The 71,431-nt window shown below is 44.6% G+C and overlaps 4 protein-coding genes across 9 annotated transcripts; all 4 read left to right on the top strand.

Annotated features, from left to right (window-relative positions):
- Positions 1 to 1,817: 1,817 nt before the first annotated feature.
- tlcd3a (TLC domain containing 3A) lies at positions 1,818 to 22,413 on the top strand. The gene is made up of 5 exons (XM_030360411.1): positions 1,818 to 2,163; positions 7,094 to 7,180; positions 8,942 to 9,161; positions 13,993 to 14,088; positions 14,736 to 22,413. The coding sequence occupies exons 1-5, from the start codon at positions 2,042 to 2,044 to the stop codon at positions 15,063 to 15,065; spliced, it is 855 nt and encodes a 284-aa protein (XP_030216271.1). The 5' UTR covers positions 1,818 to 2,041; the 3' UTR covers positions 15,066 to 22,413.
- Positions 22,414 to 23,440: 1,027 nt separating this feature from the next.
- On the top strand, positions 23,441 to 34,577 carry LOC115546713 (polyhomeotic-like protein 1). 6 transcript variants are annotated; one of them, XM_030360407.1, is made up of 15 exons: positions 23,441 to 23,615; positions 24,511 to 25,165; positions 27,944 to 28,025; positions 28,297 to 28,401; positions 29,349 to 29,528; positions 30,019 to 30,117; positions 30,282 to 30,455; positions 30,873 to 31,046; positions 31,183 to 31,356; positions 31,524 to 31,586; positions 31,824 to 31,884; positions 31,972 to 32,121; positions 32,530 to 32,650; positions 32,958 to 33,109; positions 33,347 to 34,577. In XM_030360407.1, the coding sequence occupies exons 2-15, from the start codon at positions 24,536 to 24,538 to the stop codon at positions 33,471 to 33,473; spliced, it is 2,292 nt and encodes a 763-aa protein (XP_030216267.1). In that variant the 5' UTR covers positions 23,441 to 23,615; positions 24,511 to 24,535; the 3' UTR covers positions 33,474 to 34,577. The 6 variants fall into 6 exon arrangements, 5 of the variants coding, with proteins under 5 accessions (XP_030216267.1, XP_030216269.1, XP_030216265.1 ...); XM_030360405.1 differs by lacking the exon at positions 23,441 to 23,615 and having other exon boundaries at positions 24,334 to 25,165; XM_030360408.1 differs by lacking the exon at positions 23,441 to 23,615 and having other exon boundaries at positions 24,336 to 25,165; positions 28,297 to 28,392.
- Positions 34,578 to 35,347: 770 nt separating this feature from the next.
- LOC115546834 (adapter molecule crk) lies at positions 35,348 to 42,811 on the top strand. The gene is made up of 3 exons (XM_030360600.1): positions 35,348 to 35,920; positions 37,582 to 38,159; positions 38,905 to 42,811. The coding sequence occupies exons 1-3, from the start codon at positions 35,701 to 35,703 to the stop codon at positions 39,037 to 39,039; spliced, it is 933 nt and encodes a 310-aa protein (XP_030216460.1). The 5' UTR covers positions 35,348 to 35,700; the 3' UTR covers positions 39,040 to 42,811.
- A 250-nt stretch (positions 42,812 to 43,061) lies between these two features.
- On the top strand, positions 43,062 to 51,954 carry LOC115546836 (14-3-3 protein epsilon). The gene is made up of 6 exons (XM_030360601.1): positions 43,062 to 43,336; positions 44,992 to 45,191; positions 46,604 to 46,710; positions 46,962 to 47,168; positions 47,627 to 47,763; positions 50,386 to 51,954. Exons 1-6 carry the CDS (start codon positions 43,273 to 43,275, stop codon positions 50,439 to 50,441), a joined length of 771 nt encoding a protein of 256 aa, XP_030216461.1. The 5' UTR covers positions 43,062 to 43,272; the 3' UTR covers positions 50,442 to 51,954.
- Positions 51,955 to 71,431: the final 19,477 nt, after the last annotated feature.

A 71,431-nucleotide genomic window follows, 5' to 3' on the forward strand; every position in this document is an offset into this window, starting at 1 on the left:
ACCATCCATTGAAAGAAAACACAAATAGTCAACAACCTCTAAGAAATTAGTTGTTTTTTAGTTTTTTTGCTGTTTTGGATTTGATTAGAAAAACCAAAATCAGACTAATGGTAATGTAAGCCGATCATAGTTGACAGGCGATATTATATAGTTCTTAAACATAGTATGTATACATTGGGTACTTCAGATATACAATTTGTCTGCAAGATCGATGTTGTTGTTTGAAAATATTGGTCTTGCATTTCAGTACTGTTGTCTCGCTCGCTTATCTTGAACACAATGGGTTAGCTAAGTTGGACTATAGTTTACGTTGTAGATTTGTAGAAGTCTCCCTATAGGAGTTCATTTTTTATACTTTCACTTTTAAGAATGCCCAACGACCATCGTAGGCCTCTAAGCTGTGTCCCAAAGCTTAGGCTGCTGCCTTGGTGGACTGCATTTCTCAGCTGCTACGTCATAGAGGCTGTCCCAATGCAAAAGATCCTTCGAATGAGGCTCATAAATGCAGCCTTCTTTCTGAGAACTCTGAAGAACACAACTGCTGCATCCTTCGGGCCTTGTTTAACCATTTAAATGTATGCGTGACCTAGGAGCTTTCATAGGATACTGCTACAAAGGACACGCCTTACCTTAGCTGCAGGCTAAGTTTGGGTACGCAGCTCCAGACTACCACCTACTGACCAGACAGCTCCCTCAACCATTTAGCAACAATCCAGAAACACCCAAGCAATAGCATACCTTAGATGCAACAGACAATGCCCTAGCCTTGACCGCTAACACCTACGAACCATAAAGAACACCAGAGCAACCACTCAAACACCATAGCAACTGTCCTACTTACAAACCAAGAGAGCCTACGCCGCAATACCCTGGTCTACTTTTTGTTTAGCCTACATCAACCAATCATGCACTCAGACCCAAATGTTATATACTGTGGGTTATTGGGATCACATATGTTTAGATAAAACATGCATTTTCAATACATGTTACACTATAGTCAAACATGCTCATATGACAACACCAAATGCTGTCCAGAACATAGCCTACTCCTAAACCACATCAAAAAGTAAAAATAATAATATGAAACCATTATTAGTTTGTTTTCGTGGTTGGAGCATGTATCAATTCAAGGTAACCACATGCTCTACCAGGGAGTGTCTTTTACAGAAGTTTGGCTTGTTTGTCAAGCTTCTGTCCTGATATATGCTAATTTAAACGTGTGACAAGCTTGAAGGTCTGACTTAGTTTACGTCGACAGAGCTATCAATCCTGAAGATCTTGATCATTTTTTGTCATAGTAGCGATGGGAAGTCAAAATCGTATCGTCACATCTCGAACTTCCTCAGTGTATAAAATCAGTAAAAACTAAAATATTCTAAAATATATGACCAACATATACCATCAATATTTATAATTATTAAAATGAATAAAAAGGATTCGTTTGTTCTTATTGTAATATATTCATTAAAGCATAACAATTAACAATTCAGACCCCAAAAATGTATACAGCTCATAATAAACTATAAACAATTAAGTTCTTAACAGCTGAAAAAAATCGAATCAATCATTGTGCAATTGCATTATTTGCCTTGTTACATATCAACATAATTTAGAACCTTAAACATTTTTTTAGTATGCCAACATATTTTGTTGCATAATATTATGTTGTACGGTTAGGCCTACGACCACACTATTCACTAGGAATATTGTTTACGGATTTGTAAGCTACTGAATTGTTATAAGATGCATGATCAGTCACGACCTATGGTCTCTATTCATATTGTGTTCCGTTTGAGCAGTTCGTTCGTGTGCCGCCCATCCCTACTTAAGAGTGCCGTGCTGCTGAGGCAACGTTAAAACGCTGCGCTCACTGGTGCCCGGATTGTGGCGTGAGCGCTGAAACAATCCAGCAAGCACGGTGATTCCGGGCCACCAAAAATGAGTAAACGTCGTGTGTAACGGGAAAATATAGTGGACAAAAGGTCGACCCTGATTAGAAAACGGAGATAGGTCGAGTGCCAGCTCCCGAGACAAGTGCAGGATGTTGCAAGTTCTGGCTTGCGGTGTCGTAGTTTTTCCCGGTCTCTTCTTCGCCTTTCGGAGAATACTCCCGTCCATTTTCAAACAGTGGACCGATGCAGACGTGGTTCTTGTCAGTGAGAGGTATGCTTATTCATTTTCATCACATAGCCCACCTGAAAACAATGTGCATTCATTGTAGCAGTCTTCTTGCAGTGAAACGCATCAAAAGCATACAATAACGTTATAGTACAGCGCTGCCAATCCCGAATGTAATGATATAACCTTACGGTGTCCATATAAATGTATCGATTCCTTATTATATTATACACCATCATTTTGTAACGTATGTCATACGGTATAATATTAGTAATAACACAACTATTGGCACTGGTTATTTAATTTCTATAGGCATACATTTTCAGTTGAAAATATCCTCAGGTTTAATCCGATTATTACAAACCATTAACCATCCTTTAATTTGTTATGGAAAAACCATTAACTTTAACCCATCGTTTGATCGTGTGGGAGGCGATGTTTCTATCCCGTGAAGGCATTATACTATTTGTCTAACATTGCAATCATAAATGATGCAGAGCCTCCATGGGTCCTCAGCACCTATATTTAGACAGGCATGTCTCCAGCAAGTTGGGCCGTAGAGGTAGCCCGGGACTGGCACTTTTAGGACCCATTCTGAAATATTTATCCACTAGGGGCCCCTAATCGGCCCATACATCCATGGCCTAAATGGCAACACGCATTTTGAACACGAATATAGCGGTCTTACTCGCTATCGAAGTAAGAAACATACTATAATAGTCGAGGCGCTGTGTTGTTTTACGTAACCCGGCTCGATAACAAACCCCTACCATAGTAACGTTATAGCTACCGCTCGTGTGAAATGCCTAATACCATTGAAACATGATGGACGATTAATGTCTAACGATATCGCATGTTTACTGGTTTGTGTAAACCAGTAAACTCACATGTGCTGTGGGGGGTTCAAACCATTGCTCATTTGAACGCTGTCACTGTTGCTAATCCGCCTATGAGCTCGGCAGAGTGCTGAGTTAGCTCTGTGTAAAGCTGGTCACTTAGCTATTACAACGATGCTGTCGAGTGACAATTAATCATCACGTAAACGGCGAATACTTTCAAATGCAAGCGATGTTAAACACTTTCGTTTGCTTGTAACTGCATGGCGTCAACGATGTATTTCATACGCCTCAATGCAGCCTAGTGGGAAAAGAGAAAAATCATTGGAAAAAGGCTTTTACAATGAAAGGCTTAGCATGTCATCTTGGACTACTAGGCCATCTCCACTGCCGTAGTGTTTATAAGCAGTACAGATTGTAATTCGGAAATACAGAACTTTAATTGAAGATGTCTCCTTCCATAGTGTTCCAGTGAACCATTGGTTTGGCCTTCACCCATGCTTGTTGCAATGCAGTGTGTTTGGGGAGAATGATAGGTGTGTTATCCCCACCAAGCTGAGTCTTCTGGTTTCCTATGAATAGTATTAACGGTAGAAGGCATAGCTTAGTTGGTTCTACCACAGGTTAAGAATGAAGACAATACAATTTAGTCGCACAATAGAGATAAAGGACAGCTGCTGCATGTTTATAAAACACCCCGTCCTTAGCTTTCTGTGTACCAAGTGTACCAGTTCATTGTGTTTTAATGTACAAAACCTTTCAAGGGTAAGCACCCTAACCTTCAAGTGGATCTGGTCCCTTACTATGCGTTTAGGATCCACGTTAGAACACTTGTATAGGTTCAAGATTCAATACTTTATTGCCATACAACTCTGTACAAGTTGCTAGGGATTTGTTTCAGTGTGCTCATGACAGTACATAATGAGCCAAGCAATGCTAACCCAGTACTCCATAATGTGGGTAATGTGCGTGTCACACCCAAATCTAACCAAAGCCATTACCAAAATGCTTTCCCTCTGGATTTCGCAGACGACTCGGTTTACAGTTTGATCTTGTCAGAACATGACAAAGGTAAAAAAGGGGTTTGTTAGATATTCTGTTGGCTTTCTAACAAATTACCATCTTCAATATTTCTTAAGTCACAAAGCCATATGAATAGGGTATTGCTGTTGATTGGCAAAAATGCAAACCAATCAAACATGCTCTGTTGTACAGAGGCTGACTGGAGATTTCATGGAAAAGGCTTACAAGCGTTGGCTACAATATCTTCCCTTGAACACCTCAAGCATGACCCTGGCCTAGTTTAGAGAACCGGTAGATATCTGTTCCACGTAACACTGGCAGCCAATGTTTAATGGTAACACAGTTACTTAAGTGTCTTAAAGCATAGTGCTGGCCTAGTTTTAAAGACCAGTGACATGGGATTAGAATGTTCTCCCAAGTTGTGGGGGCTGGTCATCTGTGCCCCGTGAATACCTTTTATACTTGATAAATGATCATGCAATTCAACTATTATTATCATTCACCTTTAAATCAATTTGGAGTTTCATAGCACAGTCCCTCTATCAAGAGCTCAAAAGGTTGTTTTTCTGATACAAAGGAAGCAGTCAGTAAATATTTGGCTCGGTGCACAGTGAAGCCAAACTGTCCCATTTGAATCGCATGGCAAGAGTGTGACCAAACTCGTCCTCGACCGTCATAGGTTGTGACAGAATTGTGTCACTCAGGTGCAGCCAATCAAAGGTTGTTTATAATATGTTCATTCATCTTTTGGCAGCAGCAAGTAAGAATGATGACGACTGTTTAGTGCGAGTTGAAAGCTCAAAATGTCAATTTTGTTGTCCCAATGCGCTCTCGCCCTGGACATCCACTGTAAGTGTGGAAAACAAAGGGCAGGGACATGCTCTGAACTCAGTCCCTGAGTCGGTGGCTGATGGATGCTTCACGACTCAACGGTCATCGAGATCACGGCTGACTGGCTCTCCAACTCTGATAACGAGCTGAGGCCGTCACACTGTCCTCGGCATGTTACATACAGCCTCTTATCACACACGCATATCTACGTAGTTCATTTTAGATATGCTGGATGGGATAATATAGTGAATGGCATGACTATCCCCTTGATGAGCCGACAGGGAGTGAAGGGAGTCGGAGAGATAGAAAGGAAGTGAGCCTTTTTGCCTCGGATGTGCTATGCTCAGTTAGCTTTTTTCTCCTTCCCTCTTCCTCTCGTTTCTGCTGGCTCCTTTCCTTTTGGGTCTACGCTCTGTCTCTCCCAGGGTTGCTTGTAGCAACCCACAACGTTGTAGTGGACTGTGCAACCCTGCATTACAAAGTGTGCATTAACTAGAGGAAACGTGAAGCGATTCTCTTGTCAGACAGGGTTGTAATTTTGTGTCTGTGTGTTTCTATGTATTATAGAGGTGTATGTGTTGGCATACAGTATGAGTGTGAGTATCTGTGCCCATGCATGTGCATACGTCTGCATTTGCCAAATTTATGTTTGCACGCAGAGGCTCACATGATTGGCAGCATTGAGTAGAAAGTAAGTGAGGGGTCGTGGGGGTGGGGTAGCAGAGATGAGCATTCACACACCGGTGTAACAACATGGGAACACAAAACACATTCTCACACCCTCCCCTACCCGTCAGCTTTTCCCAAGTACACCTTAACAACCCTTTTTTGACGGCTTTTTCTCCCTTTGAAGCAACTGCTGGTCGGCAAACAAAAAATCCATTGTTTAAGGCCGTGGGTCCCTGGTCCTGTGACTTGAGTACGCAACATAGGCCTGGGGCTTGGGGCAGATTTCGCAAGGCTTACACACTTGGCATGCTTGTACACATCTGTCTATGCAAAACATTGCCAAAGGAGACAGTAAAATATGGTGTGACTTTTTTCTCCATGATGCCCAGTCACATGATCTCTGTTGCCATGCCAAGGCTGGTGTCATGACCACGGTCCCGCAGAGAGAGTGTGGAGGGGGGGGGACCCATAGGGACCCATAACACAAACACATATGTCTAACACGACTCTTCTGAAGTGATTGTGATCTTAATCAATGGCTCACAATAAGTCACATGTCTTCATGGCGTCCCAGGAAGCTTTGCAAAGGGTCTTGCATCACTGAATAACGCTGCCCTGTGACTCTGAACTCGTTCTACAAACCTGATGGACAATAGCATTCCTTAGTCAAAGATAGTGTCTCAAAGTTAGGAAGAATATCTTTATCAAACAGGAGGCTACTCAGTGTTGCAATCAGTGCGTTAAGGGGCTTACTGTGGGGTGCTGTTTGAAATGATTTACAGGTCAAATGAGATTTGTGATTAAATGCAATTGTTTTGGTTGCCTCGTGAGAGACTGCATACAATCATAGGTTCAACTGACGCTTGAGTGTGTTGCAAGTGGCCCCTTGCTAATCCACTTCCAACAGCTGACCTTTTGAAGAAAGTACACAAAAAAAAATGATAATCAGTGGGCAGGCAGCCCATTACCTCACTTTTCTGAAAGGATATGCCAGGTGTGTCAACCAGCTTTACCCATGCCACTGTTTGGCACCTAAACCCATGATTGCAGACCCAATTTACTAAACCATCAAGCAAAGTTGCCCAAGACCAAAGAAGATCATATATGTCTGCAAGAGCTCATGCAGGTGTGAACCTTGGATAAAACTCAATCCTGACACGTGTGAGAAAGATTTGCACGTTTCTGCAGGGAAGGGAACACGTTGACGCCATGGTCTGGCAGTAAAGCTGAGTCATGTGACTTTTTGGCACTACACAGTGCATACCCATAGAATTCCTCTGGTTGAGCTTCTTTCTTGTGGTTTGACATTTTTTACAACCAATAGTCTGTGGATTTGTCCTTCCAGATACATCTAACAAAAGTTGTATAGTATAGGATTTATAAAGAGTCAATAACATTTCTAAATCAACACCATTTCTAAAATCTTTATATCAGCACAGAAATACCGCCAAAGCCAACCGATATATCGGTCGGGCTCTAATTGACACAACACTGTTTAGAATCTCTAACCTATAATGTAATAGGTGATGTTGACGTTTTCCATTGAAGAACATGCCGATATTAACCTCCCTCTCTTTTTTTCCATCTCTCTCTCTTGTTCTCTTTCTCTTCCCCAGGCTGGTGTCCTCTATCCATGCCGTCATGGCCACCACGGTTGGGTGTATCGTGGTGGCATCGTGTCGGGGCAATGTCGTTAGTGACAGGTGAGTCGAGTGCCGGCCAATCACAACACAGGGACCCCCTTTAATCTTTTCCCGCCTATACAGTCAGTTTGGTCTGGGGATCTCAAGGCCCCAATCGCTAGGGACCCACCTATCTTTTTGAAGGTTATGAGTCAAACACTTAGCGGGCAATCTAACAAGACTATTATCCGAGGCTATATGTTTAATGCAAGTGTGTTTTTAATAAATTTAAAAGAAGGGAGCACTCTGAATATATCAAATGCATGAATCTGACTGATGCTCTTCCAGCTTCCCCCTAATGGTTCCGTCAATTCCATCTCTCCCTGATTAACAATCCCTATGCCCTCTTTGTCCTTTCCCAGCAAGGATAGCAGCGAACCACCCATCTGTCTGCTAACTCTCGTCCACTAACATTAGCGCTCCACAGCCGCCACAGCCCCGGCTACGCTACATCCCAGACCCCGGCCGCGAGAGCCATAAAGTCGCTTGCGGAGCCACATTTCAACCGTTTAACTGTGAAAGTGTTTAAGTATTTAAGTGTTTACGTGTTAGCGTAGCGATAGCATGTCCGATGCGTGGAACGACGTTGCCGTGCTAAGCTAATGCTACTGTATTAATCCCCCCACTGAGCTACTGGCCAGCACAGTTCCTGCCTCCCTCCCCGGGGCCATTGGACTGCTAATCTTCTCTCCCCCCTCCCCCAGTGCCTGGGTTTACAACACTGCTCTATTCTGTTCTCCTCTGAACTGCTAGCAGGTCACACTCGCATAAGAGTCAAGCATTGTCTTTCCCCGAACATTGTATTTACTCGTCATTATTATACGGTTGTGAGTATTTGTTTATAAGAAATCTTGAACATCCTTAGCACTCAATGCTCAATGCAGATTCATGGGAAATTTCTAATGGCCTGACCCTGGCCCCGTAATGCGAGGCTGTGGTTAACCGTTAGCTTTGCCTGAAGAGCTTTGCCTTCAGGCGGCTAATGTGGTCCCTTGTCTTGTCGTTTCATCACCAATGTGCTGTCCATACACAAATAAACTAAATAAACCTTGGGGAGAAATATATATTACTCATCACAATTAACATGAGATGAACTATTTTTTATTTAAATCGCTGCTCTCATTAGCACAGTTAGAGCATTAGCATTAGCACAGCTATTTGGTGTGTGTATGTGTGTGTGTGTGTGTGTGTGTGTGTGTGTGTGTGTGTGTGTGTGTGTGTGTGTGTGTGTGTGTGTGTGTGTGTGTGTGTGTGTGTGTGTGTGTGTGTGTTTGTGTGCGTGTGTCTCTCTCTATATATCTGTGTGACTGATTGATAGGCAACTCTTATTCCTGGAACTGGGTCCAATCTTGAACAAGCGATGTACCTTTCAACGTAAGGCAAAATAGTGCAAAGGTGGCATGGCTACAGCACAGGGGACTCAGCCAAGGGTCAAGGGTCAACAGCTCAGGCCTCTCCAGTGGCTGTTTCTTTGTTCCAGCCCGTAATTAACCGTCATAGTAATCGCCACTAATTAAGTCCAGGAATTTTGTAATAATTGCATGGAGCCGCACGTTTAAGTGCTCACATGTTTTATGCGAGGACGGTTGAAAGCAACTTTGCATCGGTGAACATGAGCCATTTTATGGATTAAAGTGTTAAACCTAAGCCTTATTGCAGTGTGTTGGGCAATCCCTTCTCAAAGGTGAACAACCATAAAGTGAAGGAACATAAGAAAAACTTTCAGTGTACAGAATGTGACTGAAACGATTTTGTTGACACTATTTTCTACCTTTCTTGCAGACACTGGCTGGCCCCCTACTTTGTCATCTGGTACGGTGTGCCCTACATGGCGTACGACCTCTATGCCATGTATCTCAGCCACTACTACCGCTTCCAGGTCAAAGGGCACGAGGACTACAAGAGGCATTCGCTGAGCACAGTTAACTCGTTTGTGCGCAAGGAGTTTCTGCTGGTGCTCCACCATATCGCCCTGCTCACTGTTCTGCTACCTGTCACTCTGGTGAGACATGGGGGGACGGGTAGAGGGAGGGAGATATCATTCATCAAAGCATTTCATAGCTCGATGAATGGGGGGTTAGGGTTAAAATCGACCAGCCAAGCAATGTATTTGATCTCTAACCCTGGATTTGTTCATTTTAAACCCTGAATAGGGGGGTGGGGAAGGTTGAAAGTGATCTTTAACTTTCAATGTTAACATTTGCGGGCTCAATGCTAAATGCTCAATGGGGTTCTAATAGGTTAGACTATGAGCCGAAACAGGATCACATTAATAGATTGGGAGTAAAAATGCTTCATGATCAGAAGCAGGGTTAAATAGTTAAAAGCCCCATGCAGCTCGGCGAGATAGAAAAAAGCCACAGTGGGAGGCTTCACTCATTCATGAACGCCATACTAGATAGAGCGGAAAATTGTCAATTTTCAGTATTAATAATATTGGTTAGCTTGCGATATCTGCTGACTTCAGGCCTCGACTGGTCTGTTAGAGTCTGCAGAAACCGTGCCAGTAAACAGATTTTATGGTTTCTATGGAAAGTACTTCATGATCCTGACGTTAATTTTTTCAGCCGTTTGCCAAATTTAACGAGATTCAATGTGCTTTCAATTTGGTGACAAAATGCTGTGTTTTCAGTCATACCCTTTCGTTGACGTGCAGAAACCTTTGATCATCATACACTGGTTAATCTAAGAGGCTGCTCCCGCCATTCTATCATCTCGTCATCCTTCGACCTGGAGTTGTCCTCCTTTTTTGATGTACATTTCAATGACGGTTACAAACAGAGCCCGATTTTATAAATAGTTCCGCCAACACGGCCATCAAACTATCCATTAACTGTCCTATGACGAAGCCTCTCGTGTAAAGGAACAAAGTGTTGCTAAAAAAACATGTCTGTTATCTGAGGCGGAGGTATTTTGGTATATTTCTTTTATGTGCTTTTGTAACTGGGCCAATTTATAGGAATATAAAACCGTTAGAAAGCAGCGTCAAATAAACATATTTCCATATACTTTATTACAACATCATTCAAATTGAAGTTAGTATGGTTTTAGTTTTAATCTCAAATGAAGACTTGCTTGGTGGTTGTTATCAGAGTGGCCACTTTGTTTCACAGGCAGCCATTTGACTAGAACACCGGGCACTGTTCCCTTGAGATAATCGCACACTGATAATCGCACACTGTTTTAAAGCTAAATACAATGGATTTATGAAGTTGTGAGCAAAATGCTTTGACCAAATTTCATTGTTAAAGTGTATTTGCATGTTTATTACACACTTATAGACCTTCAGAAAACCCCTAAAAATCTTGGTCACGGCTACTTGATCAAGAAAAGGAAAAGGGAGATCACCGGTCGAAACATTTAGTTATCTTAGCCAGCCAGTTGTAAAGCTGACGGGGCTTTACTAATGACGCTTAAAGGTCTAATTTAATCTGAAAGGAGATAATGGGAGAAAAACAAAATGTCCAAGCCAAAGTACAAGAACATGATGTTATTTCCAACTGCTTTCAGCCGATAATTGTGATTTCTGAGTCACTATTAGCCATTTTTACTTCTATACTCCATGTTCTTGTTTTTCACGAATACCCTTCAACTGTAAAGTTGATCGTTTTAATTTTAGAAGAAAATTCACCTAGCTGGAAAATCTGCTATGGGGGAGCCTCGTTCAATATTATCAGTGTCAACACGAACCTGCTATGTCAGACTGCAACACGCGGTCCGTCACCGAACAGCTACTCTCTCACCACAGCCCCCCAGGCCCTGCACCACAACCCCTCCCCTCGGCTTCATTGTACGGTTGCTGTGCTGTGGTTGGCCAGCCCTGCCAGGTGCAGTGGAAACCCGAGCCCCCTTGTTTGCCGTGGCCGTCAATGGTGACCGAGCATCACCTTACCTTGCATTATTGAGGCCCAGCTGCTGTTGTCGTCGTCGTCGTCGTTACCTTCCTCCTCCCCCTCTCTCTCCCTCATTCTGTCTGTCACCAGCATCATGCCTGAGCCCACGTACTTTGGGCTGATTCCAACGCCTCGAACGGTTTAGTCAATGTAACGTGGAGCACTACGTGGGTGTGGCTGTCATTGTTCAGGTGTGCCTGCTGGTGGAAGGAACCCTAACCCAAAGACCTGTGTTTATTTCAACTGTGGAACTGTGGGGTGTTTTAATGGTTATTGAGTTGATGTGACCTCCAGGCCACACCGCATCCGCCCCAAACTAACTTTTCAGCATTTCATCTTGTGGCCAAATTTGGTAAAGCACAAAACATTGCATTAAATATGTAGCAAAAATACTCTAGACGTATAACATTTTTGCTAGAATGAGGTAGGGCTGGGTATCACTAGGTACCCCACGATACGATACTATCACGATATTTTACCCACGATAACGATAATATCACGATACAGCGATTCTGCGATTATCGATATATTGCAAGAAATTTCACCCACGATACATCACGATATCTGTGTCACTGAAGAAATTCAGAATTTATTACAAAAACATTTTATGCAAAGTAACATAAAATTAGAAAACAAAATAAATGCAGAAAACATTTCATTGCTTAGTTTCATTCGCTCTGTTTACAGTGGATGTATCGCAATGGCGAGGCGCACACAGCCTTTAGCCGTGTTCTGTAAATATTCTAGAACACACGGGAGTCCTGGAGCTCTATATCAAAATATTATCATATAGCCTACATAGATATCTATATAATATATATTATAACCGCCAAAAGATGTGTGATCCGATATTATGAATCTCAAACGACCGCGTTGGGTTCTCCGACGTTCCTGGTTCTTCAACGTCCTCATCAATGTGAAGTAGACTGAACCACGACAAGGAGGAGAAAGGGATTGTTCCCGGGCAGCGCTTAGGCACCTCCGCCTCCGGCGGTGGTTCCTCAGCGGGTCTCAAGCTGGAGACATTCGCCGCCAACAATCCCTTTCTCCTCCATGTCGTGGTTCATGTTCTTGAGGGTGTCAAAGCCAAAGTTCCTTCCCCCCAATTCATTCTCAACCTTGGCTGAGATAACCCCCAATACGAGTCTCGTTGTAGAAATACCAGAGACGAGAGTCCGACAGAACGGTTATCCAAATAACAAGGAAGTGTACAACACTTGCGATACAGTCCTGGAGCTCTATATCTAAATAATATCATATAATACATAGAAATCTATATCATTTAATACATATTATCACGGCCAAAAGCGGTGTGCGCCTCCAGACGATATAATGAATCACAAACGACTTTGTCGGGTTCTGCGACGTCTCTGGTTCTTCCACTTTCACATCAACCTGAAGTCGACTGAACCGCGCGCTGCCGGCTGCCGGCTGCCCGCTGCCGGGCGATGGTGCCTCGCGGCAACCGGCGGCATGACGCAGTTCATGTACTTCAGCCAGTCAAAGCCAAAGTTCCTTTCTCCCAATTCCTTCTCAACCATGGCTGAGATAACATAACCCCCACAACAGTCTCGTTGTGGAAATACAAGACACGTCAAAGAACCGACAAGAAACACTTGCGTTACAGTGTGTGTATTCACACAAACACACACACATGTGGCGCTCGCACGGTCGAGTCTCATTGGCGGGCCAACGTCTCTGGGCGGGCCAGGCAGAGTAAGGGGAGGAGCTGAGATTCCTGATGACGTCAAGAATACAGACATTCCAAATCAGCGCACTTGAGCCTCCGTTTTTTCAAAGGCGAGCAGAACAGCTAGTGCTCGTTTTACACCAAACGCAAGTTTTAGCAATTGGGGGACCATAGGCAGGCTAGGGGAACTCATATTTATGTTAGAAAACCTCATAAAGTGAGATTTTCATGTCATGGGACCTTTAAATATCGATATTTGGCGTCAGCATATCGATAACGTCCCGCAAGACGAAATATCGCGATATGTCGCAGTATCGATATTTTGGCACACCCCTAGAATGAGGTAACATTATGGTGATTGAGCCTATGGCCCACTTAAGAAAGCCCTTGAATCTGCAGTATTATGAATGTTTCAAACTGGGTGTCTGTGGGCTCATTCCCTCGATGCATTCAAATCCCCAGCGGCTCACCGTGGGTGATGCGTTATCCATCCCCCAGAGAGGATATGGCGGAGCTACCGCCACAAACTCGCTCTTCAACTCACCTGTGTGTGTGTAGCGCTGGACGTACTGTATTTCTTTCGGCATAGATGCCCACCCAACGACAACTGAGGTCTTCGGAAATTGCCACTTTAAGGTGTTCAATTTTGACATGTATCACATTCAGACTACAATCCCAAGCATCAGTTTAATCGACACTCACCCACTCGCCCGGGGGGTGGCAGAGTGTGGGATGACGGGGCCGTTGTGGTGTTAAGTTGCTCTCCTGTGGTCTAAGACGGTCTTCTGCGGGCAGATGGCAGGGGCCTATCGGCTCGGCCTCATGCTTTATTCATCACCAGCTAACTACTCGCAGGGCTTGACAACTCCTTGTTTTGTCGATTGTTGGATTGTTGTTGTTTCTATTGTCTGTCCTCAGTCCCCCCCTCCCATCCCCCCCCCCCCCCCCCCCAAATGGGATCCGTCCAACAAAGAGTCCTGAGCCTGGTCAATGTTTTAAATGTATCTGATTGCTCCGGCAGGCCTATGGCCCTGCTCCTGCTTGCTGGTCCTTCCTTCTTATAAGGTCATCGTTGTGTGTTTTTATCCTGTCCTTTTCGTCCAATCAAGGTGGTGTTCCAAGTGAAACGTGTGTTTGTTTCTATTGCAGACCTGTCCTTATTGGCTCATCAGGACACGTCCTGGTGGGTGTCTCTGCTCATATCTGGTTGCTGGCTTCTGTTTGCTGACTGTATGTGTTTCTCTCCTCAGTTCTTCAGGAAGGACCAGGGTGACTTCTTTGTCGGCTGCTTGTTCCTCACAGAGCTCAGCACACCCTTCGTCTCTATGGGAAAAATACTCATTCAGGTGAGTTGGAGTGAGCGAGCCAACGGAGCCGATGACACACATGCAGGTCCAACAGGTTGCTGGGTACAGCCATCAGGCCATTGGCACCTGCACAATGGGAATACTTTAGAAAAACGACAGTTACTGGGCTTTCCGGTTTATGCCATCATGCAAACCTGTTAATGTTTTTAGTTAGCCAATTCCAGCAATGCAAAGGACAGACATACCATAATACGCATCCGTTGAGGGGTATTTGAGTCTATTCCACATGACTAATGGATTAATATATTTTATATTATTTATTAATTAAAAAAATGTATTTGGCATTGACGCTACAAATTTTGTCCCTTCACTGACACCTCTATCATTCAGCGTGCAAACGTTGTTTGGCAGGTACACAAAGTAAAACTCATTAGTCAGCAGCAATTGGAAATCACTATTGAGACTAGAGACAACAGACACTATTTTAACTCTCTAAACTAGGAATGTTTGTCTGCAGCCATCTGTTCGATCAGAAACCCTAAAAATGGGTGGGAAAAATGGCATAGTCATTATCATTGAACATCCTGGGAGAAACAGTGGGTTTGATTTATTTTCTGGAAGTGTTTTCTAACTTAAATATCTGATCCCCTCTCAACCCCTCTACACACTGTTCCCCCCCCGCACAGCTGAGTCTCCAGGACTGCCGGCTGCACAAGGCCAACGGCGGCATGGTGCTGCTCACCTTCTTCGCGTGCCGCATCGCCCTCTTCCCGTACATGTACTGGATGTACGGCCGCCACTACGGCATCCCCCTCTACGGCGTGCCCTTCCACCTGTCGCTGGCCGCCAACCTGGGCAACTCCTGCATCCTGGCGCCGCAGGTGTACTGGTTCGTGCTGCTCTGCCGCAAGGGCTTCCGCCTGTACCAGCGCAGCCGCTGCAGGGGCGACGCGCCCGCCCCCGCCCGGGCCGCCGCCACCGCCGCCGCCGTCACGGACAACACCAAAGGCGAGTGACGCGGGCGTGCGATGGGGGGGGGGGAGGCGGCCTTCCGCTGATGACGCCGCTGCCACCTCGAACCGCCCCGCCCACCCGACCCTTCCCCTCGAACCTTCCCCTCCCCCTACCGCCCCCTCCTCAACCACCACCACCACCACCACCGCCGCCACCCGCCCGCCACCGTCGCTGCTACTCCTACCGGGCGCACGTGTCAAGAAGCTAACGCTACCCCCCAGTCACCTCCTTCACCGGTCCACCTCCTTTCCCGCCGGCCATCTGGTGTTGTCTTTCTCGCTGCCGACGGCCGTGGTTTGGTTCCAGGGACGTTAGGACGGCGCACTCGCATCCGTAACCCTCCCCCCTCCCTCCCTCGGCCCCCCTCCTGAAAACACACATTACCCCCCCCACCCCCCACAGCGCCTCACTCTGCCGCCTGCCGCCCGGGGCAGAGTGCTCCTCCATCCATCCCGACGCACGGGGTGAACTCAGCTTCGGCCTCTGGGGTTTGTTTCTTTACTTTGTTTTGGGGTTGGTTTTCTTCGTTTGTTCCCCCCCCCCCCCCCCCCCTCACTGGACGTAATCTGGTTTCCAGTGCTCCCCGTCTCCCTCCACTGCGCTGGACTATGGGTCAGAGGTCACCTCAACCCTAACCGCTTCCGGCAGGACTAAAACACTGGGCGAGTGAGGATGACGAGGGCTTCGGCCTCTTCGTCGACGATATCTGTTCTGTACCTCGAAACTCATCGATTATCATCTCCTGTTGCCGGGAAGAAAGACTGTATCTCTTTCTCCTCTCTCTCTCTACCTATCTCTATCTCTTTATCTCTCCACCATTCTGTGTGCGCAGACTCCGGTCCTTTACGAAGATCCGCCGCGGTGCGGACGCCCCTCAAACCGGTTTATTCACCTCCCTTATGCTTGGGTTTATCGGGACTTATGAAGTGTAAAATATGCGACGATTCCACATTGACCGCCCCGCCCGCCTCCCCCCTCCCCTCTAACGCCTCTCCAAAGCAGCTCTGTTCCCCTGGTTTATCAAGGAAAACACTGGTAGTGAAGACGACAGCCGTGTCGGTGCCAGCGTCGCAGCAGTCGGGTTTCAAGTTCCACACACAACAGAAAACCTGACCACCTCCAGAGGAGTGGAGTGGTCACCTGAGCCACCTGTGAGAGAGATGACGCCCGGCCGCGTGTGGTTAATCCCGTTATTTATCCGTTTGATTGTCTTTTAGCCTTTTCCACCTCCTCCTCGCTCCCCAACGCGCTCCCCTTATCAGATATCGTCATAGCAACAACGAGCTAACACCCGTTTGGTCTTTGTTTTTCCGTTTTATCTGTAACATTGATCCAACGCAAAGGCCACTACAGACCACATGCGCTGCAGTAACCCCAGAGAAGCAGTCTAGCCCCCCCGCCGTAGGGGAACCCAGGCGGGGTTTGGGGGGGGAGTCAGCTTGACCGGGTCAGACCTCCCTGTCGGACCACCCCACCCGGTGGGATGGGCTTACGGGGGGGTTGCGCAGCGTGGGCGACCGGGAGGGGGTCGGAGGGAGGACTGCGTACATGTCCTGCTGTGGGTGTCCCTTTAAGGTCACATAGTAAAGTGCCTGGTCTTACTCAGGGCAACAGACAAGAGCAATAATGCTGATCACCAGTGGCAATCACACTCATTACTAACGCACACGGAGAGGACTAGCCCGGGGAGAGCGTTACGACGCAGCGGCACACAAAGGCAGGGTTGACGTGAAGCGATTTTATCTATTTTTGGTTTGATTTTGGTTTTTATTTGAACCCACAGATGTCCCATGGCTTTTTTTTTTTATTTCATTACGCGGACTGAGTGGCGAGTTGATCTGGTTGATGTGGATTAGCTTAAGTGGTCGCGGGGTCCCGGCATATCGCACTGTACATACCTGATCACGACAATTTTTTAGAAACACTACGGATCTATATATACATGTTCTAAATCTTTATATGTATTATTCTTATTATTATTATTAAAGATGGCAAAAAAAAAAGCTCAATTCCATGAGCTCTCAACACAAGACCGCTTAAGTAACATAGCTGCAACACATCTTAATCCCGTATGACTACTAGGAGAGCAGCTTTTGGGGACAATGTCTTTTTATCACACACTGAACATTTTATTAACCATGAATTCATGTTGTTTTAGGATCCATGTGAATTAATCTGTTACGTTAACTTTTGTTTTAATTTAGTTGAATGGATGGAACACTGGAACCGTAGGGCGGCTCTCTGAAACCCTCAGAGTCGGTACGCGGACTCTCGAGGAGTCTTTGCTCCCTTCTCGTCCAGGCCCAGCACACGTTATCTATGCAAGGAGGTCCTAGCCATGCCTTTTTACACTGCTTCAATGTCCGATGACATAAAGAAAGGTTAGGGTTATGGGTTATTTATGTCTTTCATGTAGGGGCTACTTTGTCTGGACATTTTTATTATTTGTTACATTACCCGGGTATTCTTTCGCACTTTTGCTGGTAGATTGTGGAGTATCTGCGTGGACTCTCCACTCCCTGTTGCGTGAGGCAGAGCGGTTGCTTTCCGTCTACTTATCCGTACACATGAATATCGATCATGTGACTAGAATATATTATTATTTAGCATTAAGTGCTCTCTGTGCGTGGAAAGTCGGCAGTACTTGGCAACGGGGGGTCAGATGAGCAGACAGTCCGCTGGGCCAGGGAGGGCTGGTGCACCCCGTAACATGAATCTATCCACTGTTATGGCGCCTTTTAGGACGAGGGCGGGAGGAGGGGGGGGGGCATGACATTAACGTGTCAAAGCTATACATCGATATTGGTAAGCAGCCGATATCCAGCATTCATATCACCTCGTCTGTATTATTATTATGATTTTTATTATGATCATTAATCTTATTATTATATTCTCCACATATCAGTCCACACTGCTTTAGTGTTTCTTTGGCTGGATGTGATTCTCTGCAGATTTTCTTTCTCAAGCTAACGAGGACCCGTGTGGGCAAAGTGCACGTGGCGAAGGCAGCCAGTGGCCCGCCGCGCTCGTCTCTTGAGACCAAGCGAGACGGCTGGCTGCTAACACACCGGCCGCGGCAGGGTGGTCAGAGAAGTGGGCAGGAAGCAGCAGGTGGATGTGACAGGGGTCTTTGTTGTTTTGTGTGGGGGGAGGGGGGGGGGGTGATGGTGGTGGTGGTGGTGGTGGTCGGCTCCGTGTCCGAACATGTGTCAGCCAGTGTTTGGCCCCGTAAAGCTCCCATTCACGGCGTCCCTCCCTCCCGTCTTACCTCGCTGTCGCTCCACGTCTCTATCTCATCAGGCCACTCCTATGCACTTCCCATGACCCACCACCCCCCTCTGGCCATCGTCATGTCTGTGCATTGTTGAGTCTTATCGCACAACCTCAACACACACGCACAAACCACAATGTGCACATCAATCACCTCACCATGAAGGACAGCTCGCTTTTACTTTCTGCTTCCTTTATTGGGGAGGGGGGGGGGGGGGGGGGGGTTGACTGCAGGGTCGGGATACGGCCCGCAGTATCCTGGCCTGCCGACGATCGGAGCAGTCTGATAGGTTCCCTCGTCTCTAGGAGCAGAGGTTTGAGTTTCTCTCACCTTCCATGCAAGACCCACACACACACACACACACACACACACAAGCATACATACGCTGATACACATGCACATATGTGAACACACACACTTGTATACTAACACGTGTGTACCCACACACACATATACATACGTGCACAGCACACACATAAACGTGCGCTGATAGACATGCACATATGTGAACACAGACACACACATACATACATACATACATACATACATACATACATACATACATACATACATACATACATACATACACACATACATACATACATACATACATACATGTACCTTCACACACACACAAACACATACAGGCAAGTAGTTCTCCACTCATTTGACCAATAGACGGCTATTGAGCTTTTCATTCTATGAGTTGGTTTGTGATTTATTTCAGTTTTTGTTTTTTAGCGAAGATGTAGCTATTTTTGACTTTGGTATGACAGCAGCTATGACAGTGGTCCTATTATGCTCTCCACTGCGGTTGCTGCTTTCATCCAGGGTTTAACTGTCAGCCCATCTTTGTTCCTGTGAGGCACAGGTCCTCGGAGTGGAACATCCCAGTGAGTTGTTTTTAATCGCTTTTAATGTGAAAATCGCCACCATACCTAACATAAAACCATGAGCCTCAGAATCTCACTAAGCTTAGCAAAGGTCAAAAAACTAAAAAATACGCACATAGTAGCTGCACGTATACTAATAACATGATTTTTATTTATTTACTTCTGCTCTGAGTTCAGAATGATGATCAATATGAGATATAGTACAAGTCTTGCCCTCAGCCTCACAGGAGGTGAGCCTGTTCTGCTCAGGGTCTGCTGAAGATGCTAACATATGTCGTTACTACTTAGAGGTTAATTCTAAGACTAAAACTGTGACATTTTAGGAAACTTGATGATTCTGAATTTGATATCTGGAATGTGTACTTCCCTGTCTATACTGTTGAATTAATTATCTCTTTCCTGTCACTTAGCTTGTTGATACAGCTCATATTGAAGTTTAACCAAAGATCAGAATCAAACTGCAGAGATGATGGAGATGAGGTCTTCCTGGGGTCGCTGCACTTTGATGTTTCGTTTTTGGTCAATCTTTTGTGTAACTTCTATAGCTTGGTTGTTAGACCAAAGAATATCAGGCACCTTAGTGGACTAAAGCCGTAATAATTGTAGCAACGTGAGCAGAACTTTTTGAGTGGGTTTTACCTTGAAAGTGACAGACTCTCACGAGTAAGACCATCCCAGAGACACACAGAGATTCTCTCCATCTGGTCGTATTGCTCCCCCTCCCCTCCCCCCCAGAATCCTAGTCATAGATTTTTTTTCTGCCCAGGGTTTTCTCTCGTGGATGCATTCTCCTCCTCACTGACTGCAGAGGAGATGACTCATGCCTTTACCCATCAGCCACCTTGGTATACTACCCCCACAACCCCTCCCTCCACCTGCTATACATCGCCTATACATGCAAACCTGGTGACGAGGAGACACGTGTCCCGTGGTGCTCTGACCCCCCCCCCCCCCCCTCCCCAAACACAACCATCCCAATGCGAGAGGTGCCATCTTCCACCACATCTCATTTGAACCACATGAGCAGTGCATAGTTCATACATAGATGAACCCCCCACCTCAAGTCTCTTCGCCATACTTCCTCCTCAAGTGTCCAATCAGGATGCAACTCTGTGGGCGGCGTGTGTGATCTAGAGACTGTCCGATCTAGGGTGAAGTAACCAGGATGTGTCTGTCGATTCGGTTGAATGTTTTTTTTCTTTGGTTTGTTTCTGTTGGGTTTTTTGTTTGTTTTGTTTTGTTTTTCCGACATTCCTTCAACCACAAGTGTTTTAATACGCTGAGATAAAATGCTAAATAAACATAATAACGATAAAATAATGATAACTGAATGCATGTCCCCCCCCTCCTGTGTATCCATGACCCCGTCGCCTCTACCCGAAGAAACGTGGTGACTTATCTATTTTTCCCCCTAAAGACGTTATCCAACCTAATAGACGCTTGCATGGAAAGTACATTTTAAGAAACGCATTAACAACCCAAGCCGAGGGAACACTAAAGATAATCTCACAGTGAGTGTCAGAGGGCTCGACTCTGGTCTCCAACGACAACGGGTCTGGAACCAGAATAAGCCGGAGTGTACAGCGCTCGCCACGACGACTCCAGGCGTGCACAGAGCTAGACGACTAGAAGATGTACCCCCTGACTACCCCCCCCCCCCCCCCCCCCCCCCCACCCGACCCCCGGACTATAGTTGAGCCTACATATTTGGTGCAGATGACAAGAGTTTGAGAATAGATATAGATGCTACTGCAATACATGAGAAAGAAAAAAAAAAAGGCTGTTGTGAAGACACTATTTTTGTCTACATATCATTTTTCATTTTGAAGTGATTGTCCTATCTGTAAAAATGCAGGTTGATTGCAAAGATTGATTTTAAACTCGGGACAGAGAACCTATAACATGGTATCCAGTGCCTTGTGAAAAATCTCTTTGTGGTGACCCTATCATGTTTAAAAAAGGAAAAGAATAAAAATGATAGAAAAACCGGTTAAAACAGGTCAAAGTGTTTACAGGTTGCTGTTGTTTTTATTTTCGATTTTAAATCCTAAGGCATATCATATCCTGTATCATTCACCATGTTTTAGCTATGCATGGCAAATGCCACTGTAAGGTCAACAGTGGTGAACAGCTCACACCAGTTCTTCAAGAAAACCCTGCTAGCATTTTACATTTTTGGCAGAAAATCATTAGCTTTTAATCTTCTTAGTTTGATTCATTAAGAGAAAGTCCACCTGAGAATATAACTTTAAACTTGTCAGCAGAGATGATTAAATATTGTACTATTACTGATAAAAAGATACAGATCCTTTTTATATTATATTAAGGTGTAATTTTAGCATGTTAAAGCTGCACTAGGAAAGGAGAGGAAAACTAACGCCTCGCTCAACTCTGCTGTCAGACCTTAGTGGCTGGCCACTGACATGCACAATTTGGTTTGATTGGTTTACTGCTTGAATGGACAACATGTCCTCAAGAGCCTTGATTTGTCAATTCTTCAGGGGGAGGCGGGAATTCTTCTAAAAAGCAAACGTCTGGTGACATGATAACAAGTTTTTCCTGTTTTATTTTCACAAATAAAAAAGAACCCATGTAAAGGGGTCCAAACTACCTGGTGTAGCTTTAAGTATGTTATCGTCCCCTTGGTTTTTCAAAAATAATGAGCGTAATATGATGGATCTTACCCCCTGAATGCACATCTGAACATTTGGTGGTGAACCCCTTGACTGCGTTACTGTTTATTTGTTTAGTTTGCAGTGCTACCATTATTGAGACGAGGTTTGGCTCGACGGTTTGCTGTACGTTTCCTCCCCTTGACATGTCCCAACACCATGGGAGTCAACGACATAACTGCAGCCTATACTCACAACCGCCAATGCTACCTGCACCCCCTCCCTCCCCCCTCCTTTCCCCTCCAACCTTATTTTTGATAACCTTCTGATTTTTCATAGGTATATTTATATATCAGATTTGGTATATACGTATATACGTTTATCTATTTTCTTTCTCTCTTTTTTTTTTTAGCATGACCCTTTTTTGAGGAAATTTCCTATCTGAAAAAGACTGGGCTCTTATTTTTACAAAAGAGGCATTCATTGAGAGGTAATGATTAATTTAGTCATTGCAAGAAAAAAAAAAAGTGAATTCTGAGCACCCCTTCAAGATAAATAAATTGATTTAATAGTCTGTTTGGAATTTGTCTTTTTTATTTTATTTCGTTTTTGTCACATTAATTCGCTCATGTCTTTGGTTCATTATGAGACTTTCATTGAAAGAACCTCACAAACAGGAAGTTGAGAGCCAGAGGGTTAGGCCATCTCCGTGAACAGCAGATGGCAGTATTGACATTTTTTTGCAGTTGGCGCGACTCTAAAATTGTTACATAAATGCAGATGACTGTTTGAACCATTAATTCTCTATTGTTTCTATTAAATCATTTTCAAGTATTTTCAAACATTATTTCATTTACAATTACCGGCAAGCTTTCTAAAAAACAAACCTGCTAGACTGCCGGAGCTGTTAGTTTATTCATATCAAGAACAACCTTATAATTTTAGTCAAAAGGTAGTGGACTCCAACGAAAATAATAATTCTGCTCACACCATTTATTTATTTATTAGAAGTAATATACCTTTCTCCTTTTATCACAGGACAGGCCTGAACAAATATAATAGATTGTGATCATTTCATAAAAACAAATCACTGTGCTATCTAAGTAATAACCGGTGTTGTTTTGTTTCTGACTATCACAAGGTGGCCCAAACAAGCTAATTATGGTTCAAGTCTGGTGAGTGTGGGATGTGCCAACATTCGGGAGCTGCACTGTACTGTGTGTGTGTGTGTGTGTGTGTGTGTGTGTGTGTGTGTGTGTGGTTGTGTGTGTGTGTGTGTGTGTGTGTGTGTCTGTGGGGAGATGGTGAGATACGGGAATATACAACTATATTGTGATACGTGCTATTCTGCAAGTCGGATCTACCATCTCTCTCTTTGCCTCTTTCTCTCTCCCTCTCTGCCTCTCCCTCTCTCTGTTTTTCTCCCACTGTCTCACAGATATAAAAATACTCCTATATCCGCCCCACGCATGCACACAGCGCCATGGGCACCGTTTTTTCCTCACGCACTACTACTGTAACATTACCGCGGTCGTCATACCGTCGCCAACTACTGTTACGCCATTAACCAGAGACGCTCACGGCGCCTCCTCTTTCCAATAACCCCCATACCACCACCCCTGCCTTCCCCAACCCCGGGGTGAACCTGTTGCCCCCATATGTGTCGAGGGACGGCCCACAGAAAGAGCATAGGGTATCACACCCACAGTGGACATGAGAGAATAAGACGGGATCCATTCCACTCAACCAGAAAGAACCTCTACAGCCTTTTAGCAGGTCAGTAGTGTTGTTTGATGTTCCTACTCCTTGCATGTAAGAGTGACCTGATAGTGTTGGAGCTGGAATGTCTGCCTCCCCCCCACACGCACACCCCAGTCTGAGATATCATTATGCATATCCTTTTTTTTCCATGGTGTATAAATAACTGCTATTGCTCATACTGCATGAACTGTTGTGTGTGTGTGTCTGTGTGTGTGAGTGCGTGTTTGGATGTGTGTGAGATTGAGAGACGGATGGGATTTGAATGAGCTGACAGGGATCTATGTACAGCCTCCCCCCCCCAAACACACACACAGACACACACACACGCACACACACACACACACACACACACACACACACACACACACACACACACACACACACACACACACAAACAGACACACACACACACACTCACACACAAACAGACACACCCACACCCCAAACACCCCACTAAGCAGTCGTCTCTGCTGATCTGTAGGGAAACTGTTATAAACTGCCATCAACTACCATAAACTGCCATAACCCCTCACAGCCAGTTCCCCCGCCCCTGCCCACACACCCCCCTAACCCAGAGCCGACCCCCCTTAACTCAGAGCCGACACACATGGGAGGGGTCCCGTGTGATCAAGGCGAACGTTGTGGGAGGCCGAGAGAGAGAGAGAGAGAGAGAGAGAGAGAGAGAGAGAGAGAGAGAGAGAGAGAGAGAGAGAGAGAGAGAGAGAGAGAGAGAGAGAGAGAGAGAGAGAGAGAGAGAGAGAGTGTGTGTCAGATGAGATAGCCCTCCCCTCGCCAGTGATAAGAAGAGGGAGCCAGAGGGGACACAACTCAAAGACCGAGCGCTCAAAACATCCGTCCCCTGCAGGAGTACGTTCACCATCATCACTGTCGCTCATTGGTTTTCCTCCAGCGTTAGGAGCTACTCCCGCTACGACATGGAGCCCACCCCAGGCCCGGCGGCCCCCGAGGGGATCTTGGTGGGCCCGGGGCCCGAAGCGGCACCGCCTACTCCTCGCGGGGACACAGGGGGGGTCCGGGAGACGGTGGGGCGGTTCAAGGCCTCCGTGCAGGCGGCGGTGGAGGAGGTGCGAGGAGAGGTGCGGACCCTGGAGGCCCGTCTGGACCACCGGCTGGAGGAGGTGTGCAGGGGCTGCGGCGGCCTGGCCGAGGCGGTGTCCAGTCTCACGGAGGACAACTGCAGGCTCCGGGCCCAGTTGGACTCCCTGGCCGCCCTGGTTCAGGGGCTGACCGGGGCCGGGGTGAAGGGCCTGACCGGGGATCAGGGGCCGACCAGGGCCGGGCTTCAAGGGCTGACCGGGGCCGGGGTTCAGGGGCTGCCCGCGGCCGAGGTCCCGGCGCTGGTCCAGAACGGTCCCCTGGAAGTGGCGGTGGGGGTGGCGGTGGCTGAGGCGTGTGTGGCCGAGGAGTACGGACATGAACCTTGCCAGCCGCAGGTGCAGCGGGAGGGTTTGAACGGGTCGGAGGCGATTGGCTGGAGCCCTGCGGCTCCGGCCGAGACCACCGCACCGGCTCCCTGGAGGTCTAGAAGACAGGCTCACGTCAACGTGAGTACCCGTGTGTATCTATTTCGTTATGGACCATGAGAGAACTTATTCTGTCGCTAAACCCAGTCAAGCCCCTCTATAGTTTTGAGTAAAGTTGGGTGTTTGTGTGTGTGTGTGTGTGTGTGTGTGTGTGTGTGTGTGTGTGTGTGTGTGTGTGTGTGTGTGTGTGTGTGTGTGTGTGTGTGTGTGTGTGTGTTTATGTGTTGCATCTTTGGCATTCAGACAAGAATCGACGCATTGAGTATTGAAGATATTTTGGAAAGAAAACGTTGTTCTGATTGATTATTACTTTTAAGGATGTGCAAGGTAGTACGGCGAGCTTGGAGTCCAGGATTGCTCAGGCAAGCGGGTCGTTCTGTTAGCGCTCAGAACCAGGAGAGTAGCCTTTCCTTAGCCACTAATGAAGTGGTGACGCATTACCTCAGTGTGAAGACAGATTACGTGTCCGAGAGACGTCTTGTAAACTACACCTTCCGTTGTATACCGTGCAATATTCCCTAATTTCTACTGCACCTTTACTGCACCTGCACGTTTACCCTACTGTTTAGGTGTACTAACTGTATGCTGTATGCTGTACTGTTAACTATGTATAGTAATATCGTTAACTGCCATATTACAAAGGCAACAACAAAAAAACAAAACTATGTTTTAATTGTTCCTATTAGCATCCTGGTTAAGAACAATGTGTAAAGGTTTTCTTTTCCTTTATCTAATATCATACAATCCTATTTTATGATATTGATGCTATGACACAGTCTTTCTCGTTTACAATGCAATGCTGTCCTCTATGTTAAAACTATTTCCACTATTTTCACAATTCTTTGCCATGTCTAGAAACTGGGTTCAGTTTACCTTCCCCTCGGTCCCCATGACAACATCCGGACTACTTACAACTGTATTTAGCCATTCAAACTACAGAATGAAGGATTCAACTAGTAATACCATGATGTTTAAAATTGGTTGTGTTTCCTCATAAATTCTATTTTTGTACGAATATTACCAGTTTAAAACCCCTTGGCTTGGCTTATTCGCAACACGAGCCACCTCCCTCCCTGTTTCTCGCTGCCTGTGACCCCAATTTACATCAGCAGGGCCTCAAAAGGGCACATTTATTTTTGGTGCGTGGCGTTTTGGACTTTTGAGACTGAACGGCCGATCCTGGGGGGGTTGGGTTGGGGGGGATATATTCCACTGATTCAGACATTCAATCATGGGAGCCTCACACACTGCATGGCTGTGTGTTAGTGCATGGGCACGTGCATGTTTGTGAGAGGGTCAAAGAGGAAGCATGCATTTTGATTGTTTGTTTACTTGTTCGTCTTTAATAACTTTACTTGGGATCCCAGTGTTTGTTTTGGTAAATGTCTCTATTATTAACTCTCGTCACGTCATGCCTTTCAAGAGCTTTCTGATAAACTGCACAGGCCTACTGCCTCAACTGATACTGTAGAATTTACCTTCTGCGATGCCAGTATTGTCACCTTCATAGGGACACTAGGAACGTGTCAGAACCTCCCCACACCCACTGGTTGCAAACCATGGAGCTTAATAACCTCCACTCGTGGGAGCAAGCTAAATATTGTATCAGTCCCCCTTATGTGCATCATTATAATGTAATGGAGATCCAAGATCACTCCTCAAGAACCACTTGCGGTCTTCTAGAATACCCTGGGCTCTGCTCTAGAGAATGACGTATCCTTAAGGGAAGCATGCCTTCTTGGCAAACTGTCTTGGGAGTCCCAGTGGAAACTTGGAACCCTCAATGTGTGACCATGTTACAATCCCCCAGTGGGCCTGCCCTGAACCCCCCACCACCCCATCACTCACCCCTTCTGAGGACCAGCTGTTGCCCCAGAGGAACACACACCCCGCTAGGCATTCCGCTCCCCTGAAGTCACCTGGCCACTTCCTCCCTTCAAGGCCCCTTTGGAGACGAGGCGTGACACTTTTCGCACGACCCGGCCTTTTACAACACTATTCAATGCGTCGATTCTTGTCTGAATGCCAAAGATGCAACACACAAAAACACTCAACACACACGCATGTTTCCGAGAAATTGACTCAAAGCTACGGAGGGGCTTGAGTGGGGTAAGCCTGTCATAAAGTTTAGCGACAGAAAAAGTTTGCAGATCATTACATAGCTAATCCCAGATCGCGCTACCTGACCTGGGAGATGATAGCTTGTCTGGTTTGCCGCCACTCTTTATTACCAAGGTGCCTAAATACTTTGTGTCTCGAGGATAGCTATCGGTCAGTTGGGGGGCGGGGGGTAGGGGGTGGTGGTTCTTTTGACAGTCAAAGCCCACTGGGATATAATTAGGTCTTTGTTTAGACCACTCAAGCAAACTCTCCAAATTTCCTAACGCTTTTTTTTTTAGAGAACGGGAGAGAGAGAGATTGAAGGGAGGACATTGGGCTATTTTGGGACGCAAGAGGCGTGGGATGGAGCGTTACACAATTTAAAATAGATAGGTTTGTTGACAACACCTGTCATTGACAGACGGAGCATCAGGGGCTGTAGACAGCTGGAGTGAAACACATGAGGATTGGTCTAGGCATAAGGACAAAGGATTACCACGACAACTGTGCATGCCGTAACAAAGATTATCCCTTTGTTTAAATACACGTCCCGGAAATAAAAAGGGAACATAAAAAAGAGTGCAAGAGTTCAACAGGTTTTGGTTTTATATGCATATTGCATATCCATATGTCTGATGTGACTGCAACATTATGACGTTTATTGATCTATTCATGAGATTCTCTTTTTGTGCTCAATAGGATTCTCATGCAAACTTGGAAAGAGATGGAGCTCAGATAAGTTATGCTGTCTCATCTGTCAACGGCCAGCGCAGAGAACAAGGTACAAGGGCACCCTACCACAACAAATACCGTACTGATATCTCAACTTGAATACCTCAAACCTTTTCCGTAAACCTCTTCTATTGACTTGCAGAGTTACAATAGCTCCTGTTCATGTGAGGGGGATACACTTGTAATTGCTTTCCAAAGAATTCCAATGTGTTCCAAATACTCGAGTGAATCTTGGTGAAACAGCAATTTACATATATCTCATTGTATCCCTTCAACTCCAACCCTCCCCTTGTTCCTACTTCACGTTTCAATATGTTCAGAGATGGCCTGGAAGTCGACTGAGGACTGCTCCTCAAGGGACTCTCTCCAGTCCAGCAGCGATTCATCCACACCATATTCTGTTCAGTGTCCCCAAGGTCAGTCAGGTATGCCTGTAGGTGGGGCCATTATACTTTTTCAATGTCGATGTGGTCTTGAATTGTGTTTACAATTTGTTCTAACTGCACTATTTAAGTTTTTCCATTAGCGATGTCAAGTGACTAGAGTGTTAGCAACAGTTATAGCTATTTCTACCTGCCGTTGGGGAAGGGGTCAAAGGTAAAAATGTACAAGTGGATGGGTGTCTTTTAGATATAGTTTCTCATTCAGATATGTTTTTAATGGAGTTAAAAACTGTAGTAGAAAAGTTACAAAATGCAGGTTTAATTTGTTGCTTTACATTGTTTATCAAATGCCCTACTAATTCAGTGCATGCTTGTCTCAAAAAGGCTGAAGCGTGATATGTCAGTGGGGTCAAGTCAGGGACCAAGTTATCTTTGTTCCTCATCGGAAAGCCCCAGCCTTGCACCGCCTTAGGCCAGTTGGTGGAGTCCACGTGGAAAGGACACGTATGATAGGTATTCATGGATTACAAACAGTTGGAAACAATGATCTTCCATTGGCCTTTTGATGCTGCCGTTAAGGTTAGGGGTTTATGTGGCTCCGGCTGCAGGATCAGACGAGGAATAGTTGTAACCTAACAACAAGTACAAAGTTAAAAATAGTTATGTTTAGCTATTAGGGTTTTGATGAAAACGTGAAGGTATAAAGAAATACATTGTTTTGATTAGATAGTAGTTATGGGGTGTTAAGTTCAAATATGAAGTGAGACATTGTCTTAAGTATTTAAGTTATTGATGAGTAAGTTTAGCTATAAAGTAAGAGCATGTCTTGGGTAGGTGTTAGGTTGATGCAACATTTGTTATATTAATTCATATATTTACCCGAATCCTCTTGGGGAGAGAACGTAATGCTTCTCTCCCCCCCTTATTCGACAAAAAGGCATTCATTACAAGAGAACACAATAGTACCGTGTTTGTTTCTGTATTTCCAGGAAGCGAAGGTGTTCCACTCAGGGAAGCCAATACTGTCAACACGGATCAGGGGAATTGGATGCCTCTTACCCAAACTTCAACTTGTCCTCCTCTGAATAGTTGTTTGACTCCAACTGTAACTGCCCACAGTCCAGCCTCAGAGGAAACTGCTCTCCAAAGCTCACCAACCTTACCTGCAGGTTATTACCAATACAAACACAGTGACGTTTATGAAGAAGATATAGCCTCAGTCAGTATGCATCCATTCACCATTCACAGATTATCCAATCACATTTCCTAATTTTGTCGATCATTTTTTGTGTTTGTCACCTTGCGATGTAAATGCCTGATGAAAAATATGTATGATGGACTTCTGAGTTTGAAATTCCAAATGGATGTTTTGCTAAGCCTCTCTCTAAATGAAAGAAGCATTAGTCGCTATGTGAGGTTTTCCTACAAAGTGCTTCAAGTGGTTTCAGCGGCTAGTGCTAATGCTGTATATGAAGCCCATCTTTTATTGATATTTAAACACAATGTATTATTCCTGTTAAGCTATTACTCCTGACTTACTTTGTATTCCGGTAACAAATATAAACGCTCACCACTGCCTTCTTTACAAAGTACAAATGTAAAGTTTGTCATATTTTAATGAATGTCACTGGTGTGTGACATCATGTGTTCATTTTACAGTAGGCCTACATGTGTCTTCTGAGCTCCCGACTCAAGCATATCTCCCCCTTAGTGCGTCAACCAAACCCAGCTCAGAGTTCACATCACCAGGCTCAATCGGTTAGTCCTTAGGAAAAAAATATGGAAGTGATAATTGTGAGATCATTTTTCGTGGGATTTTTTGTCTTCTTAAAATACAAAAACAATGAGGTTCCTTTAAAATTATTAAAATGACCATCCCCACTGTGTGTCTTGTCTTTCTTCGTCTCTTTCTGTTCATCCAGACGACACTGAACCAAAGCCCCATCTACCTGTCTCAGCCATGCTATCCAGGCCTAATCCCGAGCCTCAGATAGCCGCCAGCCCGCTTCAGTCCCCGGCGCCGCAACCTAAAACCACAGGGCTTTTGGTCACTGAGGGAACTTCAGAGAGGCCAGCGGAGTATGCTTTTAGACGAGGTGAGTGGACCGCTATACTGTGACTCAGGCTGGCTGGACTGGACTGTTGTCAACGGGAACATCATCGACACCTGGTGGCCAGAATTTCAATTACAAGCATACGCCCTAGCCGTTGTGAGAGATGATACAGTAAATACAGAGAGAGCAAGACATTATATGGGTAAAGAGGTGAAGGGCAGTGGAGCTGGTCAGGTGTGTGTGTGTGTGTGTGTGTGTGTGTGTGTGTGTGTGTGTGTGTGTGTGTGTGTGTGTGTGTGTGTGTGTGCGTGCACACTTGTGCACTTCCGTGTGTGTTCACCCACGTCGATTACATTTTGTTACTGGTTGGAAAACTGTCTGCTTATCTTAACATATTGCTAAGATATTAAATTGATTACATTAACTATTACATTCAACTGAATTTATTTACTTTGACAGGCATAGCTGAAATTAAGATGCCAAGTCCCCCGGTTGGCCAGGAGAGGGCAGCACATCTCCCTGTCACAGCAGCCTCCAAACCCAGTCCTGATGCTCCCTCCTCAGCACCCGCGACCAACCATTCGCTTCCAGAACCTCTTGCAGCCAAGCTGAGCGATTATCATTTCAAGCGTGGTAATTTGGAGGCCAACTTTTTTTTAATTATTTAAAAACGCATTTAATAATTCAATTTGAGCTGAGCAGCGTAATAATGGAACAATATATGAGCCATGTATTTGTATTTACTTTCCTTAATGTCTCTGTGTGTCAGATGTCACTGAATCTAAGTCCACCACTGCCATTGCTACTACTGTGACCAAAGCCAACACAGAGTCTTCTCATGCTGTTCAAAGGCCTCCACCTGTTATATTGGAGCCCAAGTTGCCCAGTCAGTTTCCTTTGCCTGACCCCAATGCAAAACCAGGCGAATATCCCTTTAAGAGACGTGAGTAAAGTGGGATGCCATCAATGGATACGGTCATGTTTACTTAAAGAGTGGTGAAGTTCGCTGAATATGCTGAATGGAAGAGATTATAGGTTTCGATAAGTGATTTCATCACCATTCATCTGATATCTGACCTTTTTATAAAATGCTGTCCCTTCTTACTCCAGTACCACTTCTAAAGACTCCCAGTCCCAGCTTAAAGAGAAGTGTAAGCTTCCCTCAGTCCGCAGGTAGGCCAATGCACATTTCAGTCTCCTTTCAACCGACCAAATGTACACAAAACGATTCTCGAGCTCATCTATAGGTTCTTTATTGCTTCTTTATTGTTTGAATTCTTCTTCGTCTTGTCTCTCTGCCTCTCTGGTCCTTCCATGGTTCCATCATTCTCTCACTTGTTTCTTTCTGTCACCCTTTGACCCGTTTACTGCATCCCCACTTCACTTCCCTGTCTCTCTTTTTCCGGGCAGAAAAATTACTTCCCTCCAAAACCCTGGTGAAAAACACAGGTTTCTCTCCTATCTTAGACAAGTAAGTTGCCACTGCGGCTGCTTCCATCCCGCTCTATGGCCTAGCGATGACACGGCTCCGTGTGCTATGCTAACCCGCTGTCCACAGGAAGGCAAGCCGCAAGGAGGGCCCCGGGGCCGGGCTGGGCGGCCTCACAGAGGCACGGCGGGAACCCGGGAAGACGCAGACACTCCCGCAGAACGCCGGGACGCAGGCCAGGCGCGCCATGTTCGAGAGGATGAACTCAGACCCGGTCAAGTGAGATGATTTACATGGGCTGCCCTGAAGCTATTACTATCACTAGCTTTGTCTTTGACTACACTCTTTGATCCAAGGTGAATTGAGGGACACATCCTCAATGACCAGGTTGGGTTTGGGGCCTTTTGTTCCTAGAGGCCTACATGTAGCCCATCGTCACTGGACTGTAATTTCAATCTAAGTAATTTATGGCTTTTCAGTAGTGTATTGTGACCACACACTACTGACCTGAACAGGCTCTTTTGATTACCATGAATACAATGCATGTCAACTAGGTTGTATGTTTTAACATAGGTACCCTATAAAATTTATCTTCAGAGCAGGCATTCTCTCAAAAGAGCCTGTGAGACATATATGTTTAACCCGGTGATACTTCATGTAATTTCTTGTGTCATGTGATTGGTACAGGCCCAAGTCTGCAGACAGCAAACCCAAGCTAAAGCGTTCTCAGAGCTTCGGCGTGTCCAGCGCCAGCGGCATCAAACAGATGCTCCTGGAGTGGTGTCGCTCCAAAACCATTGGTTACAAGGTGGGCCCCGTTAATACCCGGCCAACCCGGTTTTCAGCTGAATTTCGCCTGGTAGCCCTCTTTCCCACAAGCCTCTCGGGTACTGTTCCCAGTTCGGCCATCATCCTCATACTTCAGTAGCACTGTGTATATCCACAAGACTTCACTTGCAGAATAAGCTTCTTTCAGAAATATATAACATAATATTAAATGAGTTACAATGGGTGTTAGGTTGATTTTCTTCATGTACAGTATATCAAAATATACACTTAGCATACACGTGTGAATGCTAACCCCTCTACGGCTCTCAACTCCACCCGATGGGCAGAACATAGACATCCAGAACTTCTCTACCAGCTGGGTCGACGGCATGGCGTTCTGTGCTCTGGTCCACTCCTTCTTCCCTCTGGACTTTGACTACAACACGCTGGACCCTGGCAAGCGCAAGCAAAACCTGCAGCAGGCCTTCACCACGGCAGAGTACGTATACGAGCTAGGACCATGAAGAGGAAGTCAGGAGGTTGTCACTTTAAACATTGCCTCAACGATATACACACACACATTTTTTTTCTGAACCCTGAAAAGAATCAGAGTGAGAAATGGTGATGATGATGATGATGATGATGATGATGATGATGATGATGATGAAGATCGTGACAATACTAAATGCCCAAGACAGATGGTGTTGTGACTTTATTGTTCTCCTCGGTCCTCCAGATCTCAGGCTGACTGCATGCGTCTCATCGAGGTGGAGGACATGTTGGAGATGGGAGACAGACCGGACCCAATGTGCGTGTTTACATATGTCCAGTCTCTCTACAACCACCTCAAGACCTTTGAATGATGCTTCACTCCACCCTCTCACTTGGCTGTGTGGATTGAGCCCCATGTCAATCTTAGATCTTGAGAAATAATGATATTATAGCACTTGTTTTAGTGTGTTGCATACATGAATTGATAGTCGTACTTTTTTTTTTTTTTTTTTATGTGAAACGTCTACTGAGCTGTATTCGTGTATTCGATGTGCTTTGCTCTGTTTACTGTTTGCTTCAATCTTTTTCGATTAGATACATTTTAGAAAGGGCCGTCGTTTCTATAAGCCAATGAAAACAATGCCTAAAGCTGAGGTGAATGAAAATACAGCTGAAACTTCTCACTGAATTCCCCACATTAGTCAAATACAATTGTATTACGATAAAACATGTAATCTGTTATGTCTTAAGTTGCTATAATTCATGGTTAAAAGAAAAGTGAAACACAAATGCTTTGTGTTCCTCTCCGCACATTCATATACAATGGTACCAGTGAGAGAGAGAGAGAGAGAGAGAGAGAGAGAGAGAGAGAGAGAGAGAGAGAGAGAGAGAGAGAGAGAGAGAGAGAGAGAGAGAGAGAGAGAGAGAGAGAGAGAGAGAGAGAGAGAGAGAGAGAGAGCGAGAGAGCAAGAGAGAGAGAGAGGGGGAGTAATACTCTGGCAGAGCTGAGCTGGAAAAATGTATGTTTATGGTATTTCTCATCTATTAGTATGCTTCAGCCAATGGAGGAGACATTCCCCTGTTTATTGACAGTGAAATTTCACATAGGTGTTATACAGTATAAAGAGACAGGAAGATTATATCCGCATAGTAATAATATAAAGTCATTACCATGATCATCCTCACTAATGCATCTATAACCCTAGGAATATAAAAGTGTAGGATTTTAGGGTTTCTTTCTTACTTTTACATAATTTTGCATGACTATGTAGTTATGCATGACTATGTAGGTATGTAGTCATATCGAGTATAGGTTTCAGGAATTCTACTCCCCCTTCAAAAAATGTGGTGTATGATCTTCGATTTGTATCTTGTTTGTATTTAAGCATACACAAAACTTTTATGGTGTCTGCGAAGCCTGTGTCAACACTTATGTTGGAATTCATTCTTTAAATTAAACTAATTGAAAAATTGAATGAACATATTATTAATTATGTTTCCCTCCGAGTTCTGATTAAGTATCATCGCCCAAACCCAGAGGGCAATGTTCTTTTGGCACACGCAGTGATTGGGAATCCAAATAAATTGATTAACACATGATAGTGGCTATACAAGGTGATAACACAACTAGTTGAAATCCATTGGGGACACAGTGACTTCGATACATTTGCAAATATGCTGTTTTTAAAAAATACACAATTTTCATCAACTACTGCATTCAATGTATTAGCTTTTTCTGAATTGATGACGAAAATATAGGACAGGAAGATAGGATCTCATACAAGTAGACTAGACACACTCTACATACCATATGTAGTGAGTTGAAAGAAAAAAGAAATTTGTTTCAACCTCTAAAATATGCCAGGACCGCGCCATCTGCTGGCAGACGGGCTATCACAACAAGTGCCTGGTGATTCTGTCCTGCGGATTACTGTGATTTATTAACCCTTAATTAACGTTGTGCGTCTGTGCGTGAGATTTCTTTCTATTTGGGATATTTTGTGTTCGGATGTATCTTCATGAAAAATAATACTTGCAAAAAGTACTTCATTATCGTAAATATACAAAATAAATAAATAAAAATAAATATGAAAAAATATAAATAAATATATATTTATATACATATCATTTGAAGGACTCGGCCACAGCTGTTGTCCCACTGATAGGCCCCACTGTCTCTTTTATTTGATTTTCTATTGGTATCTCCAGCGACGGCCGTAGTCGCCACCAATGATGCGCTCTTCCCAAAGACCAGGCATCACATCCGGTAGTTGAGGTCAACTTTCCCACCAGATCCGCCATTTCAGCCCGAGTTTGCTTTGCAAGTTACTTTTAAATTCTTACAATTTTCCTCAAAGTCAAACAAGTGTGCGTTTTCTGTCGTGCCGTAGCATATATTTGAACTAACGGCGCCTCGACATTTGTTGTAGAAGTTGGCCATAGTGTCTTATCTACAGCGGTTTTTTTTTTGCGAGTGTAGCGCTACCGATGCTGGGCTTTTTCCACGAGCGTGTCGCACGGTAAACCAAAGTTTTTGTATGAGTTGCCAATAGTGGAGGTGAACGGGAAGGCCTCGAGCCTAGGATTCGATTATTAGCCATGGCCGGTAATTTTGACGCTGAAGACCGTGCTAGCTGGTACTGGGGGAGGTTAAGTCGTCAAGAAGCGGTTTCCCTTCTGCAGGGACAGAGACATGGCGTGTTCCTGGTCAGGGACTCGATCACCAGCCCCGGCGACTACGTGCTGTCTGTCTCGGAGAACTCCAAAGTGTCTCATTATATCATCAATAGCATCAGTAACAACCGGCAATCGGGACCAGGTAACGTGGAGAATTATTTGCTACTTTCTTAGATTAGCTGGCTGCACGTATCAATATGATGCTATCACGTTAGTTAACCATTTCATATAACGTTAGCTACGGTGTCTTTCACGTATAGTTAGAAATCATTTAACCATGTTCAGCTTTACGTAAGTACATGGGATGTTCACGAATCGACCTTAATGTTACAGATGTGCGAGATGTAACTTAAGCGTCTCGCAGGTAAGTTGATTCTTTGAGTCTAGGCCTTGTAGACTGAAGTCGGAAAGGTGGGTTGGGTTTTGTGTGCTGAATGGGAGTGGGGTAGATTGTCACAACTGGAATATGACTAGTAACAATGGTGTTTGCGGAATGTGTGTGATCGTGGCCTATTGCACTTAGACGATCACACTGATTTGCTGCTACTAGTAGCTTCCTGTGTCAGTCAGTCTGCCTACATTGGTTATTGGTTGTTTCAGTAGGGGGATCACTATGTCTTTATTCAGATTTATTTGGACTATCACAGCCAAGAGGTTACGTTCATAACTGCTCCTAATAGTATGTGTTACACTTCCATATAGCACACGTAGCTGGCTCATAGTTAGTGTTAATTTAGTACAAATAAATTTAACAAAATAAAAGTTGAAGTAGTGTCAGAGGTGTTGAGTATTACTCACTCATTCTCACACAGCCATATCCTCTCTATAGGTTAGTATGAATCTAGATATAATCCTTGCTCTAAAGTCTAACTTTGAGGTCAGAATATAAGGCCACATGTATTATGACTATCATGATAATGATAATGATGGGCAATTTCAGGGCTGGACTGGTAGATGTTAATGGAACCGCATATTCTACAAACTGTAGTCTAATCTATGTATCTTTGTGCAATCTAGATTCGCACTAATGGCATTTTTTACAGGATAAAGAAGTTCAACTGCCTCAAAGTTTCATAAGATCGAGTGCTTGGAGGAGCAGGACCTTTTGTGTATATTACATCTGTGTACAATTAAAACCAGGCTTGGTTTTGGGAATCTCAAACCAATGCTCAGGTTTATAACGTTTTAGAATAAAATGGAAACTGTAGATTCATGCAATTGAAAAGCAACCCTAGGCTATTGATGCTGCAAATGTTTTAATACTCAGGCATATATTGGACACAATATTATACTCAAACCGTAATATAATATACATACAAATTGTATAACTGGAGGGGAAACAAGGCAGTGGGCATGGAACGTGGTTGGGTAATAAAGAACATATTAGGCTCCCAGACTTTAATTTACAGTAAATCTGAATTTAAAGAATTCAGTTGTCTCCTTTTCAGTGTATAAATGCAATAGCATGCAACTATAACGGACACGGATCGATTGACTAGTATGCTCAGCTCAAGCTTGAATGATTGTATTCATTTTGAATATAAATTGACACCACTAGAACATATGCAGGCTTAATGCAAGAGCCTGTCTGGGAGAAACATGTTCATTTAGCAGAAGTAGAGGTTGGCAGTACTGTAAGAGGTCTTGGTTTGGTTTGTATGAATTAAAAATGTGTGACGATACTTAAAACCATATACAAATCCAAGTGGTACAGTTGTGCTAGTATTATTGTTTGTTTTTCAGAATAAATCTGAAAATGACCACAATCAGAACTCTTCTCTCTCTTTCGCTCTTGCTCGTCAGGTCTCATACCCCCTCGGTTTCGCATCGGGGACCAGGAGTTTGAGGCGCTGCCAGCCCTGCTGGAGTTCTACAAGATCCACTACCTGGACACCACCACGCTCATAGAGCCCGTGAGTAGGTCCAAGCACGCCAGCTTCATCAGCACCTCCAGTGCCCCTGGGCCCTTACAGCCAGACGAGGTGGAGTTCGTCCGGGCGCTCTTCGACTTCCCCGGCAACGACGACGAGGACCTCCCGTTCCGCAAGGGCGACGTGCTGCGCGTGCTGGAGAAGCCCGAGGACCAGTGGTGGAACGCCTCCAACCAGGAGGGCCGCAGCGGCATGATCCCTGTGCCCTACGTGGAGAAGTTCCGCCCGGCCTCGCCCGGCGCCGCCGGAGGGCCTCAGGCCAGCGGGGCCTGCGGCGGGGGCGCCGGGGCCCCGGACGCACCAGGGCCACCGTTGGAGGCGCCCGGCCAGTACGCACAGCCAGTGGTCAGCAACGCCCAGCTGCCCAACCTGCAGAACGGGCCCGTCTTCGCCCGGGCCATCCAGAAGAGGGTGCCGAACGCGTACGACAAGACAGCGCTCGCTTTGGAGGTAGGTTTTAACCCCCCATTCCCCTCTCTGTGGCTAGTGTTGGGTGCCCCATATCTTTACTAGGCTCAGGGCCAGGTACCCTGTTTTTACTTTTAACTCGTGCATGCCAATACAGACACGCGTATAGTTGAGAAACTGGTGTGGGGCTCAACACAGACCACTTGGGAGTCCCTAGTAAAGGGCGGGCACAGAGGGCCCTTTTACAATGCTCTGTGTTGGTGTGCAGTGCACAGTGGCTCTCGGGGGTTGGATGTGAGCTTGACATTCTACATTCATTACTATTGAGCACAGAGCAACCGCTATCCCACATCTAAAAAGGGACAAGATGCTAATTAACCCCTTCTCTCTGTTGCTCTAAACTGCCTCAATCTGTAGTTCAATGCCCCTTTAGTGTACACAAGAAGGTGAATCCATACCCTCCCGGCCTCCCAAACGGCAGACTATCCGGATATACAAGTTGATGCACTAGCACCGTGTTACTGTACCAGTTGTTGCGCTGCTATTTCCATAGTGAGAGTCGGGTCAATCTATTACCCATCAATACCAGCCCCTCTCTGTGGCGTTAATGGAGTTTCAGGTCGCCAGCAGTCCCATATTGAGGCCCATCTTCATGGTATAGTCTAACCAGGCATTACTACTAATAGTCTACAGCGCTATTAGGTAGACATGGTTTCCTGTATGCATGTGTTTAGCTATGATGTCCTCTGTGTGGGGGTCTTTAATGAGCTATTTTTTTCCTCCACAGGTGGGCGATAGAGTTGAGGTGACCAAGATTAACGTGAACGGCCAGTGGGAAGGCGAGTGCAAGGGCAAGCGTGGCCACTTCCCCTTCACACACGTGCGCTTGTTGGTACCGCAGCAACCGGAAGACGAGAGCTGAGAGAGGAGAACCCGGCACACGTCTCTCTCACTCTCACTCTCACTCTCTCTCTCGCTCACTTTCTGTCATCGCACACCCACCAATAAGACCCGTTCCCCGTTCCCTCTCACCACTACCAAACACAACCACATACGCGCACGCGCTCTGAAGAGCTCACCGAATACAGACTGTGTTCGTGTCTTCTCAGTGGGCTGGACTCTTACTGCCTAGAAAGCCAAATGAGTGCAGCGTTGTCTCACATCATTGTTTATTTGAATGAAAACATACACGGATGGAAGATTGACGCAACCAGTACAAAACACTAGATTCCACACAGAATCCTAACTCATTGTTTGCACGTTGCTAGACTGTATAGGTCTTTGTGAGAAGCTGTGCTACATGTGCAAGATACTTTAACCCAAGAGGCGCCCTCTCGTGGAGCTGAATTATGTTGTGCCTGCGGCTTCAGCCTCTGCACGGTAAAGACTTCACTGGGATGTACACAAACACACACACACACACCCACACACTACAAACAACCAAGTACCATTTTTCAGACAAAATGGGAAATGTGATGATAACAACTGACCATATACATGTGTAATCAAAAAGATTTTATGCTCAATACTGTAAACTGTTATTTCTTCCATATTTAATTGTTTTCCCAGTTATTACAGACTGTCCATTATATTTTTATTCCCAAACACTATTGGATGGCAACTCAGATGGTCAATGAAAAAAGCTATGCAGCAGTTGACAAGTGTAAGAAACTAGGGAATGAATCTTTAAAATGAGCAAGTCATTTTTTAATTGCCCTTGTAGGGGCAATGTGATGTGATTCATCAATGCTGCTTATAAGCAAGTTTGGACGATGCCTGGACATGTGTGTGTGTGTGTGCGTGAACATGTGTGTGTGCAATGTATGTGAATATGTTGTAATGTTGTTAGTAAGATACTTGTAGGAGCTCAATAACATTTTAGCACACCCTACACACTACCAAGTAACTGACCGCTGAAAGTGACCACTGTGTGCACCTACTTTATATCCATCTTTAATATTATAAATAGGGCTGGGTATCGTGGCCAATTTCCTAAATCGATTCGATTTCGATTCAAAAAGTTCGGAATCGATTATTCACGATTCGATTCAATCTGCTCTTACATAATGAACTGTGTTACAAATTAGAAATATACTTTATTTTTTCTCTTCATCTTAAACAACAGGTTTTAAGTGCAAACTTGTAAATTGGACAGTTTAAACTTGAGCTGTAAACAAAACTGTCTCAAGTCTCAAAAGTGCAATTTTGAAATTAGAAAGGAATTGCAAGTGAAAGTGTACTTGAACTACAACATTCCATCACTGCAAATTGCATTAAGGCGTTGTTTATTAAAGGGCAAAAATAATATTAATGGTAACAAAACTAAAAAAAACTATAAAAAAATAAATCGATCTCATGCCTAATGAATCGATATTGAAAAATGTAAATGAAATTGATCCAAAATTGATTAAATCGATTTTTTTTTCTACCCAGCCCTAATTATAAAGGCTTGCTTTTGCTATTATATTGGAATGGAACAGCGTTGCGGAAAAGTGAAATTGGATACCTGATTCTAGAATACTTTGTTGCAATCAAAATGCGGCGTTATACTTCTGTATAACACAATTTTTTTTACTTAATAAATGTTTTTGTTTTTTTAAAGGTTAATTGGAATGTACGACATTATCTCTGCCAAGCCACTACTCTTTCCTGTTGTGTTCTCATTCTCTGGCCCTGCTATTGAAGAAGACCTATAAATACCGACAGCTGTGCCGCGGTGCCATATTCCTCTATTCGGATATTGGTCCCATAGTTGGAGATTGAAATATTGAGAAATTTAGCTAGTTGCCCGTGGGAGGTATGCTGGCTGTTTGTATGTCGATCACTGGGGAGGATTGCCAGAACTTTGTTGTTGTTCGTGTAATTATTTGAGTCCTCTCTACCTCATGTTTGGTTTTGTAAGAGAAGATGACTTCTGAATATGATATTAACACGCCTGGACGTTGATACTCAGTCCATCAGTATTTTTATTTTATTTTTTACAATGCTTTCTTTTTATTATTTTTTGGAGAAATATTATTTTACGCTAATATGCCCCCATATACTCGTATGCCGTGAATCATGCAGGTTTTTATGACAGTTTTGCATTCTTGTTTGCAACTTCAGAGGAGAAAGTGCCCCATGCACAGTTTTCTGAGTTTACAATATTTGACACTTTTATATCCCATCTTCATCTAATTTCACCATAGATCAATAGAGCTGGGTACAAAGACCTGAGTCAGACGTCAACTGTCTCGCAGTCCTACCGTTTACTTTGCTTATTTCTTGTAACTTTTCGAAAGTAGTTCAGCGGGATTGTAGTCTTGCTGGGATAGAAAGGTTTTAGTCAATGTCTTCACCATTTACTCAATGAGCCATTCTGGATTTTTTTCAGCACCCATGTTTTCTCATCTATATGGCATTTCATCTTGAATCACATGATTTATGAAAAATATTCAATGTGGATCATACTGCCCCATGATAATAATTTAATTTAGCTGTTGGCTACCATCTTAATGTCACAACCGGAGCAGTTCGTAGACAAGATATAAAAAAATATATATATATATTGGACGTACAGTTTTTGGTGGGCTTGGTCTCTTAACAACATTGATAGTGAAATGTAAGAACAATATGTACACTCTAGGAAGAAATACCGCATGAGGTGATGCTCAGGGCTGACATATCTAATTCTAACCATTTGATAAAAGGAAAGCCCGAAATACTTTACTATTACGACGCTGATTAAATTACCCATGGTGAATGCTATGCCCCAATGTTCTTCATCATTGTCTGCATACAGAAAAGCAGATCACTTGGTTTGGTGCCATAGATTTGAGAAATATTGAACATATCCTAAAAAGAAAATCAAATATCACCTTACATGGCCATTCATGGATACCCATTACATTGCTATATACACATGAGTATTATCCTTTTAAAAAGAAAGATGTTTTTGCAACATTGAGAGAAATCACTAACATTGAATTAGCATATTCAAAAGCACATCAACATGTGACCTTTTGCCCATTTTTTTTAGATTTTGCTTTATTAATCATGCAATGACAATGCTTGCACAGATTTGTGAAAAACCCACAACTTAAATGTGATAGACACTACCAATGGTTTTGCATTGCTTGAAATCCCCTTGATAGGTGGAGGAGTGTAAACAAGTCTTTCTCCCAAATAGAAAAACATGAGCATCGCATTAGTTTGTGTTCATAGTTATACGCATTTTTGTATTGTGTTGCCCGTTAGTATTTCAATTATTCTTCAATTAAATTCATTATTTTTCTGAAAATGTTGTCACGAGAACTAACTGGCACCAAACTCCCTCCACCTATTACCTCTTAGAGAGGACCAGTGCCCCATTTCAAACCACAGACACTATTTGGACCTATTTGGAAGTGTGTGTTATATACTAGAAGTGAGTTGATGATTGACCAATGATTTGCTTTTGAAATTATTCTAAAGAAGTGTATTTTCAAGGTAATGCCATTCAGTAACAATATGCACCTTAATTCTGTTTTGTCCCAGGAAAAAAAGTGCCATGCCAAATGTGTTCTGTTCCATGTTTTTCTTTTGTCATTTCCATAATTTTTTTTCCTTTAGTGGCATTCGTCCCTAGTTTTACCTACAACTTTTGCATTTTATTTTTCTGTAGCATGTAATGTATTAAAATACCTAGTCAATAAAATACTACCAATTTGTCAGTATAACGTCTCAATTGTCCTTTTCATAATATATTCCAATCGTGGATGAGAAAAAACCATTGCGCACCATAGATATTGCATGATGACGTCAGTATATGTACATATTCCACCATAAGCCAATCTTATCACACTGATACTGTAATGCAGTGATCGATAGCGTCAATAAAATGTACTAGATACCACCGACACTATGATCTGCACCATCTCGAAATGTATTTTTAGCTTACAGCATGCCTCATAATCAGGATTTACACATTTAAAATCAAAGGATGGGGGAGGGGATAGAAGTAAAGTTGTGTTTCCCGGATGGAGATCTGACGCCATCTTTACACAAGTGCTACCGGTGGCTATTTGGTTACAGTGGGGAAGCTGCTATCGCTCCACCAGGAATCACCAATTGGGACCTACGACCAACGATAAACCGTCTGTTTCAGGACATTATCGATAACTAAACACCGACGGCCATGGCAGACCGGGAAAACGCAGTATATCAGGCTAAATTGGCCGAGCAAGCAGAAAGATACGACGGTAAGATCTCCAATATATCACGGTCAGCCCCTCCGCCGCCTGTATCCCCTTCGCTCTCTTCAGCAGGGGGCTGCGAGGAGCAGCAGCAGGTAAGGTGGTGGCTGGCGATGGATCCGCTTTTGTCAGATCAGCCAAGAAACAAAATGGCGGAAAAGCAGCCAGTGGATTTTTATCAAGCATTGAATATAGTGGTGGTGAACCGTGTGCCGCTGCCGACATTAGCTACAGGCTAAAGTACAAAACATAGCCGTACATGATGTTAGCATCTAGCTGCACGGCTTCCTGTCAGTCTAGTGGGTCGTTGCTCACGCTGCCAGCAGCAGCCACCACCACATCGCCATGCTACTCGCCCTACGGCACACCACAGTTTAACGCAAGGTGGGGCGTTAATGGCGTAGAGGGTGTGTACGGTTTGATAGTGTGATCTACTGTGCGATCTTTAACAGTTCAGCTAGATTCCGACGCCGAAATTGATCCCCTTTTCGGGGATATTTGGATTAAAGTTGTTCCGCAACCCGGGGAGAACTTTCCTGCGCCCCATAGATAGGACTGGTGCTGATGAGTAAGATCCCTGACGTGTGTTGGTGTATGACCGCTGGTGGTCCCTCACACCTGTCTATCTAGATGTTGTACCATATAGGCATCCAAAGGACATTTGTATTTTATGTCAGTAGGGCTGCTCCGGCATCGGCGCAGAAATGCAGTTTACCCTCCATAGATCCTCAAGACACAACGTTAAAAATGAGTGTTCATGTTTGTATCATACATCCCTGATGGAATGCTACTGTATAAATGTAGAATAATTGTATAACGTATGTTACAAGCAACCATTTTAGACTGTTGCTACACCTTCACATAACATCTATCCTGTTCGCCCTCAACAATGGGAGGAGTTTTGCGATGACAATAGCTGGCAAGGCTGTTGTGTGCGTATGTAGTGTCCACACCTTTTGACTCACCCTTTTAAGAGCCACACATCTAGATCCAGGCAAACTAAAAATGGTTTGTGTTTGCAATGCCATTGATTTCCCATGCTTTTTGGGTGTGTTTCTAACTTACTGCATGCCCAAACAGCCCTCAATAACAGGATCTGCAGAAGTCAAATTTCCCTTTCCAATAGTCATAATTGTAAAAATTGAGTGTATACATGGTGCTAACATTGATTTATGAACCCAGTATAAAATGCATAATGTCAGAATCTTTCCGATGTGCTTACCTGAATGTTTTTTTTTTATATGAAGCAATACCCCTTAAGAAAAGCCTTGATTTGTCTCACTCTATTGGGCCAGTCTATAGTGTAATGAATGGTTTCAGGCGAAGGCAAACCGCGAAGGATGCCAAGTTTCAACCATTAGGCCAATCTATAGTGCGCATACTCCATAAGGAGTCCAAAGCACTAATGCTGTGGTCGCAGAACATTCTGCAGTGATTATTTAGCACCAAATGAAATAGATTTCAATGGAGTCAGAGCGATGAGGTATATGATCTGTTCTATATCAATGAACAATTTGATTAAATGTCAGTTAAGCCAAGCTTTCTTTTACACAATGTACTCGTATAGATATGGCAATGTAAAATCCTTTTTAGGGCAGCTTCCTGTGTATAATGAGGTGTGTGTGTGTGTGTGTGTGTGTCCCCTCCTTCCGCCCTTCCAGAAATGGTGAAGTCCATGAAGAACGTGGCTGGCATGGACGTGGAGCTGACGGTGGAGGAGAGGAACCTGCTGTCGGTGGCCTACAAGAACGTGATCGGTGCCCGTCGAGCCTCCTGGAGGATCATCAGCAGCCTGGAACAGAAGGAGGAGAGCAAGGAGGGCGAGGGCATCATCAAGATGATCCAGGAATACAGGCAATTGGTAAGAGAAGGAGATCAATGCTCACTATATGCTTTAAGTGGTGGCAGTGAGGCTTGGGAGGGACCTGAGGATCTTATTCCATTTATTTTATCAGTACTTTGGGGTTTTCATTAGTATGGTCAGTAGGGCTGTCAAAATTGCTCAAAAATGACATTCGAATGTTCGTTTGGAAAAAAATCACGAATTCGAACTATTCGAATATCTGGTTGCCTATTTTACGCAGTTGCCGTCAATATGTCAATAATGCGACAAAACCATGGTTCAAATTAGTGGGATATATATATATCCTATAAACAGCCCAGTAACGTGGAGGCCTAATCATGAAAAGCCACAACTTTGTATCGCTTGCATTTCACCACCACACCTGCAAGCGCGCAAACTATAGTAATCTGAAGAAGACGCCCGCTTCTGAATGTTACAAAGTATGCTAGTGGTAACGTTCCTTGCTTTGCTTACCATTTATCGAGAAGGCCTATTAAAATCGATAAAGAAAAAAATGCATGTCGCCTACGTCTTCCACCATGCCAGCGAAAGGGCCAGCACTACGCACCGTTCGGATTCATGAAAAAAAAGCTGTCTCGGACTTTGCCGAGAACATTGCGTTATAGCAGCTTTCACCAGCCAGACTACTAGCTCCCTGAGCTCTACTTCGGATGCTTATTGAATGGCATAGCCGAGCTGGAATACCTATATCCAAGTACGGAAACCCCGAGGGGATAAAATACATTCGCTCTTCACAATACTAGTCTGTTACACTTGTACCGCGGGAGTGTTTTTACACATTCAAATATTATGAGGGACATCGCGAACAGACAGAGGCTCATTCACAAAGCAGATAGAGGCGCTTGTACCGCGGGAGTGTTTTTTCACATTCGAATATTAATTTTCACGTTCGAATTCGCGTTTTTGGATACATTTCGAACGAATATTCGAACTTCGAATATTCGTTGACAGCCCTAATGGTCAGCGATTGCTTGATTTTTCTTTTTAATTTGTTTAAGGGGTAATGGCTTATAATTGGGAGGAAGTGGGAAAACCCTGGCTCGATGAACGATGCTTCTGCTTGCTCCGTGTTTGCAGTATTGTCATGACTCAGGAAAATGTACCATCATCCCTCTCGTATCAAGTTTCTTGACACTGACTGAACGAATGAGCACAGAACATTCCATTATATCGTGTTCATTTCTTGCACAAAGAATCCGGAATATTCATTGAAGCCTCCTTTCTCAACCTTCTTTATTGTCGCCCTCAAAACCTTTTATGAGAAACATTTCTATTTGTCATTTATTTAAATGTTTTAGGAACTTCTAAATGGTTACTCTTATCACAACCTTTTTAGCTTAACGGTTGGATGTGTAGTACGCCTGCATCTAAATGTTTCTTCTTGTTCATGTGTGGTGTTCCATCCCCAGGTGGAGACGGAGCTGAAGACTATCTGCAAGGACATCCTGGATGTCCTGGACAAGCACCTCATTCCATCAGCCAACACGGGAGAGTCCAAAGTCTTTTACTATAAAATGTACGTACTAACCAAACGCACACTCAGGCAGACGCTCTGTTAAGAATCTGATATGGATTTAAGATTGTCTCGCTTGCGGATAAGGCAGTGCAGCATATAGTGTTCTCTTGAAGTCGATGTCACTACAGCATCAAATCAACTCACTACAAAACAAATGCGCAGGTGTTTGGCTATTATTAAGATGGTGATCTGCTTCCGGAATCTTAACAGGGTATCAAACAAACAAAAACGTTCGCCTCTTGACCTTTTAGGAAGGGGGACTACCACAGGTACCTGGCTGAGTTCGCCACGGGCAACGACCGGAAGGAGGCGGCCGAGAACAGCTTGGCGGCCTACAAGGCTGCCAATGACATCGCCGCAGAAGGCCTGCCACCCACACACCCGATCCGCCTCGGTCTGGCGCTCAACTTCTCCGTTTTCTACTACGAGATCCTTAACTCGCCTGACCGCGCCTGCAAGTATGGGGCTTTCCTCTTTCTTTGCACCCATTTCATGTTATTTTGTTGATTATGGGCAATGGTTGTATTGTAGGGGTTTTGTGTGCACCCGAGGGACGGTAATCGGCAGCGACCTCACACTATAATATTCCCACAGTTCTTCAGTGTCGATGTCATATTTATTGCGATTCTATAAAAATTCGGAATGCTTTTTTCAAATTACTCAGTGACCGAATCCCTGAATTGTTATAAATGTATTTTTCTGTCAAAAAAGACTAGTGAACCACTTAACAGTGTGACATATGTATACATTGGTTGGTTCGCTTGACAAAATCAAACAGTGTGAAAGTAAAAATGTAGCTTTTTTGTACCCCCGCAGTTAATGTAGAAAAACAGTGCCCAATTAACCGTGCCCACTGAACAGTGCCGTTTTTAAAAAATAAATGAAATGAACACATTCCAACTGTCTGTCCTGTCAGGCTGGCAAAGACAGCGTTTGACGACGCCATTGCGGAGCTGGACACACTGAGTGAGGAGAGCTACAAGGACTCCACGCTCATCATGCAGCTGTTGCGCGACAACCTGACACTATGGACCTCAGACATGCAGGCAGACGGTAAGCACGCATCACCTGCACCCTTCAACCCCCGGGCACTAATAAAAACCATTGTTTCATCCCCTGAATCTCACTTGCTCTCTGTGTGCCATTACAAGAATTTTGCCTATTCAGGGAGCCATTCATTTTTCAGTTTTAGATCAGTTAGCCATTTTCACGCAGAATGAGATACTATATTGAAGAGATCCAATTGCCTGGGCTGAATTTTAAGATGTACAATACTAGTTTTGAATGTCACAACTGGTATCTGGCCTTGAGCAGTGGGGTTGACATAGACAGCCTGCCTATATTGATGCCTTTCTTCGAAAGCTCTGCACTGCAGCCTGTTGACTCCGTACGATGGGAGCATTTTTCTCGCTGTCCTCCGTTCCTTCCTAAATGCATCTCTCGTTCTCCCATGTTCCTCTATGTAGATTCTTTGGAAAGAATCTACAGAGGGGAAAGCCCTTCCCCTTTCCTCTGTAAATTCCTCATTCAGTTTTCCTCGGTAATGGGCTCGTGTCATTCGTATTGACTCTACACGTCTTGATTGAGTCAGCGTTACATCTGGGCTCATAGACCCTTCCCCGTCACACGACGCTGCACCATCCATCTCAGCGCTTATTAAGACGCTCCTACTCTGAAAGGAGACATTGCTGCAGTAGGCACAATACTGTTAATAGAGCATGTCCTCAAATCACTGGCATCATCCGTATATTGTCATTTTCATCCACATATGTGACCTATTAGGGGTTCTCTCAGAAACCATGCCTTCCACAGCATCCTTGTGAGTCCAGAATGCACTTTGGCATTGCGGGCTTGGGGCGCGACAACGATATACGTACAACTGAGGGATGGACTTATTTGAAGAGGGAACAGTCACTGTTAACACGGCCCCAGATGTGACCGATGCACCCGGGTTTTGTCATGCTGCCCTGAACAGTCGGGCAGTGATTCATATTCCTTATTTATTTGAGCATAAACTTGTGAGGCTCAGCGATGGTGAAATGCTCACCAAATTATTGTGAAATGTAGTTTTATTTTGATTTGGGACTGAGCTTATCCCCCAAGGCGAGGGATACTGGATCGAAATCCAGCACCGCAAAGCTGCCGTTCAGTGTTCTACAATGCACCACTGGCTGAGCTGAAGTTACTCCTAGCCAAGTCACCAGCTCTCATTCATCAGCGACAGTTTGCAAAATAACGCCATGGTACATTATTACACATATCAGAAAGGCAGGACCGTGTTGTACATCAACAAGACGTTTTAAATTCAAAAGCAATCAGTCAAACCGTTTTTGGCTGTATTATCCCTATGACGTGTGTTGTAACAATTTATCCTCGCCAACTTTGAATTATCTATTCACATTTCTCACATTTTGATGTAAATGCAACCAACCGTATATTTACCCAAGAGGAGCATATAGTGCCAACAGAGCGTGCTGGAGGGATGCATAACGGGTATACCATCTGCTCCTGGTCAATGCAAACTAATCAGAAATAAAAAAAGAATTGGCAGTTTGGACTTGGGTTGTTTGTGATGCTGACTGTACTCATCATCACCATTGAAGATGGCACAAATGTTTGAAGCTTGGCCAGTGTTGCAAGAGGTTGGGTTGAAAAAGGCATCCCCATTTTGATGAGCCAACTGTCTGCTAATTAGCACAACGCCCATGTCCAAATAACAGTTGGTGCCAAAACATGGCTTTACTTACTTACCTTTGGACTTTGTGTCCTACATGGAATAAGTATCTATTGATTCTCAGATTCATTTCACTTAATGGCCTAGCAGAATAGACATGGCATGACATCGGAGCAGTTCTTATTATATGAGTACCATATATTGTTTAGGCATTTTTATATTTTTAACACCTTCAAGTGTGACATATGTGATGACATTGCACTTGCTATTTATTAGATTGAAAAGGGTATAAAATCCACAGAAGAGTCATAAGTTGCACCTAAAATACCCTTTTTGAGGTTGTGTTGCACTCCAAATCCATAATGAAATCTGTGCCAGCATCAGCTTTTCAGGTGCCATTTTGACACCGTTGTGGTTTTTCTGGTTTCTTTGTGGATTGCAGTGGTGGTTCCCCTCATAGGACTGTAAACCCTTTTTGGTTTTGTCAAAGCTGCCTGTTTACTGGCTCATTTTTGTTTAGTTTAATCCAAAGATGGCTGAGCCATTCCAGTAAAAATGTTACCCAAGCAACTGCTCCTGTAGGTTCAAATGGCTGTGCACTGCAAGCGCACACGGCTAATGGAGACATTTAACATGAACGGTATGAACGCCTGTACGTTCGTAGTGCATCTGACTGGTTTGCCAACAACGGTTTCTGGTCTACGAATTGCGATGACGAACCACTTATTTAGAATAATATGCCCCACTCCCTTCACAATCCTAGTCTCCTGACTGCAGCCAACCACATGCAATGCATCACTGCTACTTCCACTCTTTGTTGTTTCCACCCGGTACCCACCTCAGCCGGGACGTGACCCCCTCCTGGGGCCTCTCTTTGTACAGGGTTCTCCTCTGGGGTCCAATCTGTGGGCGATGTGTCCTTCTCTCATTCTCCTTATCTCTACAAGCAAGTCTTCCCAGACCCTAATGAGAACCTTGCTTTTCTCCATTTCTCCCTGCAGGCGAAGAACAGAACAAGGAGACGGTGCAGGATGCAGAGGAGGAGGCGGCCCAGTGAGACGACATGCAACGACAAACAAAAAAATACTCCTTATTCCTTCCAATCTTTTTTGTTTTAAATTTTTTCATCGATTTCTTTCTCCTCCATTCCCGTCCCTCCAAGATGTCGGCCACCTTCCGTGTTACACCACATTGTTCCCCTCCTCCCCTCCACTCCCTCACCATCCACCCGGGGGGCCAGACTTTAGAGGGCCGAGCCAGGTGTCTTGCATGCCACCGGGACTCGCTCCCTCTAGCTGTGTTGGTGCCCAAATGCCAAAAGTTTTTTATTATTCTAATTATTTAGAGCTCATTTAATGCCACCAACAACCGTTAGGCTACTACCCCTCTCAGGGCTTCTCCATTTTATTTGTATCTTTTTCTTTTTTTCTTTTTTTTTTCTTTTTTTTTTAAACATTGCACTGGTATACCTGCCAGTTAAATACATACGGAAGGAAATCATAAGATCAATGTTACGGTATATTTGTCCTCTCCCAAGTTTGTTTAATTCTACCCTTTGAGTCGTTTCCAGCTTAATCCTGCCGGGTTCCTGTAATGTCACACACACACACACACACACACACACACACACACACACACACACACACACACACACACACACACACACACACACACACACACACACACACACACACACACACACACACACACACCCCTTCGTTGCTTTCACATTGCTGAATATGTCTTGCCAATTATGTCCACCTGTATCATGCATGTGTGTACACAACAAGAGGAAGAAAAGATAATGCTAAGAAAAAAAATATATACGTGTATGTGTGAGAAGGCGAGACCATTTGTCTTTATTCTGGAAAATGTAAGGGGTGAATGTGGGAAAAAGAGGTGAGGAGTGGTTTAAATAAAGAAAAAGGGATCCACTGTACGTTTAGCTTTCGGTAAAGTAAACCAAGGCCCTGCTTATTCTTCGGTTGTCCATTCTAACCTTTTTTTTTTTTCTTTTCATTCTTGGCATAGAAATGATTCTTATTCCTCATAACACTAGTGGTATTCCCCTCCCCTCCACCCCTGCTCCATCCTGTATCCTACTCCACACTGTTTTACCCTTTTGCTCTTACGTGGCTGCTGAGTTTCACCTCTGGGTCAAGCATTTCACTACAAGGCTATTGCGCTTATTGCTTATGGCAGCTTGCTCACTAATGACTTGTTTAGATGGAAGTAAAAAACAACAACGATATATATCAAACAAACCAGTTTGAACTATTCTGACTAGTGTAATGCATTTCTGTATTGGCACTTTGGTGGAGGGGGGGAGGAGAAAGAGACCTGCAGAAAATCCCACTCCCATGACTCTTGCTATTTCACGTTTTTCCTTCTGTTTTGAACCGTCTCTTCCTCGTATATTTGCTTGACCTGTGTTTCTCACTTCTGTTTTCTCTCAGTTAGTGTAACGTGAATCTTGATTTGTACTACTGACGGGAGCCACAAGCACCATCTGTATTCTTACTGAAACACAGCATGGAAATTAACAATAAACTTGAAAAAGAAAAATTGAAGGTCTGCTACATTATTTTTGCTCCAATCTGAAGTCTGGCCACCAGAGAGCACTGCCGTTTGACAGTTATAAAATGGTCGACGGACTCTAAGGAGTGTTATTCGGTCAGGATTATTAATTCGACAGAATAACATTAATAGTGCTGATTGAATTGTTCTCATTTTCACAATATTAGCGCGCATGTACATAGACGCGGTCCACAAGTCATTAGTAGTGGAATACAACACACGTGACCTGAATACATGGACACATTAAAAGGAGGGTTACGGACTGATTGCTTGACTACAGACAGTGTTAATTGAATGCAAGGATTGCAAAAGGCACAAAGCTACTGCTAAAAAGGGCCCTACTGAGGGTTCTGGGTTGGCGGCCGAATGGGAGGGTGCTCCTGAATAGAGTTGATGCGGTCTGATGGGTAGATAACACGATTATACTCTATAACTTAAAATGAGAATCACATTAAATGTCAGAGGGAGCGTCCTATTTGTGGGGATTCCTAAAAGGTCACGCAAATAAAACTGCGTTCCCTCCAGTGCATAGAGAGGGCGTCAGGAAATGTAACATTATCCCGGTCCAACCCAACCCAATTTCCGGTCGCTTCCTATAATCTGTGTACACAATCTTTCAATCCCCCGAGCGATCATAACAGCATCATAAACATGGAAAATAAATGTTTGTTTTTATTATTGTAAATTTGACCAGCAATATAATATTTGAAACATGTAACTGAGATGATATCTCCCCCCCCCCCCCCCCCCCCCCACACACACACACACACACACACACACACACACACACACACATAGCTTAACCAGACTTTCAAGACTTGGGTTAAGGTGGCCGACATCACATCAACGTGCTGATACATTGCATGTCAACACTAAAACAACATCAGCTAAAGCCGTTTCTCAAGTTTGAATTGAGCCAGGTGAGTAACTATAGTCTCCATAGCCAGCCAGCCAGAGAGCTGAGCTGGAGAAAGTGATGTATCATGTTAAGTGAAATGTAGCCTACGTTTGTTAAAACGAGAATCTAGTGAGAAGAACATTGGGCTGATACTTTTACGTCATCGAGCCTCAGAAAACTCTGTTATAAATGGTTGGCACTTGCTCTTGGGGAAGTCCGCCTAAATTCATCACGTCGTTTTGTCCTTACTGCGTTCGAGACAACCGAGGAGAAAGCCGAATTGTTTAGGCGTGAACACTGGTTGGGGTAATATATATTCATTATAATGATAGTCAATGTCGGGGATACAACTCACTGAACAACGTAATGCAGTACGAGCCACCGTGTCGCTTGTTCTCCACTGAAGTGAATGGATGGATTCAGTAGTGATGTGCTATTAGCATATCAGGAAAACACGCTCCCGATAGGCTAATGGTGGTGGTGGGTGGGTCGGGTAGTGATGGATGACGACACTGGCGCTGCCGTGAAAGACAGGTGAGGTGCAGATGAATCAAACGGGCAGCATTAACTGGATCATTTTGAGGCTTATTCAGAATACAGAAACCTGATATTGCTAGAGATATTTTCTGTTTTCCCATATTCTATTTTCTAGGGTGTATCCACTATCCAACAATGTGACTCCCTCATGATCGTCCTCAATTAATATTTCTCAACATGAGGGTTTTTGTTTCAAGAACTAAATCAGCTAGCTACAAATGTATGTGAAGTGAAATGGCCAAGATGACGGGGGACAATATTTGAGTCGACTAAGCACCTGCCTCTCCTGACTTTGCCACCCTTTCATGAATGATGTTAATGGTTTCCTCTAACCTTGCAGGTCTGTGATTGACGCTAGATTGCTGCTAGAGAAAACCATAAGTCCTGGCAAATGTGACAACATTGTGGGATGTCATCAACACCTCCAATACTTCCCCAGTTTGCTGGTCCCTTTACTTCTCAGGGAAGAGCCCACAAGCCCCCTGGTAGGCTCGTGGGCTCCCACCTGTCCGCCCCAAAATTGTACCTTGGTTTTATTTCCTCTGTTATTTTCTCTGAAAATAGATGTTTTAGAACCTTTGAAACACAGATTGAGACTCAATAGGCCTCTATCGCAGCGATATCATTTCTATAAGACTCTGGAAGTTTAGCAACAAAACTTGAGGTATTGTTGCTTATGTCCATGGAAACCACATAGGGATCAGAGGAGGGACTTCACATCCGGGTCCGAGAGCATCTGCGGATCCAGACACGAGCTGCTTTCTCTCTACCTGATTGCGGGGAGTGGATAGACGGGGAGGAAGAAAGAGGACCGATGGAGTGTATCAACAGGGGTTTGGCCACCCAGTGATTGCCTTCATCAGCCATGAACATTGAGACTGGAAGGTACTGTCCACTGTTGGTCTGGGGAGCATACAATAAATGTATATCCATAGCAGCAGCAACATAGCTATCCTACATTTGACACCTCATTGGTGCCTTTAGATCTGGGTGAGTGGAAGGCAGTGGCGTAACATCATGGTGATATGCCCGGCCCGGGTGCAAATGTTTACTTGTGCTCCTCGACAGGACTTCAGAGCGGGGGGCCTTACTGCGGTGAGGGTTTCGTATAATTTTGTTAATTAATTAAGAGCGCCACCAGAGGGCGCCCCCGACACATTTGCCGCCCTGGGCGATTTTTTTTTTTCTTCCTCCATGGGCCCCTGACGCCGTCTGGGCCCCGGGCAGCTGGACAGGTTGCACCGTCGATATTTACGCCACTGGTGGAAGGAATTTATCCATTTAATGTGTTTTACAATAAAATAGGTTTAAATGTCAGATGATTAAAATTGATCTACAGTTTCCTCTCAAGTTCCACGTATCTCCTCAGGGAGAAGACACACTGTTAAGATGTGAATGGCATCTTCAATGTGTTTAACATGTTTTCAAAGATTCACGTGTTCCTGTCCGGCTGTAAGCCCTGTAATAGTCTGCAGCTGTGGCTCATAGGTTAATTGAGTCACATCCATTCTGGTGCTCCTTAAGAGGGCCAGAGTTCTAGACTGGAGGGAGGCTTGAGTTGTGCAAGTGACTCGACTCTTGTGGTATTGCTTTGTTAAGTAAAAATATGTTTTTACTAACAACATTGTGCGTCGAGGAAACTCTTTTTCACACGCACGTTAAGGTAAAAACATTAACATAGAAGATTCCTTCACAAGGTCATTTATTATACAATTAACCACACAATTCTCAGACATGGAGTTATGCTGCGATTCTTAATTGTAACGTAACATTGCAATCAATATAATAAGTCATGGCGGCCATACAGTAGCACAAAACTACCACATGGTGGTGCCAGTGGTAACGGTATCTCATTTTCTTTATTCGATCTCTGCAGCTCGCTGCATCTGCAGAGCAGTGGGGTAATAGAACAACTAGCCTATTTTGCCCACTGTGATTTGCGCAGAACTACTATTTTAGTCTGCTGTGTATGTATATGAGCATCAATTAAACCCAAAATGGTATGTAAAAAAAAGGCAAGCAAATTTCTTTACAAAAAGCTTCTTTCCGTTTAACTCCTTGGAATATATTACTGCTCATTGCATTAACCAAACCTATTCTTTCAATACCGGTTCAAATGTAAGATATTTGGCACTGGCTGCTGATCTCTCATGAATCGGAACTAATAGGTGCAGGGAGACAAGTTACCATCCTAACCATTCTTACTACTGCTACTTAATGTCTAAACTTGGGGAATACACATTGCATAAGCAAACCACCATTGATGGTACATTAAACATTGAAAGTGCACGTTGCTGGATGTTTGTGTGTATATGTGTGTTAGATGGGTGGTGTTGCGCTCACATATTCAACATCCTGACAGGGGTTGGATTCATACAGCGGGATTCACTCTTTATTTGGTCTTCTCTGACAGTTCCCTAATCTCTACGTTCAGCTCACCCGGGGTTTCGTGACGGGAGAGGTAGTCTGCCATCTGTGTTGGGTTCTTATGGAAAAGAGAAATGAGGGTTACTGGTATACACAGCAGTCTTCCTCTTTGATCCACTGCTCTGTCGAGTTGCAGGTTTTTATTTATTTTGCCCTTCCCCATCATCCTCATTTCAAGTCACCCTGACTACGGTTCTTCCTCCACTCTCCTCCTTCCCGTTTCCTTTCCTTTAGTCCTCTTCCCCCTCTCCTTGCCGTCCTCTTTTCTTCCCTGAAGCCGGTCCTGCAGCCAACCGTTTCACAACTATTTTATCTTATTGTGGGGCCATTCTGTTTTTCTCTTGTACTTGTCCAATTTAACATCTCTCTCCCCTCTCTCTAGCTCTTTCACTTGTGATTAGACCTGCCTGTGCATTAATAAAGTGCAGCCTGCCTCATTCTCTCGCTCTCTCCCTCCCTCCCTCCCTCCCTCCCCAAGTGGGATTAGACAGAGCACTAATTCCATCTCCAGTCCTACACTCTTTGAAGTTGACTGCCAGGGAGGGGAAAAAAATTGCAGGGCTCCTTGCGAGAGCAGCATTTGCATAATCCGGCTGCTCCTCTCGCGCTAGCCCATCAGAGTGGAGGATGAGCGCACGCAGCAGATACAACTATGTATTGGCATTATAATAATCCAGTCTCCCTTTTTCAAAGCATTTTCACCGCTGTGTTCGTGACTGGTGGCGCCAGGGATCAATGGATCATTGTCCTTATCGTAATCTGGCTTCCGATCTCCTCTTTGTCGGGGAGCACTGTGCTCGTCACCCCTGATTATTTTGGCACTATTATCATAATCAGTAATTACCACTTTAGCACGATGCTAATTTTGCCCATCAGAGGCTGACTGTGTTTGTGTTGCGTTATCAGCCTAACTGCTGCCGCACGGGGCCGGTCCCCCGAGTCACGAGGACGCTGTCAGACGTAGGAGAGCCGCGCGATAAACTGTGAATATTACTGTGTCAGGACTTCCCACCGGCCCCCCCCCCCCTCCACCGTCCCGCCGCACTGATAAAAAAAATGGAGAGATGGAGCCATTGAAGGGCAGATTAGGATGGGATCAGCCTCATGCAGGCCTACCTTTCCAGAGGCCCCACCTGTGATCTTGGTCAAAGGGGGATCTTGCTATATTTGTCCAAATCAGAATCAGAAATAGTTGGGATGGCTTCAGTCCTTAAAACCAAGTCTTCAATCCGGGCAAAGAAAACATAGATAGGGGGTGCATGACTCAACTGAACACCTTTTAAGATGACTGAAGTGAATGACGTACACGGCTGCCATTTACTCAGTTGCAATGCCAAAAGGAAAGGTTTAAATTACGGTAAAATGAAAACAAGGAAAGAAGACTACTAGTCAGCAGATGATTACCTTACATGTCCTATGTTGTGCAGAGGTGGAGAAAAATGGAAGCTGAGGCAGGATAGTCTAGTGGTTAGGATGTTGTAGTCCCAGCAGAAAGATTCTGGGATCGAAACCTGAATGTTTCCAGTCAACCTTTTTCTATTCCACCAGGTCATTAATAAGAAAATACCTGAATGAATACAAAAATTGAAATAATTAATGTGATAAGTATACTATCACCCTTCCGAATTCAAGAGAGACGGAGTTGGTAAAGGCTGGTTGAAAAAAACGAGAAAGTAATAAGCGAGAGGGTCATGGATTTGGTATTTGGGGCCATATCTCTCATTCGATTCTTCTGATGTGTGGTGCCACAATCAATCCCCCTACGGACGTTAGAACATATCACTAGAGGGCATGTAAACGATGCAGCCCAAAACACTGTTTATAACATACAATGGTGTCATCAGAAATTCCTATTATTTGTCTTCTACTTTATTCATTTTTTTCTTTTTGCTACAGCAAGCGCTGCCTGCTAGACAAGCACATAACCAGGGGCTGTTATTGTGTGCCAGTATGGGCTACTGTAAACGGCAACTTTCTGTAAGCTCTTACCGACACCCCATGCATACTAAGTGAGCGGCATTCCAGTGTTGAATGAGCTTGCACGCTCGCCACAGATCCTCTGTGTCCTGCCTGCTAGTGCGTTCGGGTGAGCTCAGCACTTCGGCTCAGGGCACGGCTGTACCTGCAATGCTAGGGTGAAGGCGAAGGGAATGTTTGAATAACATCATAGTACATAGAAACACGTATATTGTTATGGTTGGATGTGTGAACATGTTTAAACAAAGTGTAAAGGAATGAAGAATAACAAGATGGAACCCTGAAGGGTGTGGCTGGTGCACATTTCCTATTTCTATCTACTGAGTTGACAATAATGTGTGTGTGTGTGTGGGTGTGGGTGTTTCTGTGTTACTTCTCAGTAATCTTTCATTTTAAAACATATCTCTCCTTTGCTATGTGTCTAAGCGGATTTAAAAAAGATGACTGAGTCAACCTTGTGATGTACGGATCAAGACGAAAGTTCCCACTATCAGACAGATGCCGGCTGCAGATCATTTAGCAACAGTCCTAATTGATTGTGGTATAAAACGGTGGGAAGCCAGTTTCGGTGTAGCGATGTGCTGCGGCATCTTAACATTAAAACTTGGTACTGTAACAAATATGTCACAAATATGAAAAATATGTCACACTACTGTGACCTGTCTGTCTTTAATCTTAAAAACTGCAGATGCATGTAAGGTCTTCGCCTCTTCCATGCTTTGTCTCAACCGCGATCCCTCATTATGCAGGAATGCAGAACAAGAACGATAAAGAAGGTTTAGCCCATTTAAGGTTTAAATCCAGCTAAGTGGTAAGAAATTAACTTTTCCACAGTCTCAGGGCTGTTATAAATGTTGATTTTGCCAAGGCTTTCCCCCTTACTTCCCTGTTTTCTAAATTGAGCAGGGAATTCGCCGCGGCTCCATCCGCAATATATCGCCGCATCATGAAGCCTACTGTCATCTGGGGACGTCATTTAAGACGATGCTCCCGGCAGCGGCAACAACAGAGAGGCAAGAAAATGCCTTGGAGCGAGCACTCAGAGAAATATTAGATGGTAAAAAAACGTCATTTTTGCTAAGAGTAGGACCATTGCTTGATTGCGTAGAACCCAGAGTGAAAGCTTGGAGTCAAACCATTGCGTCCGTGACACTTATAAGCAATTGCTACTCTGTCTTGCTCTTCTTCACTGGAGAAAGAGATGGAAAGACAAAAAGTGTGATTTGACAAATCCAATCTTTCCTGATTCTTTGCTGGTGGGTTACTTGCAGGAAAAATAAATTGTTGTCGACCTATTTTTTATTTGAGCTAAGAAAAAACTTTGTGATAGATGGTGGCCTTTGATTTCTATCAAACAGCCGGCAGAGGCCTTGCTAGGCAAATGTGTTTGTTGTTCTTTAACAATGGGGTAATTTCCAATATTCTTGCCACATTGCATTTCACACTCTGGCCTCAACTATCGGTTCATACCACAAAATAAATAGAGTTTAAATGCTCAACAGCTCTCTTCACTGGTGTTCTGCAGTGTGCAGTGGCCAAACATTTCTTCCTGCCCACAAAATCTCTTGATGTACATTCCTATCTAAGAGTTATATTTTCATTTCTAATGCTATACCAAAGCTTAAATTATTAAGTTGAAAGCCAAAAATTGACAATTAGCAAATAGTTAATAGTCTCATTATATACTGTTCATATTTCACATTCAACAATGTGATTATGGAACAATTATTTCCTGACCTCAGTCTGCCAGGGCCTGCAGCCGGAGTGTAGAAGTGTGAAGTACGGCAGGAGTGTCATGGGTCATGAGCTATTCTAGCAGCCTAGCGCTGCACTCAACATCAATTTTAAATTGAGTAGAGAAAGTGAACTATCAAAACATCAAGTTTAGTAGATGTAACGATTTAAAGAGGTCCTTCAAAGGTGCAAAAACCATTCTATCAAATATGGCAACGTTAAATGAAATCCTCCACTTTCAGCCTGAATGGCTGTTCGTGTTATACCGACTTCATTTATTATTGAATAACGGCTATAGCCATGGCCTGAGGACGATCAAACTGCCCCCTTATGGTTTGAGAAGGAAGGGGACAAGGACAGTTAAGATCCATTTTCACATCCTCAATGTAGTCTTCAGAAGAATACTCCAAAGAATACTCTTGAGATGTGAAAGGCCCCTGACCGCTACCTCCCCCCCCCCCCCCCCCCCCCCACACTCTCTAGTTTGCTAGATGCTCACCGAAGTATATCATGCCTCCTGATTATCTGCCGATCTGCATCAACTGATACATCTGCCAATTGAAGTGAGCCTTTCCCCATTCACTTTGGAATTTTTCGCATCGACTGTTAGACAAGCACCCCGATGCAGATCCGTTGCCAGGGTCGAACCAATCAGTTGAAGCCGAGTAGTTTCTCAACAGCCATTGCGTAACTCGAATCCCAGCATGCCTCTTTGGGTTTATTGGGTGTATCACCGTAAAAAGCTGATACATTTTTTGGGAAATTTCTTATTGCTTATTGCTTATTTCCTGTCATAATAAGCCCTGAGAATTTAGGCATGAGAGATGACAAATGTATAGTACGCTCACACTGTGTTCACTCCGATATCCCTCTGAAAGGAGGTGTTACTGTGTGGTAGACTTGTCGCTTTAACTCACGTCTAGGCTAGCGCAACACATCTTTGTTCCCAGCGAAGTGAGTATAAGGAGGACCTTGATGTCAAGCATAAACATACAGTATGTGGAAACAAGGCACCGCCCTACCCTTTAGACTCAAGTCATTCTTCACACGCATTTTCACGTGTGCAGGTGTGCACACAGCATAGGCAATGTGTATTCTTTCGTTTTTTGTATCATAGGCAATTCTCAATATAGCTCTGCAACTGTGAACTGCGATCCACCCTCTACCTTAATGCCAACCAGGTGAATTCCTTGTAATCCTATCCCGTGAAGGACGAGGTCATATATAATTTTTAAAGGACACATATTATGGCGTTTTCACAACAAGCAAACATAGTATTTGAGTTCCAGAAAACATGTTTTTGAAGCTGTTTGCCGGAAATACCGCTATTCCCCTCTGTTTCAGTCCCTTCAGAAGCTTCAGTAGCTTTAATGCAAATGAGCTGCTGCCCATTGACCAATGAGCTGTCAGACTGAACCACAGCATGGAGGAAAAGGGATTGTTTGTGGACTCCTGGAGCTCTATATCTATATAATATAGGATGATATAATAATAATAATAATAATATTATCTATGGGTATTTATTAGTGCTGTCAGTTAAACGCGTTATTAACGGCGTTAACACAAACCAATTTTAACGGCGTTAAAATTTTTATCGCGCGATTAACACAATTTATTATTATTATTTATTGATTATTATTTATATTTTTTGGCTCAAAACAAAGAAGCAGTAGCCTGACTGCTATGTTCAAGGCAGTATGTTTGTATGTTTATCGTTTAATTGCACTATAGGCTTTTTTTTTGTATCGTCCTGTTTTGATCAGTATATGCCGTTATATCAAGAAAAAAACATTTGCACAAGGCAAGCCGATGCACTTCTCCATGTTGATAAGAGCATTAAAATGAGAACAATTAATGGGACAAAGAAATAAAGGGATATTTAGCATAGAAAAAATATTTGCGATTAATGCGATCCATGACATTAATGCGATTAATCGCGATAAAATATTTTAATCGCTTGTCAGCACTAGTATTTATATAATATTATATCTAATATCACGGCCAAAAGCTATGTGCGCGTCGGATGATATTATGAATCATAAAGACTGCTTCTGATGTCTCTGGCACTTTCACAACAAGTAAAGACTCGTAGCGGGGGATATCTCGGCCATGGTTGAGAAGAATTGGGGGAAAGGAACTCTGGCCTTGACTCTCTGAAGTCCATGAACCGCGACATGGAGGAGAAAGGGATTGTACTCCGGGAGCTGAAATGCCGAACTGCCGCCGAGCTCCCCGCGCCGGAGCTGCCGGACTGCCAGCGAAGCTTCGGCAGCACCAGCGGAGCTGCCGGAATGCCGGACTGCCGCTGAAGCTTCAGCAGCAGTCTGGCCGCCGTCAAAGCCGTCCGGCCGCCAGTCCGGAAGATCCGGCAGTGTACTCCGGGAGCAGTGTACTCCGGCGGCACTGCTTCGGCAGTGCCGCCGAAGCATTCCGGCTGCTCCGGCGGGTGTCCTCTGGGAGTTGAAAAGTCCGGCGGGGGTAGCTTGGCGGCAGTCCGGCAGCTCAGCTCCAGGAGTACAATCCCATTCTTCTCCATGTCTCATTATCCGGACTGCCGCCAAAACTTGGGCGGCAGTCCGGCAGCTCCGGCGGTCCCGCCGGCAGAGAAACTCTTTGTACTCCCGGAGCTGAGCTGCCTTTGCGTTCCCCCCCGCCGGAGCTGCTCGTCTGCTGGTCCAGAAAATCGTAGCTATGCTCTGATTGGAGGGGAGTGGGGAGTTGGGAGGTAATATTCAACTGTGCCCCCTTCCTACGTAGGAGGGGGCGCCGAAACTGACTCGCTTGTTTGGTAACTGTAGGCGGGGTACTTTCAGAAATGCATGTCTCACTCAAAAAATCATGCACGGACCTTTTCAAAGTTTGTATGCGTTTGGGAGCACCAGAGACCCAAAACATCACCCCAAATCCCAGGAAATATTTTGTCTTCATAATATGTCCCCTTTAAGAAACCCCTTCTGCTCCATAATCCTGTGAGCGTGTCACAAAGATGTCACGAGGCCGCCGTATCGCACATCTTTTTCATGTGCAATCGGGACCCACCTCGCCCTCTCCCTTTTCTTTAAAGGCCTTTTCTCTGAGGAGATAAGCGCGTGCCAATCGGAATGACTCCTGAATACAAATGGCCCTCATCTTTAGCATACAAAAGGCGGGCGGAAGGGGAGAGATAATGCCTCGACGCGAGAGGGAGAGCGAATGGAGGGAGGGAGGGAGGATGGCGAGGAAGGTGAGGGACCGGTTGTCCACCCGAATATGAACCTCGAACACGGCCTGATGTACGCCACGGCGAGCCACGCCCGAGTACCAGGCGACGGAGACGGTGTGTTCCGGACGCCACGGAGCAGAGACTGGGCGGAAGTGACAGTGACAAAGTGTGTGACGCCAATTGGGAAGGAATTCAAATGAAGAGAGAGGGAGTGATTTGACCGAGGGAGAAAGATGAGTCGGGGGTTGGGGGGAGAGGGAAGGGAGATATAATTCATTATGACAACACCGAGGGAAAATACACAGAGGCGTAACAGAGTTGTCTTCCCGAGGGGATGTGGGGATATGGGGATGTGGGGATGTGGGGATGTGCTATCGGTCACATCTGTTTGAACCTTTATCCTCGGAGAGGCACGCCATTGAAATGAGGATTTCTTAGATTTCCTCACTGTAATCCCCCCCCCCCCCTCCGCCTATTCCCTCCATCCATTACAAAGGCATAGACACACACACACACACACACACACACACACACACACACACACACACACACACACACACACACACACACACACACACACACACACACACACACACACCTACACACTCAATGCATATTAAATCAGCAGTTGAATAATGAAGGCAATCTCACTTTAAATTAGTGATGCATGTCGAATTCCTCCAGGTTCAATCACCATGAATATTAAAGCAAATCTCACAAGGTTACAGCGAGAGGGTGAGACATTTGACGGTAGCCAGTGGGAAAGGGATGAAGACCCCTTACTATTTCCTGTAATTACACAAATCACAATTTGACAAACAAAAAGCTAAAATATGGTACACATCAGGGCTCCCTATAAATGCATGCTCCACCTGTCAGCTCCCTGTGTAGAGTATGTGCCTATGGGTGTGTGTGTGTGTGTCTGTGTGTGTGTGTGTGTGTGTGTGTGTGTGTGTGTGTGTGTGTGTGTGTGTGTGTGTGTGTGTGTGTGTGTGTGTGTGTGTGTGTGTGTGTGTGTGGGTGTGTGTGTGTTGAAATTGACCAAATAAACCATTAGTCAGTTATCCATGTGAATTGTTGATGGTAGAACTACATCAGGTATTAGTTTCCCTTGAAGGTGCTCTATGGGCATTTTTCGACTGCAATTTGTTAGATATGGCATAGCAATTTTTTCATCTGTAAGGAGGTAAAATGCTCTGTGGGCTGTACTAGCCTCTGTATAAGCCAATTTAGATTTCAGACTGCTCTCGGCTAATTTCTGACCAATCATAGCATAGCTTACCTGTTTGGCTCAGGGAATCCATCTTGCAACCTATGCATTGATAGATCTGTGAACACTTTTCAAAGGCCGAGGAAAGTATGAAGTACGTTTTTTTTCATTAGATTCTGAAATCTTAAAAATCTTCTTATCCACAGCAGACTAAAGCTACACCATCTGTGGCTGAATTCTCTTTTTATAAGTATTATTCTTGTGGACAGTGAAATTAGTAGTGCAAGCCTTACTGCAGGACTTACGGATTCTCTTCTCAGCAGTGGCCGCCAATCAATGAGTGACCTGATCATGAGGTGGTGTTTGATAATCAATCCCCCTTGGCGTGAGTTGAAAGGTGCAGTGTTCACCTCCCCAAGTAAACATGACCTGGGAAACCCTCGTCGTTTTGAATGCAACATTCATCATCCTGACAAGACGGGACTCAGGCTCACCGTCGGGCCCTGCTGCACGTGGCGATCCCTGGAGCCAGACCTCCTTCCGGGCGGCTAATCATGTTCCCATTGAGACAAGATTTCATAGGTGTGTGAACGGCAATATGGGCAACAATGCACACAGATGACTGGGTCACGTCCACTGAAGTCACATTGGAAGGACCGAGGGAGTGTGGCCAAAGGTCACGGACCAGCACAGTGTCCGTCGGTATCATTGTCACGAGACACATGATCCCTGCAGTCTCACACATGTAAACGGAGGCGCCGCATCGTGAAACATTTAGTTTTACGATACAATCTCAATTCAATGCTACATTTGTGCACTACATCCAGCCACTTTGCATTTCAGGGTGGGCCATGGATCAAGGAGGAGATGGGGCCTCCTTCATGCCTGAGTGGACATGAAACCACACGGGTCGTAGGGCTACAATCAACCACTGCACTCCAGGCATGTGTCAAGTTCCCTTTTTAAATATTCAGCAGCGAAATGGCTTCCTGAAATTGTATTAGCATTTTTTCATTTGGTCCAGAAGGCCATGTCAGACAAGGAGGGCAAAACGTGCCACCCCTCAGTGCACACCGCTGGTCGCAAAGCACAGTCTTCCTTTTTTATAAACCTGATGGTGTGCTGTGTTATCCACAGAACAGGCTCGTTGACCAACCGACACACGGTATACATTCATGCTTACAGCTCATTGAACATTCGAGCTGGACACATTATAGACTATCTACAAAAGCTGAGACAGGACTCTTTATACCAGAAAGAGGCTTAGGGTGCTTCCCCCAAAGCACTGCAAAGTTCATCTGTAGAAATGTGCACAGATATGGACAAATTTGATAGAAAATTCTCCCTGTAGTTGAGCTGCAGAAGGTCAGGGAGGCCATTGTGACATTTCTAAAGTTTTCAACGTGCTTAAGGCTATAGTACTGTATCACTCGGGTTCAGTGCCGCTGGCTCCATATCCGTGGTGGTCTGTGTGTTCTGTGGATGGGGGGGAAGGCCTGTGGAGGGTGTGGATGTGGGTGGAAACAAGAGCTGACCTTTGCTTCATGTACAAGTTGGTGTTAAAGCCTTCCACACCAGAGACTTGAGTTGAAGGTGGAGGGAGTCGATCTTTGCCGCCATTTTAGGGTATTCATTCATTGGGGTATTAAATATCTTTAAGGCACTCCGACTTTCCCCCCCTCCTCTGTCCTAACCGTATGATGATGTAATCCGCCTGCCCACTTCTTCATCTTCCTGGAACCCGCCAAGCCGCAGCGAATCAATCGGCTTCAGATTCACAGATTCAACAGACGGTGACAATGTCCACGGATCTGTCTGCAAGAATTACCTGGCGTGTACACTCTATTGCACAGAGAGAGAGAGAGAGAGAGAGAGAGAGAGAGAGAGAGAGAGCAAGAGAGGAGCACATATTGGGCGCAAATGGGATTTGATTGCAGGTGGATGTGACGTAGTGTGACTGTAGGTGATCCCTTACCGTTCAAAGTAGAAGGAACTCATTCATTGACACTTCCCCTGTGGAGCCGAAGCGAGCCGTCTCTCACGGTCCGGGCTTAGCAGATCAATGAGCTGGCCAGGCAGGAGTCAGACTCTGAAGACATCTCACCTACCCTTTTTGCCAATCCGTCTCACATAGAGCATGCTTGATATAAGCTCTTTAGTAAAAGCCTATTTTAGTCCGTGGTCATCATCGTCCTCTTTGTCTTAAATTATGCGCAAGCTGTGACATTCCACACACGTCCTGCAGCGCTTCCATTCTCCACACGAGTCAAAGGCTGCAGTATGGCTGCAAAACCAGCAGCCGTCTTTGGGTGAAACATAACTAGCCATGGCTAAAGAGCTAATGTCATTTCCCTCTTATCTCCGCAGTTGCTGTGCGTTTGCCCCTGCTCATGCAGGTCCCGCACAGGTGTGCGAACAGTGGAGCGTTGCTGGGTTCCCCGAGGCCAGGTTGTAATAAATGGGATGAGCCATGGTATCAGCGGCAAATGTATTCCTTTGGTATAAAGGTACTGTGTGAATAACGATTTCGGTTCAAATGAATAATATTACTTTCATAAACCGCCTCCCTCTGCAATTTTTTTTTAATGCATTCTGGGAGATATTCAAACATGATTCGTTCTAGCAACTTCACTACAACATTCTATGTTGCCATCTTTCTAAAGAATGTGCCTAATGGAAACTGACCACTGAGCTGTATTTAATCATGATCGGAATACGACTGACTGCTGTCTGTGCATGATGCATTTTGACTTTGAACAGAAGAATGTTAAATTTGGTCCATCTGTTAAAGAACAGAGCGCAGATGGAGAACAATCCCTGATTTTGGTTGTGACACAGACAGAGGGACATTCCTCCTCATAGCATTAAAGAACAATTAATTATGTCCAGTAATGAATAATCAATTTGCTCCTGACAAGTGGTCAACCTCCTGGTAAATATAGATAGATGATGCATTTGTGCAGCATTACATGTATCAACAACTGAACCAAGTCAGCTTGGTGCCTGCAGGGAACTTGAAAAAATCGAATTAAAAGCTCAACTATCTCTGATAGCTTTGAATTTGTTGTTATCAGAATCACTAACTGGAACACAGCTGTGCTATCTCTCATATCAGCCTGATATAAGAGAGGGAGGGAGAGAGAGAGAGAGAGAGAGAGAGAGAGAGAGAGAGAGAGAGAGAGAGAGAGAGAGAGAGAGAGAGAGAGAGAGAGAGAGAGAGAGAGAGAGAGAGAGAGAGAGAGAGAGCAAGAGAGAGAGAGACCCAGAGAGAGAGAGAGAGAGAGAGAGAGAGAGAGAGAGAGAGAGAGAGAGAGAGAGATAGAGAGAGAGAGAGAGAGAGAGAGAGAGAGAGAGAGAGAGAGAGAAAGAGATGGGGAGAGGGGGCAGTTAATGAGACCTAAGCCAATCTGCTGGAATTGACAGAGATTCAAAGGAGAAAAAGCAAACAGCCTAAAGGCATTTCAGCAAATGGCTGGAGAGGACGTTTTACTGGCTGAACATGGAGTGAAGTACCAGGGAAGGCAAGCTCCTGGTTGCCCAGGCCTGGAGATGGAGGCACTGGGATGAGAATGCCCCACAAGGCCCAGGAGGGTTGTGGAGGAGAATGGAGCAGAAGCCTTGCCAAGCCGGCAGACAGGATAGCGAGGTTCCGTTGTTACCCGGGGTGGTCTCCAAGCATGTCAGCCCCCCCGCAGGCCTCTATTCTATAGGTTTTAAATATAGACCACCATATGTCTTCCCCGCTGATCGGAAAACTCCCAGCTTTGCATGCTTGGTGTTTTTTATGTGCACTGAACCAAGAGGTGGGGGAGGGGGGAGGATGGGGGTAGATGACGATTTACCATGAATCGGATTCATTTTATTTCACTGCATTTGAGTGTTGAGAGGCATCGTGTTCTCCACATCTGTCTGTGGGTGTGTACCTCTCTGCGGAAACGTAATCTTCGTAATGATTCGCATAAAGCAAGCATTTTAACCTGTCAGTGCTTTACCGTATGTTTTATGACTGCTGACTCACTTTCATTCTTCTCTATGGAAATATTCACAGTGCATTTTCACTCTCTTTTAATTGCAAATTCCTCATCAATCTTTGTGGTTCCATCTTGTCTAAGCAGTAGTATCCTCATCATCCTCATAGTCATCATCATCGCTGCCCTCTTGACTATGAATGATGAAGTACAGCGTTTAGCAAGGGCCAATCTTTATGTCTTGGGCGGAACAAGATAATCGCCATGGTGACGAGTTACTACGTGGACAAATGAGGAAGCAACTGCTGATCAGGGGATTAAACAGAAGGCTTCTCATCCCTGGCTTTAATGGCACAAGGGTGTTCGCTCTTCCTTCCCAGAGGTTTAAGGATGTGCTAATTTGTCCCACGGGTTCGTTAAGCCAGACATTTACTCCTAACATTATAATTTAGGAATCCATAAGAGGTATGCATGGCTGTATTCTCCTTCATTGGTATCTTTACAATTTGAAACGTGACAATGTGCTGATATATGCTTGTCACGTTTCAACTCTGCACATCCTCCCTGCTCATGTGCACTCATTATATGTTACTCAAGCCTACAACGGCAGGCTCTGAACCTAGCATATTGGCTCTGCATGATGGGAATACATTGCCACAGGCCCGTGTGTAAATATCCAGCAAAGAACCCAAAATAGATAGATTAAACATTCAAATATACCATGTGATGATGAAAAGCACCACATTGAAATCTGAAGCAACGGCCCTATTATAGTCTCCCACTTGTCCAAGAGGCATGCGTCGGTGACCTGCATACCCTTCGTCTCGCGTTTGTTTGTTTTTCTCCTCTTGCTTGGGGAACCATGGATTAAATTTGATACTCTTGTGTGCCGAAGACAAAAAAGGAGACCAAATATTTCCGTGACATTCTGGAACCCCCCCCTGACCCCAATCTGTTGTATGGCCCCTCTCTTTCCTCAGGCTTTGCCTTATTAACGCCACAGTGTATTTGGGAGAATCAAGAAATTGTACAACCCCGTCCAAGGTCATGGATAATAAATTACTGGCTGGATAACTGGATTATATGTGCACGCTCACACACACTTTCACGCATGTGTCCGCAGCAACACACACATACACAAAAGCCTGCACCCTCTTCTTCTGTTGAGCCTCTCCAATCCTTCCTCTCTCACTCACACAATGTACATTTTGGGCATCGCTCTATTCATGAGCACCTTCTCATTCACTGCTTGTATGCTGGAGTAGAGCTGTATGTGCTTTTCAATGAGTAGCTTTGCACTGGTTTTCTGCACAACGTCTGGTTTTGCAGGGGTTTTAAATGATTGAACCTTCGGTGGACAGACCGTGAGACTTTTTAAGTCAGTTACGCTGAGAGTTTCATTGCAGTGAGAAAACAGACACCACAGCGAATGGTGTCCATTTGTAAGTGCATTATTACATACATGCACAATCCAACACACATGCAGAAGTTACATAAGATAGTTCTTCATTTTATTGGGCAAAATCAACTTGCCATGCAGCTGCATTCTCATTTGTTTGGCGAATGATCTAATCCTGTGAGGGCCTGGCAGGGGAAAAGGCAATCCATTTAGATTTGTCCTTTTAATAGAAGTAAGGGAATTATTCTAATGCCCGAGTTACTGAGTCTGCATCTGCAAGCGCGCTCTTTTTAATCTCTACACTGTTAATTAAGACCGGCCGACTGAAGAGCCCGAGCACTGGATTCGGTTTCTAAATATAAAACCGGCGCACGCACAGTTGTTCCATCGCAATGATGTCTCCAAATGATCGTCCTCATCCTTTCTTAAAATAGCCCTTGACACTGCAGAATTAAATGGATGTGGTCATTTGTTACCTTTACCACAGAGAACACGCACCCTCTCTCCGCTCTTCAAGTTCACGATAGCTTGCTGTTTGCACAGAAATGTGTTTGCATTGTCCTTTTTTTATGCGTATAACACGTTTTGTTTGTGCAACGTTGCATCAGGGACTCAGTGTGAGTTGGGTGGTAAGAGTACACACTGAAACGGAACTTGAGTCACCGAGTGAAGTGAGCGAAGAAGGGGAGATGACGATGTTTAAGCACGTAGACCTGACACCTTGGCTCCACCCGGGTTACCCCCTGGTGAAGTCGCAGAACGGAGCAATTTCCTTCAAACATTAAGAAATATTATGAAATACCTGCCTACGGTTGGATCACGGTTGTGTGTTGCTCGGATGAAACCTTAAGGTATTCATGAGAGGATTCGTAAAAATGAGAATTCACTGTTGCGGATTTAATAAACTACATTATTGCATTCTAGAGACCTAGAGCTCAGCTTCACTGAAGCGAAGCTGTTTGTCTAAACATGATCGTACGGGTAGGAATAGATATTTCCTGTGTTTGGTTTTATATACCTTCTGTCATTGTCATCGTTGTCTCCGGAAATGTCACACTGTCCCCTGTTTTGAGATATAAATTGAAATGTTGGCTTGTCCCCCAGCAAGCATGAAGGAATAAGCAGTTAATACCTCATGAAAGCCCCCCCCCTCACCACCACCACCACTGATCAGAGGGCCTTGACGAATTGATTGCCTGCAGAACAATATTCAAATCTAACCTTTGGAGTGTCACCAGACAGCCTTGTGCTGATGGGAAAATTACTTCATGGCCCACTTGGTGTGTATGTGTGTACATGTGTGTCGTCTACCTGTCGTGTATCTCTGTGGGTGTGGTGCGATTATTTTGACATGTCCTTCCCCCCCTTCCCCTCTTCACCACTTCAGTGTGAGGCATAGAAGTGTGTCCACAGGTAAAGTAAGACCGATGAGTTTAAACGCGGCGCAGGGAGCGGTTTGTGAATATGCCAGGGAGCGGGCAGAGCACACCAAGGACTTATTTGTTCTGCAGCAGTGGTTTTTCTCAAGCAGACACTCTTTGGTTCTGTTCCAATTTGCTCCCAAGAAAAATCTCTTTGCCATATTTTACATTTGCAGCAACATGCTGTTCATTTGCTTGCGAAGCGGGTTGTTTACCGCCGTCGTTTAATATCATATTGACCGATCAATAGGATTGGGTCTGGCTGCAACCAACACAAATCCCCATAAAATCCTAGGGCCGTGGGGCCTTCATCTCCCTGCCAGCCGAACACCAGCTAGGTGTCCTTTCATAAACAATAAAAACAACTGGCGCGGTAAAAAACAGCGCCTAACATCCAATTAAAGTCGGGGTAGGTGACTGTCTTGCTAGGGGACCACCAAATGAAACACCTGTATCTTTCCCGGGTGCCGCTGACGCCACCCTGCACCTTGTTCAAGCGCAGTTATCAACTGTTGTTTTAGAGAGAAGAAAACACGATGTCACCGTGACCCTGGACGGCTACAAAGCAGAGGTTGACGAATATAGGCCCTTTCGCTTGTCAAAATGGAGGACAGTCAAGTCATTAAACCCTCTTGGCCACCTCGTCATTATTAAATCAAACAAAACCAAAATACAGTTTCAGTTCCGGGTCTACTGT

The sequence above is a fragment of the Gadus morhua genome, chromosome 7 (genome assembly GCF_902167405.1).
Source record: "Gadus morhua chromosome 7, gadMor3.0, whole genome shotgun sequence".
Lineage (NCBI taxonomy): Eukaryota > Metazoa > Chordata > Actinopteri > Gadiformes > Gadidae > Gadus > Gadus morhua.

Bases quoted from the DNA above. Each gene is read 5' to 3' on its own strand.
- LOC115546834 (XM_030360600.1), top strand. From the start codon at position 35,701: ATGGCCGGTAATTTTGACGCTGAAGACCGTGCTAGCTGGTACTGGGGG. The intron at 35,921-37,581 runs GTAACGTGGAGA...CTTGCTCGTCAG, and splicing joins CAACCGGCAATCGGGACCAG to GTCTCATACCCCCTCGGTTT. The intron at 38,160-38,904 runs GTAGGTTTTAAC...TTTCCTCCACAG, and splicing joins AGACAGCGCTCGCTTTGGAG to GTGGGCGATAGAGTTGAGGT.
- LOC115546713 (XM_030360407.1), top strand. From the start codon at position 24,536: ATGGAGCCCACCCCAGGCCCGGCGGCCCCCGAGGGGATCTTGGTGGGC. The intron at 30,118-30,281 runs GTTAGTCCTTAG...CTGTTCATCCAG, and splicing joins CACATCACCAGGCTCAATCG to ACGACACTGAACCAAAGCCC. The intron at 31,587-31,823 runs GTAGGCCAATGC...TTTTCCGGGCAG, and splicing joins AAGCTTCCCTCAGTCCGCAG to AAAAATTACTTCCCTCCAAA.
- LOC115546836 (XM_030360601.1), top strand. From the start codon at position 43,273: ATGGCAGACCGGGAAAACGCAGTATATCAGGCTAAATTGGCCGAGCAA. The intron at 45,192-46,603 runs GTAAGAGAAGGA...TTCCATCCCCAG, and splicing joins TCCAGGAATACAGGCAATTG to GTGGAGACGGAGCTGAAGAC. The intron at 47,764-50,385 runs GTAAGCACGCAT...TTCTCCCTGCAG, and splicing joins CTCAGACATGCAGGCAGACG to GCGAAGAACAGAACAAGGAG.
- tlcd3a (XM_030360411.1), top strand. From the start codon at position 2,042: ATGTTGCAAGTTCTGGCTTGCGGTGTCGTAGTTTTTCCCGGTCTCTTC. The intron at 9,162-13,992 runs GTGAGACATGGG...TTCTCTCCTCAG, and splicing joins TTCTGCTACCTGTCACTCTG to TTCTTCAGGAAGGACCAGGG. The intron at 14,089-14,735 runs GTGAGTTGGAGT...CCCCCCGCACAG, and splicing joins TGGGAAAAATACTCATTCAG to CTGAGTCTCCAGGACTGCCG.